Source organism: Phyllobates terribilis, unplaced genomic scaffold (genome assembly GCF_046119375.1).
Source record: "Phyllobates terribilis strain yellow unplaced genomic scaffold, ASM4611937v1 Scaffold_1__5_contigs__length_1240528914, whole genome shotgun sequence".
NCBI classification, from domain to species: domain Eukaryota; kingdom Metazoa; phylum Chordata; class Amphibia; order Anura; family Dendrobatidae; genus Phyllobates; species Phyllobates terribilis.
Window position 1 is genome coordinate 1,239,729,813 of NW_027362761.1, and position 72,089 is coordinate 1,239,801,901.

General features: G+C 50.4%; 1 pseudogene; it reads left to right on the plus strand.

The window, feature by feature from the left end:
• The first annotated feature begins 30,102 nt into the window (after nt 1-30,102).
• On the plus strand, nt 30,103-34,837 carry LOC141244467 (serine/arginine-rich splicing factor 9 pseudogene; annotated as a pseudogene).
• Nucleotides 34,838-72,089: the final 37,252 nt, after the last annotated feature.

Below are 72,089 nucleotides of genomic sequence, written 5' to 3' on the forward strand. Positions count from 1 at the left end.
CACGTGAAGTCATTATCGGACTTTACTCCTCTTTGGTCAGACCTCATCTGGAATACTGTGTACAGTTTTGGGCACCACATTTTAAAAAAGACATAGACAAACTGGAGCAAGTTCAGAGAAGAGCGACCAGAATGGTGACTGGTCTGCAAACCATGTCCTATGAGGAACGGTTGCAGGATTTGGGAATGTTTAGCTTGCAAAAAAGAAGACTGAGAGGAGACTTAATAGCTGTCTACAAATATGTCAAGGGCTGTCACATTGTAGAAGGATCATCTTTATTCTCATTTGCACAAGGAAAGACTAGAAGCAATGGGATGAAACTAAATGGGAGGAGACACAGATTAGATATTAGAAAAAACTTTTTGACAGTTAGGGTGATTAATGAGTGGAACAGGCTGCCACGAGAGGTGGTGAGTTCCCCTTCAATGGACGTCTTCAAACAGAGGCTGGACAGACATCTGTCTGAGATGATCTAGTGAATCCTGCTTTGAGCAGGGGGTTGGACCAGATGACCCAGGAGGTCCCTTCCAACTCTACCATTCTATGATTCTATGATTCTATGTATTACACGGTACAGCTCCCCGCAGAACCCGGTATGATGAGTATGACACTGTACAGCTCCCCGCAGAGCACGGTATGATGAGTATTACACTGTACAGCTCACCGCAGAGCCCGGTATGATGAGTATTACACTGTACAGCTCACCGCAGAGCACGGTATGATGAGTATTACACTGTACAACTCCCTGCAGAACCCGGTATGATGAGTATAACACTGTACAGCTCCCCGCAGAGCCCGGTATGAGGAGTATTACACTGTACAGCTCCCCGCAGAGCCCGGTATGATGAGTATTACACTGTACAGCTCACCGCAGAGCACGGTATGATGAGTATTACACTGTACAACTCCCTGCAGAACCCGGTATGATGAGTATAACACTGTACAGCTCCCCGCAGAGCCCGGTATGAGGAGTATTACACTGTACAGCTCCCCGCAGAGCCAGGTATGATGAGTATTACACGGCACAGCTCCCCGCAGAGCCCGGTATGATGAGTATTACACTGTACAGCCCCCCGCAGAGCCCGGTATGATGAGTATTACACTGTACAGCCCCCCGCAGAGCCCGGTATGAGGAGTATTACACTGTACAGCTCCCCGCAGAGCCCGGTATGATGAGCATTACACGTTACAGCTCCCCGCAGATCCCGGTATGATGAGTATTACACGGTACAGCTCCCCGCAGAGCCCGGTATGATGAGTATAACACGGTACAGCTCCCCGCAGATCCCGGTATGATGAGTATTACACAGTACAGCTCCCCGCAGAGCCCGGTATGATGAGTATTACACAGTACAGCTCCCCGCAGAGCCCGGTATGATGAGTATTACACTGTACAGCCCCCCGCAGAACCCGGTATGATGAGCATTACACGGTACAGCTCCCCGCAGAGCCCGGTATGAGGAGTATTACACTGTACAGCTCCCCGCAGAGCCCGGTATGATGAGTATTACACAGTACAGCTCCACGTAGAGCCCGGTATGATGGGTATTACACGGCACAGCTCCCCGCAGAGCCCGGTATGAGGAGTATTACACGGCACAGCTCCCGCAGAGCCCGGTATGAGGAGTGTCACACGGCACAGCTCCCCGCAGAGCCCGGTATGATGAGTATTACACGGTACAACTCCCCGCAGAGCCCGGTATGATGAGTATTACACAGTACAGCTCCCCGCAGAGCCCGGTATGAGGAGTGTCACACGGTACAGCTCCCCGCAGAGCCCGGTATGAGGAGTATTACACAGTACAGCTCCCCGCAGAGCCCGGCATAATGAGTATTACACGGTACAGCTCCCCGCAGAACCCGGTATGATGAGTATTACACGGTACAGCTCCCCGCAGAGCACGGTATGATGAGTATTACACTGTACAACTCCCTGCAGAACCCGGTATGATGAGTATAACACTGTACAGCTCCCCGCAGAGCCCGGTATGAGGAGTATTACACTGTACAGCTCCCCGCAGAGCCCGGTATGATGAGTATTACACGGCACAGCTCCCCGCAGAGCCCGGTATGATGAGTATTACACTGTACAGCCCCCCGCAGAGCCCGGTATGATGAGTATTACACTGTACAGCCCCCCGCAGAGCCCGGTATGAGGAGTATTACACTGTACAGGTCCCCGCAGAGCCCGGTATGAGGAGTATTACACTGTACAGGTCCCCGCAGAGCCCGGTATGATGAGTATTACACGTTACAGCTCCCCGCAGATCCCGGTATGATGAGTATTACACGGTACAGCTCCCCGCAGAGCCCGGTATGATGAGTATAACACGGTACAGCTCCCCGCAGAGCCCGGTATGATGAGTATTACACAGTACAGCTCCCCGCAGAGCCCGGTATGATGAGTATTACACTGTACAGCCCCCCGCAGAACCCGGTATGATGAGCATTACACGGTACAGCTCCCCGCAGAGCCCGGTATGACGAGTATTACACTGTACAGCTCCCCGCAGAGCCCGATATGATGGGTATTACACGGTACAGCTCCACGTAGAGCCCGGTATGATGCGTATTACACAGTACAGCTCCCCGCAGAGCCCGGTATGATGAGTATTACACAGTACAGCTCCCCGCAGAGCCCGATATGATGGGTATTACACGGTACAGCTCCCCGCAGAGCCCAGTATGATGAGTATTACACGGCACAGCTCCCCGCAGAGCCCGGTATGAGGAGTATTACACGGCACAGCTCCCGCAGAGCCCGGTATGAGGAGTGTCACACGGCACAGCTCCCCGCAGAGCCCGGTATGATGAGTATTACACGGTACAACTCCCCGCAGAGCCCGGTATGATGAGTATTACACAGTACAGCTCCCCGCAGAGCCCGGTATGAGGAGTGTCACACGGTACAGCTCCCCGCAGAGCCCGGTATGAGGAGTATTACACAGTACAGCTCCCCGCAGAGCCCGGCATAATGAGTATTACACGGTACAGCTCCCCGCAGAACCCGGTATGATGAGTATTACACGGTACAGCTCCCCGCAGAGCCCGGTATGATGAGTATTACACTGTACAGCTCCCCGCAGAGCCCGGCATAACGAGTATTACACGGTACAGCTCCCCGCAGAACCCGGTATGATGAGTATTACACGTTACAGCTCCCCGCAGAACCCGGTATGATGAGTATTACACTGTACAGCTCCCCGCAGAGCCCGGCATAATGAGTATTACACGGTACTGCTCCCCGCAGAGCCCGGTATGAGGAGTATTACACGTTACAGCTCCCCGCAGAGCCCGGTATGATGAGTATTACACAGTACAGCCCTCCGCAGAGCCCGGTATGATGAGTATTACACTGTACAGCTCCCCACAGAGCCCGGTATGATGAGTATTACACTGTACAGCTCCCCGCAGAGCCCGGTATGATGAGTATTACACTGTACAGCTCCCCGCAGAGCCCGGTATGATGAGTATTACACAGTACAGCTCCCCGCAGAGCCCGGTATGAGGAGTATTACACGGTACAACTCCCCGCAGAGCCCGGTATGAGGAGTGTTACACTGTACAGCTCCCCGCAGAGCCCGGTATGATGAGTATTACACTGTACAGCTCCCCGCAGAGCCCGGTATGAGGAGTATTACACGGTACAGCTCCCCGCAGAGCCCGGTATGATGAGTATTACACGGTACAGCTCCCCGCAGAGCCCGGTATGATGAGTATTACACAGTACAGCTCCCCGCAGAGCCCGGTATGATGAGTATTACACGGTGCAGCTCCCCGCAGAGCCCGGTATGATGGGTATTACACTGTACAGCTCCCCGCAGAGCCCGGTATGATGGGTATTACACAGTACAGCTCCCCGCAGAGCCCGGTATGATGAGTATTACACTGTACAGCTCCCCGCAGAGCCCGGTATGATGAGTATTACACTGTACAGCTCCCCGCAGAGCCGGTATGATGGGTATTACACAGTACAGCTCCCCGCAGAGCCCGGTATGATGAGTATTACACGGCACAGCTCTCCGCAGAGCCCAGTATGATGAGTGTTACGGCTGCATTACGTAACGCTGGGAGCAGTAGTGATGGCGCTCGCTGGGGTCTCTGGATAGTGGGGACGCTCCGGCGCTGTGTGTACTGGGGGTGAACACGGATCCCGCTCCCCTTGTGGAGGCTCGGTGGTACTGAGTCAGATCACAGCGGCTGACATAATGAACAGAGGACTTATAACCGCCATGCTTTACACTGCAGTGAATCGTCGGTACAGTGGTTGGTGACTGTTACCCACTTTACATAAAAGCTAAGTACCTCGATCACTGGAGACCACTGACAGCTGGATAAGACCCCCGTCACTGCAGCATCCCGATATCCTGAGCGATGATCTGCAGCAAAACTTGTAAGTACACCGTGCAGAGTACAGACTACTACCCTGTGAGATGCTCTGCAGGACTGTACAGAGCTATAGGTGAGATGCTCTGCGGGACTGTACAGAGCTATAGGTGAGATGCTCTGTAGGACAGTACAGAGCTATAGGTGAGATGCTCTGTGGGACTGTACAGATCTATAGGTGAGATGCTCTGTAGGACTGTACAAAGCTATAGGTGAGATGCTCTGTAGGACTGTACAGAGCTATAGGTGAGATGCTCTGCAGGACTGTACAGAGCTATAGGTGAGATGCTCTGTAGGACTGTACAGAGCTATAGGTGAGATGCTCTGTAGGACTGTACAGAGCTATAGTTGAGATGCTCTGCAGGACAGTACAGAGCTATAGGTGAGATGCTCTGTAGGACTGTACAGAGCTATAGGTGAGATGCTCTGTAGGACTGTACAGAGCTATAGGTGAGATGCTCTGTAGGATTGTACAGAGCTATAGGTGAGATGCTCTGTGGGACTGTACAGAGCTATAGGTGAGATGCTCTGCGGGACTGTACAGATCTATAGGTGAGATGCTCTGCGGGACAGTACAGAGCTATAGGTGAGATGCTCTGCAGGACTGTACAGAGCTATAGGTGAGATGCTCTGCAGGACTGTACAGATCTATAGGTGAGATGCTCTGTAGGACTGTACAGAGCTATAGGTGAGATGCTCTGTAGGACTGTACAGAGCTATAGGTGAGATGCTCTGTAGGACTGTACAGAGCTATAGGTGAGATGCTCTGTAGGACTGTACAGAGCTATAGGTGAGATGCTCTGTAGGACTGTACAGAGCTATAGGTGAGATGATCTACAGGACTATACAGATCTATAGGTGAGATGCTCTGTGGGACTGTACAGAGCTATGGGTGAGATGCTCTGCAGGACTGTACAAAGCTATAGGTGAGATGCTCTGTAGGAATGTACAGATCTATAGGTGAGACGCTCTGCAGGATAGTGTACAGAGCTATAGGTGAGACGCTCTGCAGGATACTGTACAGGGCTATAGGTGAGAAGCTCTGCAGGATAGTGTACAGGGCTATAGGTGAGACGCTCTGCAGGATAGTGTACAGGGCTATAGGTGAGACGCTCTGCAGGATAGTGTACAGCAGGTATCTATAGGTGAGACGCTCTGCAGGACAGTGTACAGCAGGTATCTATAGGTGAGACGCTCTGCAGGATAGTGTACAGCAGGTATGTATAGGTGAGACGCTCTGCAGGATAGTGTACAGCAGGTATGTATAGGTGAGACGCTCTGCAGGACAGTGTACAGCAGGTATGTATAGGTGAGACGCTCTGCAGGACAGTGTACAGCAGGTATCTAGAGGTGAGACGCTCTGCAGGACAGTGTACAGCAGGTATCAGGTGAGACGCTCTGCAGGATAGTGTACAGCAGGTATCTATAGGTGAGACGCTCTGCAGGACAGTGTACAGCAGGTATCTAGAGGTGAGATGCTCTGCAGGATAGTGTGCAGCAGGTATCAGGTGAGACGCTCTGCAGGATAGTGTACAGCAGGTATCTATAGGTGAGACGCTCTGCAGGACAGTGTACAGCAGGTATCAGGTGAGACGCTCTGCAGGACAGTGTACAGCAGGTATCTATAGGTGAGACGCTCTGCAGGACAGTGTACAGCAGGTATGTATAGGTGAGACGCTCTGCAGGACAGTGTACAGCAGGTATCTAGAGGTGAGACGCTCTGCAGGATAGTGTACAGCAGGTATCAGGTGAGACGCTCTGCAGGATAGTGTACAGCAGGTATCTATAGGTGAGACGCTCTGCAGGACAGTGTACAGCAGGTATGTATAGGTGAGACGCTCTGCAGGACAGTGTACAGCAGGTATCTAGAGGTGAGACGCTCTGCAGGATAGTGTACACCAGGTATCAGGTGAGACGCTCTGCAGGATAGTGTACAGCAGGTATCTATAGGTGAGACGCTCTGCAGGACAGTGTACAGCAGGTATCAGGTGAGACGCTCTGCAGGACAGTGTACAGCAGGTATCTATAGGTGAGACGCTCTGCAGGACAGTGTACAGCAGGTATGTATAGGTGAGACGCTCTGCAGGACAGTGTACAGCAGATATCTAGAGGTGAGACGCTCTGCAGGATAGTGTACAGCAGGTATCAGGTGAGACGCTCTGCAGGACAGTGTACAGCAGGTATGTATAGGTGAGACGCTCTGCAGGACAGTGTACAGCAGGTATGTATAGGTGAGACGCTCTGCAGGACAGTGTACAGCAGGTATCTAGAGGTGAGACGCTCTGCAGGACAGTGTACAGCAGGTATCAGGTGAGACGCTCTGCAGGATAGTGTACAGCAGGTATCTATAGGTGAGACGCTCTGCAGGATAGTGTACAGCAGGTATCTATAGGTGAGACGCTCTGCAGGACAGTGTACAGCAGGTGTCTATAGGTGAGACGCTCTGCAGGATAGTGTACAGCAGGTATCAGGTGAGACGCTCTGCAGGATAGTGTACAGCAGGTATCTATAGGTGAGACGCTCTGCAGGACAGTGTACAGCAGGTATCTATAGGTGAGACGCTCTGCAGGATAGTGTACAGCAGGTATCTATAGGTGAGACGCTCTGCAGGATAGTGTGCAGCAGGTATCTATAGGTGAGACGCTCTGCAGGACAGTGTACAGCAGGTATCTATAGGTGAGACGCTCTGCAGGATAGTGTACAGCAGGTATCTATAGGTGAGACGCTCTGCAGGACAGTGTACAGCAGGTATCTATAGGTGAGACGCTCTGCAGGACAGTGTACAGCGGGTATCTATAGGTGAGACGCTCTGCAGGACAGTGTACAGCGGGTATCTATAGGTGAGACGCTCTGCAGGACAGTGTACAGCAGGTATCTATAGGTGAGACGCTCTGCAGGATAGTGTACAGCAGGTATCTATAGGTGAGACGCTCTGCAGGACAGTGTACAGCGGGTATCTATAGGTGAGACGCTCTGCAGGACAGTGTACAGCAGGTATACAGTACACACACAGCTATATACATATATACATACACTGTCTCCTCCGCTCCGCGCGCGCTGTCCTCTCCCCGCGCAGTGAAGTCCACGCCCTCAGCTCCGCCCACCGCTGTTATGCCTTTCTTATTGGTTCTGATCTGATGACACCACGCCCATAACGGTGTAGAAGAGGAGGAGCCAATGAGTGAGTGACAGCTGCATGTCGGTGAGGGGCGTGTCCTCTACAGATAGTGAACTGGATCCTGGAGCCGCCATCATCAGTCACAGAGGAGAGGAGCGCAGAGCATGCTGGGACATGTAGTGCTAAGAATGATGGACATGTAGTGCTGAGCATGCTGGGACATGTAGTGCAGAGCATGCTGGGACATGTAGAGCTGAAGATGATGGACATGTAGAGCTGAGGATGATGGGACTTGTAGTGCTGAGCATGCTGGGACATGTAGTGCAGAGCATGCTGGGACATGTAGTGCAGAGCATGCTGGGACATGTAGAGCTGAAGATGATGGACATGTAGAGCTGAGGATGATGGGACATGTAGAGCTGAGGATGATGGGACATGTAGTGCAGAGCATGCTGGGACATGTAGAGCTGAGGATGATGGACATGTAGAGCTGAGGATGATGGACATGTAGAGCTGAGGATGATGGGACATGTAGAGCTGAGGATGATGGACATGTAGTGCTGAGGATGATGGACATGTAGCGCTGAGGATGATGGACATGTAGAGCTGAGGATGATGGGACATGTAGTGCAGAGCATGCTGGGACATGTAGAGCTGAGGATGATGGACACGTAGTGCTGAGGATGATGGACATGTAGAGCTGAGGATGATGGACATGTAGAGCTGAGGATGATGGACATGTAGAGCTGAGGATGATGGACATGTAGTGCTGAGGATGATGGACATGTAGAGCTGAGGATGATGGGACATGTAGAGCTGAGGATGATGGGACATGTAGTGCAGAGCATGCTGGGACATGTAGAGCTGAGGATGATGGACATGTAGAGCTGAGGATGATGGACACGTAGTGCTGAGGATGATGGACATGTAGAGCTGAGGATGATGGACATGTAGAGCTGAGGATGATGGGACATGTAGAGCTGAGGATGATGGACACGTAGTGCTGAGGATGATGGACATGTAGTGCTGAGGATGATGGACATGTAGCGCTGAGGATGATGGACATGTAGCGCTGAGGATGACGGACATGTAGAGCTGAGGATGATGGACATGTAGAGCTGAGGATGATGGACATGTAGCGCTGAGGATGATAGACATGTAGAGCTGAGGATGCTGGACATGTAGAGCTGAGGATGATGGGACATGTAGTGCAGAGCATGCTGGGACATGTAGAGCTGAGGATGATGGACATGTAGCGCTGAGGATGATGGACATGTAGCGCTGAGGATGATGGACATGTAGCGCTGAGGATGATGGACATGTAGAGCTGAGGATGATGGACATGTAGCGCTGAGGATGATGGACATGTAGCGCTGAGGATGATGGACATGTAGAGCTGAGGATGATGGACATGTAGCGCTGAGGATGATGGACATGTAGCGCTGAGGATGATGGACATGTAGCGCTGAGGATGATGGACATGTAGCGCTGAGGATGATGGACATGTAGCGCTGAGGATGCTGGACATGTAGCGCTGAGGATGCTGGACATGTAGAGCTGAGGATGATGGACATGTAGAGCTGAGGATGATGGACATGTAGAGCTGAGGATGATGGACATGTAGTGCTGAGCATGCTGGGACATGTAGCGCTGAGGATGATGGACATGTAGAGCTGAGGATGATGGACATGTAGCGCTGAGGATGATGGACATGTAGAGCTGAGGATGATGGACATGTAGCGCTGAGGATGATGGACATGTAGCGCTGAGGATGATGGACATGTAGAGCTGAGGATGATGGACATGTAGAGCTGAGGATGACGGACATGTAGAGCTGAGGATGACGGACATGTAGAGCTGAGGATGATGGACATGTAGCGCTGAGGATGATGGACATGTAGAGCTGAGGATGATGGACATGTAGAGCTGAGGATGATGGACATGTAGAGCTGAGGATGATGGACATGTAGAGCTGAGGATGATGGACATGTAGCGCTGAGGATGATGGACATGTAGAGCTGAGGGTGATGGACATGTAGAGCTGAGGATGATGGACATGTAGCGCTGAGGATGATGGACATGTAGAGCTGAGGATGATGGACATGTAGAGCTGAGGATGTAGAGCTGAGGATGATGGACATGTAGCGCTGAGGATGATGGACATGTAGAGCTGAGGATGATGGACATGTAGAGCTGAGGATGATGGACATGTAGAGCTGAGGATGATGGACATGTAGCGCTGAGAATGACGGACATGTAGAGCTGAGGATGATGGACATGTAGCGCTGAGGATGACGGACATGTAGAGCTGAGGATGACGGACATGTAGAGCTGAGGATGATGGACATGTAGCGCTGAGGATGATGGACATGTAGAGCTGAGGATGACGGACATGTAGAGCTGAGGATGATGGACATGTAGAGCTGAGGATGATGGACATGTAGCGCTGAGGATGATGGACATGTAGAGCTGAGGGTGATGGACATGTAGAGCTGAGGATGACGGACATGTAGAGCTGAGGATGATGGACATGTAGCGCTGAGGATGACGGACATGTAGAGCTGAGGATGACGGACATGTAGAGCTGAGGATGACGGACATGTAGAGCTGAGGATGATGGACATGTAGAGCTGAGGATGATGGACATGTAGCGCTGAGGATGATGGACATGTAGAGCTGAGGGTGATGGACATGTAGAGCTGAGGATGATGGACATGTAGAGCTGAGGATGATGGACATGTAGCGCTGAGGATGATGGACATGTAGAGCTGAGGATGATGGACATGTAGAGCTGAGGATGATGGACATGTAGAGCTGAGGATGATGGACATGTAGAGCTGAGGATGATGGACATGTAGTGCTGAGGATGATGGACATGTAGAGCTGAGGATGGTGGACATGTAGCGCTGAGGATGATGGACATGTAGCGCTGAGGATGATGGACATGTAGAGCTGAGGATGATGGACATGTAGTGCTGAGGATGACGGACATGTAGAGCTGAGGATGATGGACATGTAGTGCTGAGGATGATGGACATGTAGAGCTGAGGATGGTGGACATGTAGCGCTGAGGATGATGGACATGTAGCGCTGAGGATGATGGACATGTAGAGCTGAGGTTGATGGACATGTAGAGCTGAGGATGATGGACATGTAGAGCTGAGGATGATGGACACGTAGCGCTGAGGATGATGGACACGTAGCGCTGAGGATGATGGACACGTAGCGCTGAGGATGATGGACACGTAGCGCTGAGGATGATGGGACATGTAGCGCTGAGCATGCTGGGACATGTAGAGCTGAGGATGATGGACATGTAGCGCTGAGGATGATGGACATGTAGCGCTGAGGATGATGGACATGTAGCGCTGAGGATGATGGACATGTAGAGCTGAGGATGATGGACATGTAGAGCTGAGGATGATGGACATGTAGAGCTGAGGATGATGGACATGTAGCGCTGAGGATGATGGACATGTAGCGCTGAGGATGATGGACACGTAGCGCTGAGGATGATGGGACATGTAGCGCTGAGCATGCTGGGACATGTAGAGCTGAGGATGATGGACATGTAGCGCTGAGGATGATGGACATGTAGAGCTGAGGATGATGGACATGTAGCGCTGAGGATGATGGACATGTAGCGCTGAGGATGATGGACATGTAGAGCTGAGGATGATGGACATGTAGAGCTGAGGATGATGGACATGTAGAGCTGAGGATGATGGACATGTAGAGCTGAGGATGATGGACATGTAGAGCTGAGGATGATGGACTTGTAGCGCTGAGCATGCTGGGACATGTAGAGCTGAGGATGATGGACATGTAGCGCTGAGGATGATGGACATGTAGCGCTGAGGATGATGGACATGTAGCGCTGAGGATGATGGACATGTAGAGCTGAGGATGATGGACATGTAGAGCTGAGGATCATGGACATGTAGAGCTGAGGATGATGGACATGTAGCGCTGAGCATGCTGGGACATGTAGAGCTGAGGATGATGGACATGTAGTGCTGAGGATGATGGACATGTAGTGCTGAGGATGATGGACATGTAGAGCTGAGGATGATGGACATGTAGAGCTGAGGATGACGGACATGTAGAGCTGAGGATGATGGACATGTAGAGCTGAGGATGATGGACATGTAGAGCTGAGGATGATGGACATGTAGCGCTGAGGATGATGGACATGTAGAGCTGAGGATGATGGACATGTAGAGCTGAGGATGATGGACATGTAGAGCTGAGGATGATGGACATGTAGCGCTGAGGATGATGGACATGTAGAGCTGAGGATGACGGACATGTAGAGCTGAGGATGATGGACATGTAGAGCTGAGGATGATGGACATGTAGCGCTGAAGATGATGGACATGTAGAGCTGAGGATGATGGACATGTAGCGCTGAGGATGATGGACATGTAGAGCTGAGGATGATGGACATGTAGCGCTGAGGATGATGGACATGTAGCGCTGAGGATGATGGACATGTAGTGCTGAGCATGCTGGGACATGTAGAGCTGAGGATGATGGACATGTAGCCCTGAGGATGATGGACATGTAGTGCTGAGGATGATGGACATGTAGTGCTGAGGATGATGGACATGTAGAGCTGAGGATGATGGGCATGTAGCGCTGAGGATGATGGACATGTAGTGCTGAGCATGCTGGGACATGTAGTGCTGAGCATCCTGGGACATGTAGTGCAGAGCATGCTGGGACATGTAGTGCAGAGCATGCTGGGACATGTAGAGCTGAGGATGATGGACATGTAGCGCTGAGCATGCTGGGACATGTAGAGCTGAGGATCATGGACATGTAGCGCTGAGGATGATGGACATGTAGCGCTGAGGATGATGGACATGTAGTGCTGAGCATGCTGGGACATGTAGAGCTGAGGATGATGGACATGTAGCCCTGAGGATGATGGACATGTAGTGCTGAGGATGATGGACATGTAGTGCTGAGGATGATGGACATGTAGAGCTGAGGACGATGGACATGTAGAGCTGAGGATGATGGACATGTAGAGCTGAGGATGATGGACATGTAGTGCTGAGGACGATGGACATGTAGAGCTGAGGATGATGGACATGTAGTGCTGAGGACGATGGACATGTAGAGCTGAGGATGATGGACATGTAGAGCTGAGGATGATGGACATGTAGTGCTGAGGATGATGGACATGTAGAGCTGAGGATGATGGACATGTAGAGCTGAGGATGATGGACATGTAGTGCTGAGCATGCTGGGACATGTAGTGCTGAGCATGCTGGGACATGTAGCTCTGAGGATGATGGACATGTAGCGCTGAGGATGATGGACATGTAGCGCTGAGCATGCTGGGACATGTAGAGCTGAGGATGATGGACATGTAGTGCTGAGGATGATGGACATGTAGAGCTGAGGATGATGGACATGTAGCGCTGAGGATGATGGACATGTAGAGCTGAGGATGATGGACATGTAGCGCTGAGGATGATGGACATGTAGAGCTGAGGATGATGGACATGTAGCGCTGAGGGTGATGGACATGTAGCGCTGAGGGTGATGGACATGTAGAGCTGAGGACGATGGACATGTAGCGCTGAGGACGATGGACATGTAGAGCTGAGGACGATGGACATGTAGTCCTGAGGACGATGGACATGTAGTCCTGAGGACGATGGACATGTAGAGCTGAGGACGATGGACATGTAGAGCTGAGGACGATGGACATGTAGAGCTGAGGATGATGGACATGTAGTCCTGAGGACGATGGACATGTAGAGCTGAGGATGATGGACATGTAGAACTGAGGATGATGGACATGTAGAGCTGAGGATGATGGACATGTAGAGCTGAGGATGATGGACATGTAGCGCTGAGGATGATGGACATGTAGTCCTGAGGACGATGGACATGTAGAGCTGAGGACGATGGACATGTAGCGCTGAGGACGATGGACATGTAGTCCTGAGGACGATGGACATGTAAAGCTGAGGACGATGGACATGTAGCGCTGAGGACGATGGACATGTAGTCCTGAGGACGATGGACATGTAGCGCTGAGGATGATGGACATGTAGAGCTGAGGATGATGGACATGTAGTGCAGAGCATGCTGGGACATGTAGAGCTGAGGATGATGGACATGTAGCGCTGAGGATGATGGACATGTAGCGCTGAGGATGATGGACATGTAGCGCTGAGGATGATGGACATGTAGCGCTGAGGATGATGGACATGTAGTGCTGAGGATGATGGACATGTAGAGCTGAGGATGATGGACATGTAGAGCTGAGGATGATGGACATGTAGCGCTGAGGATGATGGGACATGTAGCGCTGAGGATGATGGGACATGTAGCGCTGAGGATGATGGGACATGTAGCGCTGAGGATGATGGACATGTAGCGCTGAGGATGATGGGACATGTAGAGCTGAGGATGATGGGACATGTAGCGCTGAGGATGATGGACATGTAGAGCTGAGGATGATGGACATGTAGCGCTGAGGATGATGGACATGTAGCGCTGAGGATGATGGACATGTAGCGCTGAGGATGATGGACCTGTAGCGCTGAGGATGATGGACATGTAGCGCTGAGGATGATGGACATGTAGCGCTGAGGATGATGGACATGTAGAGCTGAGGATGATGGACATGTAGAGCAGAGCATGCTGGGACATGTAGAGCTGAGGATGATGGAAATGTAGAGCTGAGGATGATGGACATGTAGTGCTGAGGATGATGGACATGTAGAGCTGAGGATGATGGACATGTAGAGCTGAGGATGATGGACATGTAGCGCTGAGGATGATGAACATGTAGCGCTGAGGATGATGGACATGTAGAGCTGAGGATGATGGACATGTAGAGCTGAGGATGATGGACATGTAGCGCTGAGGATGATGGACATGTAGCGCTGAGGATGATGGACATGTAGCGCTGAGGATGATGGACATGTAGCGCTGAGGATGATGGACATGTAGCGCTGAGGATGATGGACATGTAGCGCTGAGGATGATGGACATGTAGAGCTGAGGATGATGGATATGTAGTGCTGAGGATGATGGACATGTAGAGCTGAGAATGATGGACATGCAGAGCTGAGGATGATGGACATGTAGAGCTGAGGATGATGGACATGTAGAGCTGAGGATGATGGACATGTAGCGCTGAGGATGATGGACATGTAGCGCTGAGGATGATGGACATGTAGAGCTGAGCATGCTGGGACATGTAGAGCTGAGGATGATGGACATGTAGCGCTGAGGATGATGGACATGTAGAGCTGAGGATGATGGATATGTAGTGCTGAGGATGATGGACATGTAGAGCTGAGAATGATGGACATGCAGAGCTGAGGATGATGGACATGTAGAGCTGAGGATGATGGACATGTAGAGCTGAGGATGATGGACATGTAGAGCTGAGGATGATGGACATGTAGAGCTGAGGATGATGGACATGTAGAGCTGAGCATGCTGGGACATGTAGAGCTGAGGATGATGGACATGTAGCGCTGAGGATGATGGACATGTAGAGCTGAGGATGATGGATATGTAGTGCTGAGGATGATGGACATGTAGAGCTGAGAATGATGGACATGTAGAGCTGAGGATGCTGGACATGTAGAGCTGAGGATGCTGGACATGTAGTGCTGAGGATGATGGACATGTAGAGCTGAGCATGCTGGGACATGTAGCGCAGAGGATGATGGACATGTAGCGCTGAGGATGATGGACATGTAGCGCTGAGGATGATGGACATGTAGAGCTGTGGATGATGGACATGTAGAGCTGAGGATGATGGACATGTAGAGCTGAGGATGATGGACATGTAGAGCTGAATATGATGGACATGTAGAGCTGAGGATGATGGACATGTAGAGCTGTGGATGATGGACATGTAGAGCTGAGGATGACGGACATGTACTGCTGAGGATGATGGTCATGTAGAGCTGAGCATGCTGGGACATGTAGAGCTGAGGACGATGGACATGTAGCGCTGAGGACGATGGACATGTAGCGCTGAGGATGATGGACATGTAGCGCTGAGGATGATGGACATGTAGTGCTGAGCATGCTGGGACATGTAGAGCTGAGGATGATGGACATGTAGCCCTGAGGATGATGGACATGTAGCGCTGAGGATGATGGACATGTAGAGCTGAGGATGATGGACATGTAGTGCTGAGGATGATGGACATGTAGAGCTGAGGATGATGGACATGTAGCCCTGAGGATGATGGACATGTAGAGCTGAGGATGACGGAAATGTACTGCTGAGGATGATGGACATGTAGAGCTGAGCATGCTGGGACATGTAGAGCTGAGGATGATGGACATGTAGCCCTGAGGATGATGGACATGTAGAGCTGAGGATGATGGACATGTAGAGCTGAGAATGATGGACATGTAGTGCTGAGGATGATGGACATGTAGTGCTGAGGATGATGGACATGTAGAGCTGAGGATGATGGACATGTAGTGCTGAGGATGATGGACATGTAGAGCTGAGGATGATGGACATGTAGAGCTGAGAATGATGGACATGTAGTGCTGAGGATGACGGACATGTAGAGCTGAGGACGATGGACATGTAGAGCTGAGGATGATGGACATGTAGTGCTGAGGATGATGGACATGTAGAGCTGAGGATGATGGACATGTAGAGCTGAGAATGATGGACATGTAGTGCTGAGCATGCTGGGACATGTAGTGCTGAGCATGCTGGGACATGTAGTGCTGAGCATGCTGGGACATGTAGAGCTGAGGATGATGGGCATGTAGCGCTGAGCATGCTGGGACATGTAGAGCTGAGGATGATGGACATGTAGCGCTGAGGATGATGGACATGTAGCGCTGAGGATGATGGACATGTAGAGCTGAGGATGATGGACATGTAGAGCTGAGGATGATGGACATGTAGAGCTGAGGATGATGGACATGTAGCGCTGAGGATGAAGGACATGTAGCGCTGAGGATGATGGACATGTAGCGCTGAGCATGCTGGGACATGTAGAGCTGAGGATGATGGACATGTAGCGCTGAGGATGATGGACATGTAGCGCTGAGGATGATGGACATGTAGAGCTGAGGATGATGGACATGTAGAGCTGAGGATCATGGACATGTAGCGCTGAGCATGCTGGGACATGTAGAGCTGAGGATGATGGACATGTAGTGCTGAGGATGATGGACATGTAGTGCTGAGGATGATGGACATGTAGAGCTGAGGATGATGGACATGTAGCGCTGAGGATGATGGACATGTAGCGCTGAGGATGATGGACATGTAGAGCTGAGGATGATGGACATGTAGAGCTGAGGATGATGGACATGTAGCGCTGAGGATGCTGGACATGTAGAGCTGAGGATGACGGACATGTAGAGCTGAGGATGATGGACATGTAGAGCTGAGGATGCTGGACATGTAGCGCTGAGGATGCTGGACATGTAGAGCTGAATATGATGGACATGTAGCGCTGAGGATGATGGACATGTAGCGCTGAGGATGATGGACATGTAGCGCTGAGGATGATGGACATGTAGCGCTGAGGATGAAGGACATGTAGCGCTGAGGATGATGGACATGTAGCGCTGAGCATGCTGGGACATGTAGAGCTGAGGATGATGGACATGTAGCGCTGAGGATGATGGACATGTAGCGCTGAGGATGATGGACATGTAGCGCTGAGGATGATGGACATGTAGAGCTGAGGATGATGGACATGTAGAGCTGAGGATCATGGACATGTAGCGCTGAGCATGCTGGGACATGTAGAGCTGAGGATGATGGACATGTAGTGCTGAGGATGATGAACATGTAGTGCTGAGGATGATGGACATGTAGAGCTGAGGATGATGGACATGTAGCGCTGAGGATGATGGACATGTAGCGCTGAGGATGATGGACATGTAGAGCTGAGGATGATGGGATGTAGAGCTGAGGATGATGGACATGTAGCGCTGAGGATGCTGGACATGTAGAGCTGAGGATGACGGACATGTAGAGCTGAGGATGATGGACATGTAGAGCTGAGGATGACGGACATGTAGCGCTGAGGATGATGGACATGTAGAGCTGAATATGATGGACATGTAGCGCTGAGGATGATGGACATGTAGCGCTGAGGATGATGGACATGTAGCGCTGAGGATGATGGACATGTAGAGCTGTGGATGATGGACATGTAGAGCTGAGGATGATGGACATGTAGAGCTGAGGATGATGGACATGTAGAGCTGAATATGATGGACATGTAGAGCTGAGGATGATGGACATGTAGAGCTGAGGATGACGGACATGTACTGCTGAGGATGATGGACATGTAGAGCTGAGCATGCTGGGACATGTAGAGCTGAGGACGATGGACATGTAGAGCTGAGGACGATGGACATGTAGCGCTGAGGACGATGGACATGTAGCGCTGAGGACGATGGACATGTAGCTCTGAGGACGATGGACATGTAGCGCTGAGGACGATGGACATGTAGAGCTGAGGATGATGGACATGTAGAGCTGAGGATGATGGACATGTAGCGCTGAGGATGATGGACATGTAGCGCTGAGGATGATGGACATGTAGCGCTGAGGATGATGGACATGTAGAGCTGAGGATGATGGACATGTAGCGCTGAGGATGATGGGACATGTAGCGCTGAGGATGATGGACATGTAGCGCTGAGGATGATGGGACATGTAGCGCTGAGGATGATGGGACATGTAGCGCTGAGGATGATGGACATGTAGTGCTGAGGATGATGGGACATGTAGAGCTGAGGATGATGGGACATGTAGTGCTGAGGATGATGGACATGTAGCGCTGAGGATGATGGACATGTAGCGCTGAGGATGATGGGACATGTAGCGCTGAGGATGATGGGACATGTAGAGCTGAGGATGATGGGACATGTAGAGCTGAGGATGATGGGACATGTAGCGCTGAGGATGATGGGACATGTAGCGCTGAGGATGATGGACATGTAGCGCTGAGGATGATGGACATGTAGCGCTGAGGATGATGGGACATGTAGAGCTGAGGATGATGGGACATGTAGCGCTGAGGATGATGGGACATGTAGAGCTGAGGATGATGGGACATGTAGCGCTGAGGATGATGGGACATGTAGAGCTGAGGATGATGGGACATGTAGCGCTGAGGATGATGGGACATGTAGCGCTGAGGATGATGGGACATGTAGCGCTGAGGATGATGGACATGTAGCGCTGAGGATGATGGGACATGTAGCGCTGAGGATGATGGGACATGTAGCGCTGAGGATGATGGACATGTAGCGCTGAGGATGATGGACATGTAGCGCTGAGGATGATGGACATGTAGCGGTGAGAATGATGGACATGTAGAGCTGAGGATGATGGACATGTAGTCCTGAGTATGATGGACATGTAGAGCTGAGGATTATGGACATGTAGAGCTGAGGATGATGGACATGTAGCGCTGAGGATGATGGACATGTAGAGCTGAGGATGATGGACATGTAGAGCTGAGGATGATGGACATGTAGCGCTGAGGATGATGGACATGTAGCGCTGAGTATGATGGACATGTAGCGCTGAGGATGATGGACATGTAGCGCTGAGGATGATGGACATGTAGCGCTGAGGATGATGGACATGTAGCGCTGAGGATGATGGACATGTAGAGCTGAGGATAATGGACATGTAGCGCTGAGGATGATGGACATGTAGCGCTGAGGATGATGGACATGTAGCGCTGAGGATGATGGACATGTAGCGCTGAGGATGATGGACATGTAGTGCAGAGCATGCTGGGACATGTAGAGCTGAGGATGATGGACATGTAGAGCTGAGGATGATGGACATGTAGAGCTGAGGATGATGGACATGTAGTGCTGAGGATGATGGACATGTAGAGCTGAGGATGATGGACATGTAGAGCTGAGGATGATGGACATGTAGTGCTGAGGATGATGGACATGTAGAGCTGAGGATGATGGACATGTAGCGCTGAGGATGATGGACATGTAGCGCTGAGGATGATGGACATGTAGCGCTGAGGATGATGGACATGTAGCGCTGAGGATGATGGACATGTAGCGCTGAGGATGATGGACATGTAGTGCTGAGGATGATGGACATGTAGTGCTGAGGATGATGGACATGTAGAGCTGAGGATGATGGACATGTAGTGCTGAGGATGATGGACTTGTAGTGCTGAGGATGATGGACATGTAGCGCTGAGGATGATGGACATGTAGCGCTGAGGATGATGGACATGTAGCGCTGAGGATGATGGACATGTAGTGCAGAGCATGCTGGGACATGTAGAGCTGAGGATGATGAACATGTAGCGCTGAGGATGATGGACATGTAGAGCTGAGGATGATTGACATGTAGTGCTGAGGATGCTGGACATGTAGAGCTGAGGATGATGGACATGTAGCGCTGAGGATGATGGACATGTAGAGCTGAGGATGATTGACATGTAGAGCTGAGGATGATGGACATGTAGCGCTGAGGATGATGGACATGTAGCGCTGAGGATGATGGACATGTAGCGCTGAGGATGATGGACATGTAGCGCTGAGGATGATGGACATGTAGAGCTGAGGATGATGGATATGTAGTGCTGAGGATGATGGACATGTAGTGCTGAGGATGATGGACATGTAGAGCTGAGGATGATGGACATGTAGAGCTGAGGATGATGGACATGTAGAGCTGAGGATGATGGACATGTAGCGCTGAGGATGATGGACATGTAGAGCTGAGGATGACGGACATGTAGCGCTGAGGATGATGGACATGTAGAGCTGAGGATGACGGACATGTAGTGCTGAGGATGACGGACATGTAGAGCTGAGCATGCTGGGACATGTAGCGCAGAGGATGATGGACATGTAGCGCTGAGGATGATGGACATGTAGCGCTGAGCATGCTGGGACATGTAGTGCTGAGGATGATGGACATGTAGAGCTGAGGATGATGGACATGTAGCGCTGAGGATGATGGACATGTAGAGCTGAGGATGATGGACACCTAGAGCTGAGGATGATGGACACGTAGTGCTGAGGATGATGGACACGTACAGCTGAGGATGATGGACATGTAGAGCTGAGGATGGTGGACATGTAGTGCTCAGGATGATGGACATGTAGAGCTGAGGATGGTGGACATGTAGTGCTCAGGATGATGGACATGTAGCGCTGAGGATGATGGACATGTAGCGCTGAGGATGATGGACATGTAGCGCTGAGGATGATGGGACATGTAGCGCTGAGGATGATGGGACATGTAGAGCTGAGGATGATGGGACATGTAGAGCTGAGGATGATGGGACATGTAGCGCTGAGGATGATGGGACATGTAGCGCTGAGGATGATGGACATGTAGCGCTGAGGATGATGGACATGTAGCGCTGAGGATGATGGGACATGTAGAGCTGAGGATGATGGGACATGTAGCGCTGAGGATGATGGGACATGTAGAGCTGAGGATGATGGGACATGTAGCGCTGAGGATGATGGGACATGTAGAGCTGAGGATGATGGGACATGTAGCGCTGAGGATGATGGGACATGTAGCGCTGAGGATGATGGGACATGTAGCGCTGAGGATGATGGACATGTAGCGCTGAGGATGATGGGACATGTAGCGCTGAGGATGATGGGACATGTAGCGCTGAGGATGATGGACATGTAGCGCTGAGGATGATGGACATGTAGCGCTGAGGATGATGGACATGTAGCGGTGAGAATGATGGACATGTAGAGCTGAGGATGATGGACATGTAGTCCTGAGTATGATGGACATGTAGAGCTGAGGATTATGGACATGTAGAGCTGAGGATGATGGACATGTAGCGCTGAGGATGATGGACATGTAGAGCTGAGGATGATGGACATGTAGCGCTGAGTATGATGGACATGTAGCGCTGAGGATGATGGACATGTAGCGCTGAGGATGATGGACATGTAGCGCTGAGGATGATGGACATGTAGCGCTGAGGATGATGGACATGTAGAGCTGAGGATAATGGACATGTAGCGCTGAGGATGATGGACATGTAGCGCTGAGGATGATGGACATGTAGCGCTGAGGATGATGGACATGTAGCGCTGAGGATGATGGACATGTAGTGCAGAGCATGCTGGGACATGTAGAGCTGAGGATGATGGACATGTAGAGCTGAGGATGATGGACATGTAGAGCTGAGGATGATGGACATGTAGTGCTGAGGATGATGGACATGTAGAGCTGAGGATGATGGACATGTAGAGCTGAGGATGATGGACATGTAGTGCTGAGGATGATGGACATGTAGAGCTGAGGATGATGGACATGTAGCGCTGAGGATGATGGACATGTAGCGCTGAGGATGATGGACATGTAGCGCTGAGGATGATGGACATGTAGCGCTGAGGATGATGGACATGTAGCGCTGAGGATGATGGACATGTAGTGCTGAGGATGATGGACATGTAGTGCTGAGGATGATGGACATGTAGAGCTGAGGATGATGGACATGTAGTGCTGAGGATGATGGACTTGTAGTGCTGAGGATGATGGACATGTAGCGCTGAGGATGATGGACATGTAGCGCTGAGGATGATGGACATGTAGCGCTGAGGATGATGGACATGTAGTGCAGAGCATGCTGGGACATGTAGAGCTGAGGATGATGAACATGTAGCGCTGAGGATGATGGACATGTAGAGCTGAGGATGATTGACATGTAGTGCTGAGGATGCTGGACATGTAGAGCTGAGGATGATGGACATGTAGCGCTGAGGATGATGGACATGTAGAGCTGAGGATGATTGACATGTAGAGCTGAGGATGATGGACATGTAGCGCTGAGGATGATGGACATGTAGCGCTGAGGATGATGGACATGTAGCGCTGAGGATGATGGACATGTAGCGCTGAGGATGATGGACATGTAGAGCTGAGGATGATGGATATGTAGTGCTGAGGATGATGGACATGTAGTGCTGAGGATGATGGACATGTAGAGCTGAGGATGATGGACATGTAGAGCTGAGGATGATGGACATGTAGAGCTGAGGATGATGGACATGTAGCGCTGAGGATGATGGACATGTAGAGCTGAGGATGACGGACATGTAGCGCTGAGGATGATGGACATGTAGAGCTGAGGATGACGGACATGTAGTGCTGAGGATGACGGACATGTAGAGCTGAGCATGCTGGGACATGTAGCGCAGAGGATGATGGACATGTAGCGCTGAGGATGATGGACATGTAGCGCTGAGCATGCTGGGACATGTAGTGCTGAGGATGATGGACATGTAGAGCTGAGGATGATGGACATGTAGCGCTGAGGATGATGGACATGTAGAGCTGAGGATGATGGACACCTAGAGCTGAGGATGATGGACACGTAGTGCTGAGGATGATGGACACGTACAGCTGAGGATGATGGACATGTAGAGCTGAGGATGGTGGACATGTAGTGCTCAGGATGATGGACATGTAGAGCTGAGGATGGTGGACATGTAGTGCTCAGGATGATGGACATGTAGCGCTGAGGATGATGGACACGTACAGCTGAGGATGATGGACATGTAGAGCTGAGGATGGTGGACATGTAGTGCTCAGGATGATGGACATGTAGAGCTGAGGATGATGGACATGTAGGGCTGAGGATGATGGACATGTAGAGCTGAGGATGATGGACATGTAGCGCTGAGGATGATGGACATGTAGAGCTGAGGATGATGGGACATGTAGAGCTGAGGATGATGGGACATGTAGAGCTGAGGATGATGGACATGTAGAGCTGAGGATGATGGACATGTAGAGCTGAGGATGATGGACATGTAGAGCTGAGGATGCTGGGACATGTAGAGCTGAGGATGCTGGGACATGTAGAGCTGAGGATGCTGGACATGTAGAGCTGAGGATGCTGGACATGTAGAGCTGAGGATGATGGACATGTAGAGCTGAGGATGATGGACATGTAGTGCTGAGGATGATGGACACGTAGCGCTGAGGATGATGGACACGTAGCGCTGAGGATGATGGACACGTAGCGCTGAGGATGATGGACACGTAGCGCTGAGGATGATGGACACGTAGTGCTGAGGATGATGGACACGTCGTGCTGAGGATGATGGACATGTAGAGCTGAGGATGATGGACATGTAGAGCTGAGGATGATGGACATGTAGTGCTCAGGATGATGGACATGTAGAGCTTAGGATGATGGACATGTAGTGCTGAGGATGATGGACATGTAGTGCTGAGGATGATGGACATGTGACATGTAGTGCTGAGGATGATGGACATGTAGCGCTGAGCATGTTGGGACATGTAGTGCTGAGGATGATGGACATGTAGAGCTGAGGATGATGGACATGTAGCGCTGAGGATGATGGACATGTAGAGCTGAGGATGATGGACATGTAGCGCTGAGGATGATGGACATGTAGAGCTGAGGATGATGAACACGTAGAGCTGAGGATGATGGACACGTAGTGCTGAGGATGATGGACACGTAGCGCTGAGGATGATGGACACGTACAGCTGAGGATGATGGACACATAGTGCTGAGGATGATGGACATGTAGAGCTGAGGATGGTGGACATGTAGAGCTGAGGATGATGGACATGTAGTGCTCAGGATGATGGACATGTAGAGCTGAGGATGATGGACGTGTAGGGCTGAGGATGATGGACATGTAGAGCTGAGGATGATGGACATGTAGCTCTGAGGATGATGGACATGTAGAGCTGAGGATGATGGGACATGTAGAGCTGAGGATGATGGGACATGTAGAGCTGAGGATGATGGACATGTAGAGCTGAGGATGATGGACATGTAGTGCTGAGGATGATGGACATGTAGAGCTGAGGATGATGGACATGTAGAGCTGAGGATGATGGACATGTAGTGCTGAGGATAATGGACACGTAGCGCTGAGGATGATGGACACGTAGCGCTGAGGATGATGGACACGTAGCGCTGAGGATGATGGACACGTAGCGCTGAGGATGATGGACACGTAGTGCTGAGGATGATGGACACGTCGTGCTGAGGATGATGGACATGTAGAGCTGAGGATGATGGACATGTAGAGCTGAGGATGATGGACATGTAGTGCTCAGGATGATGGACATGTAGAGCTTAGGATGATGGACATGTAGTGCTGAGGATGATGGACATGTAGTGCTGAGGATGATGGACATGTAGTGCTGAGGATGATGGACATGTAGAACTGAGGATGATGGACATGTAGAACTGAGAATGATGGACATGTAGTGCAGAGTATGCCGTGGAGAGTATGGAATCCACGCATGGAGCGGCAGGAGACCACTATTGGACTGTCAGCTCTGTGGCTGTGATGTCACTATCGGACTGTCAGCTCTGTGGCTGTGATGTCACTATCGGACTGTCGGCTCTGTGGCTGTGATGTCACTATCGGACTGTCGGCTCTGTGGCTGTGATGTCACTATCGGACTGTCGGCTCTGTGGCTGTGATGTCACTATCGGACTGTCGGCTCTGTGACTGTGATGTCACTATCGGACTGTCGGCTCTGTGGCTGTGATGTCACTATCGGACTGTGATGTCACTATCGGACTTTCAGCTCTGTGGCTGTGATGTCACTATCGGACTGTCGTCTCTGTGGCTGTTATGTCACTATCGGACTGTCGGCTCTGTGGCTGTGATGTCACTATCGGACTGTCGGCTCTGTGACTGTGATGTCACTATCGGACTGTCGGCTCTGTGGCTGTGATGTCACTATCGGACTGTGATGTCACTATCAGACTGTCGGCTCTGTGGCTGTGATGTCACTATCGGATTGTCAGCTTTGTGGCTGTGATGTCACTATCGGATTGTCAGCTCTGTGGCTGTGATGTCACTATCGGTCTTGTCAGCTCTGTAGCTGTGATGTCACTATCGGCTCTGTGGCTGTGATGTCACTATCGGATTATCAGCTCTGTGGCTGTGATGTCACTATCGGACTGTCAGCTCTGTAGCTTTGATGTCACTATCGGACACTGATGTCACTATCGGACTGTCGGCTCTGTGGCTGTGATGTCACTATCAGACTGTCAGCTCTGTGGCTGTGATGTCACTATCGGATTGTCAGCTCTGTGGCTGTGATGTCACTAACGGACTGTCGGCTCTGAAGCTGTGATGTCACTATTGGACTCAGCTCTGTGGCTGTGATGTCACTATTGGACTGTCAGCTCTGTGGCTGTGATGTCACTATTGGACTGTCAGCTCTGTGGCTGTGATGTCACTATCGGACTGTCAGCTCTGTGGCTGTGATGTCATTATCGGACTGTCAGCTCTGTGTCTGTGATGTCACTATTGGACTGTCAGCTCTGTGGCTGTGATGTCACTATCGGACTGTCAGCTCTGTGACTGTGATGTTACTATCGGACTGTCAGCTCTGTGGCTGTGATGTCACTATCGGATTGTCAGCTCTGTGGCTGTGATGTCACTATCGGACTGTCATCTCTGTAGCTGTGATGTCACTATCGGACTGTGATGTCACTATCGGACTGTCGGCTCTGTTGCTGTGATGTCACTATCAGACTGTCAGCTCTGTGGCTGTGATGTCACTATCGGATTGTCAGCTCTGTGGCTGTGATGTCACTATCGGACTGTCAGCTCTGTAGCTGTGATGTCACTATCGGACTGTCGGCTCTGTGGCTGTGATGTCACTATCGGACTGTCGGCTCTGTAGCTGTGATGTCACTATCGGACTGTGATGTCACTATCGGACTGTCGGCTCTGTGGCTGTGATGTCACTATCAGAATGTCAGCTCTGTGGCTGTGATGTCACTATCGGATTGTCAGCTCTGTGGCTGTGATGTCACTATCGGACTTGTCAGCTTTGTAGCTGTGATGTCACTATCGGCTCTGTGGCTGTGTTGTCACTATCGGATTGTCAGCTCTGTGGTTGTGATGTCACTATCGGACTGTCAGCTCTGTAGTTGTGATGTCACTATTGGACTGTCGGCTCTGTGGCTGTGATGTCACTATCAGACTGTCAGCTCTGTGGCTGTGATGTCACTATCGGATTGTCAGCTCTGTGGCTGTGATGTCACTATCAGACTGTCAGCTCTGTAGCTGTGATGTCACTATCGGACTGTCGGCTCTGTGGCTGTGATGTCACTATCGAATTGTCGGCTCTCTGGCTGTGATGTCACTATCGGACTGTCAGCTCTGTAGCTGTGATGTCACTATCGGACTGTGATGTCACTATCGGACTGACGGCTCTGTGGCTGTGATGTCACTATCAGACTGTCAGCTCAGTGGCTGTGATGTCACTATCGGATTGTCAGCTCTGTGGCTGTGATGTCACTATCGGACTGTCAGCTCTGTAGCTGTGATGTCACTATCGGACTGTCGGCTCTGTGGCTGTGATGTCACTATCGGACTGTCGGCTCTGTAGCTGTGTTGTCACTATCGGACTGTCGGCTCTGTGGCTGTGATGTCACTATCGGACTGTCGGCTGTGTGGCTGTGATGTCACTATCGGACTGTCGGCTCTGTGGCTGTGATGTCACTATCGGACTGTCGGCTTTCTGGCTGTGATGTCACTATCGGACTGTCGGCTCTGTGGCTGTGATGTCACTATTGCACTGTCGGCTCTGTGGCTGTGATGTCACTATCGGACTGTCGGCTCTGTGGCTGTGATGTCACTATCGGACTGTGAAGTCACTATCGGACTGTCGGCTCTTTGGCTTTGATGTCACTATCGGACTGTCAGCTCTGTGGCTGTTATGTCACTATCAGACTGTCGGCTCTGTGGCTGTGATGTCACTATCGGACTGTCGGCTCTGTGGCTGTGATGTCACTATCGGACTGTGAAGTCACTATCGGACTGTCGGCTCTGTGGCTGTGATGTCACTATCGGACTGTCAGCTCTGTGGCTGTTATGTCACTATCAGACTGTCGGCTCTGTGGCTGTGATGTCACTATTGGACTGTGATGTCACTTATCGGACTGTCAGCTCTGTGGCTGTGATGTCACTATCGGACTGTCGGCTCTGTGGCTGTGATGTCACTATCGGACTGTGAAGTCACTATCGGACTGTCGGCTCTGTGGCTGTGATGTCACTATCGGACTGTCGGCTCTGTGGCTGTGATGTCACTATCGGACTGTCGGCTCTGTGGCTGTGATGTCACTATCGGACTGTCGGCTCTGTGGCTGTGATGTCACTATCGGACTGTCAGCTCTGTGGCTGTGATGTCGCTATCGGACTGTCAGCTCTGTGGCTGTGATGTCACTATCGGACTGTCGGCTCTGTGGCTGTGATGTCACTATCGGACTGTCAGCTCTGTGGCTGTGATGTCACTATCGGACTGTCAGCTCTGTGGCTGTGATGTCACTATCGGACTGTGATGTCACTATCGGACTGTCGGCTCTGTGGCTGTGATGTCACTATCGGTCTGTGAGCCCTGCCAGTGAGCTGTAACTTAACAGTGATGAGATAACTGACACCAGCCATGTCATGTTTGATCTCTAATGAAAGGTAAAATCCCAATAAAAAATGTGGCATCACTTGCTAACTTCTACAATAATCGAGTGAGGAATTATGGATTTAATAAAACCATGAAGGGCTGAAATCAGCCCTCAACCCGGCCCACGTGAGGTCATCACGGGGAGCGTGTGGGCAGGGCCCAGTTCAGCATAAAAGATCAAGCTGAATGATGATCTGCGTTCGTGCTGAGAGAGACATATTTTCTTGTAAGCAGGGACCACGTTCCATAACGGTCAATCAGAGCGCTCTTCTCCGGCTAAATTGAATCGTCTCTGCGATCTTTATAGTAAGTTCTTCGGTTAATCCCTTTTATTTTCTGTAACTGTCTATGCTGTATTGTTTTGTCCCCTTGGTAAAATCTTTTGGATATTTTTACATAAACACTGCCTCCCTTTGGATTAAATATAAAATGTAATAGTTCTGTTTCTTTTGCTCTGTAATCATGCCTTCCCCGAAGCCACACGATACCAGAAAGCAGGTGTCCAATCAGGCCTGTATTGGATTTTAATAGTTAATAAGAAACTGATTGATGGTGGCAGCTAATAATCTTTCCTGAGTTATCGTGGAGTTAGCAGTGATCGTACGGGGGTATATACACATATTCCATGCGTTGGAATCCGGAGGTGTGTATGCCATACGCTCACTGTTAGCTTTCCAATAACTAATAAGAGAACAGCCTGCGCCCCCTTCGGTTGATCATCGGCCAATTGTGTAATTGTCCGGACGATAGGGGGCAGCAGAGAGCTGTTCGTTCCAGAGATCACAGTGGGTGGTCTCTGTGAGTAATCGGGATTGTGTGAATCCCTGACATGAAGTAATTGACTTCTAGGGATCCTTGTGGCTCTAATGATCTGGTCATCAGTGAAGGTGGGGTGGTAGCCTTGGTTTAAAAATGGGTTCAGTTTTCATCCCTGTCCGTTGGGCTGGAACAGATACGATTATATCTAAGGGCCTGGCTGTAAACAATGGACTTTTTAATGTGTTTCGGGTGGAAGTTGTCCCATCTGAGGTATGTGGGACGGACATTTTTAAACCAAGTCTACCACCCCACCTTCACCGATGACCAGATCATTAGGATCCCTAGAAGTCAATTACTTCAGTACAGAGAAAAAGAGGAAAATAATCGTGTACCTCTGGTGGTGACCTACAATCCACAGCTTGAGGTACTGAGAAAAACTGCTAAAAAACATCACCACATCCTACACAAGGATGACCGGCTAAAAACAATATTAAAGACCCTCCCTTGCCTCATGATTCGAAGTTCAATGCCCTCCGATCCACCAAGAGGAACTTTTACAGATTCCCAACACACAGCACCAGATTCCCGGGACATTCACATGTTCCTCTTCCAATGTGGTGGACTTAATTCTGTGCACTATCGGTCCTTTTGGGGGTCCCTATGTGGGAGAAACAGGACAGAAACTGAGAGTTTCAGCTCCTTAACATGTGCCACCCTGTTTTTAAAGGGACCAGAAGTAATTGGACAGTTGACTCCAAAGCTATTTCATGGACAGGTGTGGGCAATCCCTTCGTTATGTCAGTCTCAATTAAGCAGATAAAAGGCCTGGAGTTGATTTGAGGTGTGGTGCTTGCATTGGGAAGGTTTTGCTGTGAAGTAAACATGCGGTCAAAGGAGCTCTCCATGCAGGTGAAACAAGCCATCCTTAAGCTGCAAAAACAGAAAAAACCCATCCGAGAAATTGCTACAATATTAGGAGTGGCAAAATCTACAGTTTGGTACATCCTGAGAAAGAAAGAAAGCACTGGTGAACTCATCAATGCAAAAAGACCTGGGCGCCCACGGAAGACAACAGTGGTGGATGATCGCAGAATAATCTCCATGGTGAAGAGAAACCCCTTCACAACAGCCAACCAAGTGACCACCACTCTCCAGGAGGTAGACGTATCAATATCCAAATCTACCATAAAGAGAAGACTGCATGAAAGTAACTACAGAGGGTTCACTGCACGGTGCAAGCCACTCATAAGCATCAAGAAGAAAAAGCCTAGACTGGACTTTGCTAAAAAACATCTAAAAAAGCCAGCACAGTTCTGCAAGAAGGTTCTTTGGACAGATGAAACCAAGATCAACCTCTACCAGAATGATGGAAAGAGGAAAGAATGGTGAAGGTGTGGTACAGCTCATGATCCAAAGCATAGCACATCATCTGTAAAACACGGCGGAGGCAGTGTGATGGCTTGGGCATGCCTGGCTGCCAGTGGCACTGGGTCACTAGTGTTTATTGATGATGTGACACAGGACAGAAGCAGCCGAATGAATTCTGTTGTATTCAGAGCCATACTGTCTGCTCAGATCCAGCCAAATGCAGCCAAACTGATTGCTCTTCGTTTCATACTACAGATGGACAATGACCCAAAACATAAAGCCAAAGCAACCCAGGAGTTTATTAAAGCAAAGAAGTGGAATATTCTTGAATGGCCAAGTCAGTCACCTGATCTCAACCCAATTGAGCAGCATTTCACTTGTTAAAGACTAAACTTCAGACAGAAAGGCCCACAAACAAACAGCAACTGAAAACCACCGCAGTGAAGGCCTGGCAGAGCATCAAAAAGGAGGAAACACAGCGTCTGGTGATGTCCATGAGTTCAAGACTTCAGGCAGTCATTGCCAACAAAGGGTTTTCAACCAAGTACTAGAAATGAACATTTTATTTACAATTATTTAATCTGTCCAATTACTTTTGGTCCCTTTAAAAACAGGGTGGCACATGTTAAGGAGCTGAAACGCCGAAACCCTTCATCCAATTTTAATGTGGATTCCCTCAAATGAAAGCGGAAAGTCTGAACTTCAACTGCATCTGAATTGTTTTGTTTGAAATTCATTGTGGTAATGTCTAGAACCAAAAGTAGAAAAATGTTCTCTCTGTCCAAATATATGTGGACCTAACTGTATTTTATAGAAAAAAATATTTTTTTGCATCTCTTTATTCTGAGAGCTATAACTTTTTTATTTTTCGGCTGATGGAGCTGTATGGCGGCTTGTTTTTTTGCGGGACGAGATGATGTTTTCAGCGGTACCATTTTTATTTATATTCGTCTTTTTGATCGCGTGTTATTCGATTTTTTGTTTGGCGGTATGATGATAAAGCTTTGTTTTTTGCTTCGTTTTTTATTTATTTTTTTTACCGTGTTCACTGAAGGGGTTAACTAGTGGGACAATTTTATAGATCAGGTTATTCCGGATGCGGCGATACCAAATGTGTGTACTTTTATTGTTTTGTTTTCATAATATTTATTAATGGGTATATTATATTTTTATTTTTGGTGGATTATTTTTTTTATTTTTATTTTTTTATATTTTTACAATTTTCTTTTATTATTTTTTTTAACTTTCTGACACTTCTGATCGCAAAGACGTACTAATACGTATCGGGCTCTTAAAGCCTAGGGCGCAGATACGTATTAATACGTCTTGGGCTTTAAAGGGGTTAAAGCTGTCAAACAGTCGCAAATCATGCACACGGGAGTGATTCAAACATATCACCGAGTACACTATCAGCTTAAGGGACCACAGCCCTAGCTGGAAGAACACACATCTGCTCCATTGAACATTGCTGAACCCTCAGAGACATTTTGAAGTACCCAGGTTGGGACAGTGAGGTCACCTTGCCACATACCTCCATGGATTGTCAGCTTCATAAGTTTGTCGTTACCTCCTCTCTGTGGGTGCCTGCCTAAAGAGGGTTGCCACTGGTGGAGGTAATTAGCCCTGGAAGTTCACAGCGGCTTTCATTTCGGCGAGCCAGCGAAAGGGTGAGACTCTATAACTTGCACTATCTTGTGTATTTGCTGAGACTGTTCTTTATGTCATTGTGTGTTTGGTGGTTCAATAAAGTGTTGCCACACTGTTTTACCCGCACCCTGTCTGATTAGTGTTCTGCCCACAGGAAACCCTGTGTCTCCACATTTTGGTGGCAACAGTGGGATACTACTCAGCCCTTCGGATCTGGGGGAGCTGCAGGGGACTGGTGTTCGTAGACACCATCCAAGGGCTTCACAACGAGGGAGGCATATAGACAGACCCAGCAGACCATAGGTGAGGCATATTGTGAAGAGCTGCACACTTACTAAAGACTGAGACTTTTCCATCACGTAGCACCGGTTCCGTCGATATTATTATTATGTTTTATTAGTGATATACTTGTTATGTTTTATAGAGTTCTGCTTGCTCGTCAGTATGTGCACTAGATTCACTTGTAAAGTGTCCAGCATTCTATTAATCTCATTAGTGATTTGCTTGCTCATCAGTTCAGCTTCAGGTATCAATGCTTACATTCAATGACCATATCTCAGGAGCCTTAAACCATTGTTCTCTGAGAGGGCCATCACCACAGGGGTCACCAGTGATGGGCATCTGAAAGATTTTTCATTCTTACAGCTAAAAGCAAATGTCTAAGGGGAAGGGGGCTGTCCCAGGGAGGGAGAAAAGAGAAGCCATGTGTTTAGTGGGAAAGGTGTGGAAGGACCTCGAAGGAATATTATCGACACTGAGGTCCTGGATGATGGATGGATCGATGGGATATGGAGATCAGTACCGACTGGGCTGGATAAGCGTGCTACAGTTTGGGGATATGTCGTTGGGATTTAAACTTTCTTAAAGGACTGTGCTACTGGATACCTGTGCTTCCATCGTTTTATCTGTTGTATGGAGGATCTTGTGGACTGAGACAATTGTATTTTGGACATTTACCTGGAATTGCTGTATTACCACTGATGTAAAGAATAAAATATTGTTAACCTGCCTAGGTGATTATTAAGACCCCACAATCTCAGATCCTCACACATACACAGCAGGTTTCAGACTCCACCATGTACAATCCCACCAGCTCGGCCTTGGAAGGATGACCGGAGGGAATATACAGCCACAACAATAAACAGAGACTACAGGAGGTGTGCCAGGTTCGACGGATCGAATACCGAACCACCGACACTCGGTCAGATTTGGTGCAGGAATTGGTCCATTTGGAAGCCCAGAATGTCGTCGAGGACCATGAAAACTCCGCTGAAATGGACCCATAAGAATTAAACTGTTTGCCAAATCCAGGATCCAGTGGTAATCTGGAATCAAATACCCAGTCACTAGCAGCCCGAATCCAGGAATTGTTGATCGCATTGGGACCCGGAGTCTCAAGCGAGGAGAGGACATGTGTTATTGAATCAGTTTTGAGAGTTGCAGTATCCCTACCATCAATGCCGGACCCTACCTCCATGATGACCCACCATCAAGGAAATCATCTCCGCTACTAAGACTTACCTGTGTTTAATTAGTCCAGCCCAGGGGTTGATGAACATCTGCAAGATTTTGAGACCCTGATGCTGATCCATCAGATGCCCACAGCTGATTGGGCCAAATACTCGTGGACTAGTTTGACTGGCCAGGCACGGGATGCTGTCCGGTCGCTTGGGCCTCAGGACTGCCTGGACTATTGGACTATTAAGGATACCCTGTTGGCCCTTTTTACCATCACCCCCGAGAGATATTGCACCACTTTCCGGACATTGTCTCACCATGGGGTCTCCTATGCAGAATTTGGCAGTGAACTCCAACGGCACTGCAACCGCTGGCTCGATGGTCGGGCTGCCCACTCTGCTGATGCTCTCCAGGACATGATCGTACTCTAGCAACTTATAGAGAAAATGGCCCCAGAAATACTAGCGTGGGTAGCCGACCGGAAGCCCAAAACCCCAGAGCAAGCAGCCCGATTGGCCGACAAATTTACAGCCAATTAACCCCACTGGAGACCCGATATACCCATCGATCCCAGGAAACCCCTCAACCAAGGATTCAAGCGGCCACCATCCATTCCAGCAGGACTATCCCTCTACCCTGCAGAAAGCCCATCAGGACAAAGGTTTACAAACAGGATCCGTGATTTGCAAAACCCACGGCGCTGTTATACATGTGGACATCTTGGACACATGGCCAAAGATTGTCTGCAGGTCCAGGGCCCCATGCCTGGAGCCTGTCTGCCGGTCCATCCTTCCAGTGTCTGCCATGACAAGCCATCAGGGTCTGAGGGATGCTACCCCCCGGATACAGCAGCAGTGGATGAAGTAATATACCCTGTCCTTGCAGATTCACTACACTAAACAAGCTAACCTCCATCACCACATTCAGCTGGACAAGGTCGATGATATCCAGACCCAGGGACTTCTGAACCCTGGGTCTCCCATCATCCTGGTCAGCCCAGATATTGTCCCCTCAGAACGTCATTTACCAGGCCACCAAGTGGCCATCTCCCGGGCTGGGGATCAGCGCTCGGGGAATGGGTGCATTTATGTGAGCCGATATACGGGAAAAGGAGCTGGAGCAGTTGTTCCATCGGTACGGGTGGATCCTTACCATCAAATTGAAGAATCGCAGGATAGGTAATCCCTTACCGTTTGCCTTCATCAGTTTCCAGGATCCGCCAGATACGGAGGACACTGTGTTTAGATGCAATGGATATGAGTTTGCTTCACGTTGGTTACGTGTAGAGTTTCCCAGGTCATACCGGAGACCAGGGAAGGATATGGAGGTCCTTGCAGGAGGAACGGACCCCCTTCCCAGTGAACTGAATACAGAGTCTTCGTCTGAGAGCTTCCCCCATCAGGAAGTTGGCAGGATCTGAAAGACCATATGAAAGGAGCTGGAATTGTCTGCTATGCTGATACACAAGGATTGGCAATTGTGGAATTTATTCGCAAGGAAGATATGGAATATGCTTTGAAGAAACTGATGCCAAGTTTCGTTCACATGAAGGTGAAACCTCTTACATTCGTATGTGTGCTGAAAGATTTGGTGATGGACTGTCCCCAATAAGTGGAGAAGGATGACTGAGATCCTATCATGTCTGCCTAATTAAGAGAGGAGCAATGTGACGAAACAACTTCTTATCTTAATAAGCCAGACGTCTAGATTTGTTAAGCCAAGAGAAATACACTATTGTGTTTGTGTTGTCTTGCGAATGTATGTGTTTCTTTGGCTGGTCAAGAAGGACAGTGACTCAGTGTTTGGGAACAATGATGTTTGTTACTATGCTAATTGCATATTCTACTAAGCCAGCTAGTTTATTTACAAGAGCAGGGGGATAAGCTCAAACAAAGAGGACGGGCCGCCGGTGGAAGTGTCTATCAGAGGTAGACTACAACGACGTCTTTGACTTGCGAGTAATCTAATACCTATAGGGATACATCACTAATACACTGTGTTGCCAGTGAGATCTATGTCGCCATTAGGCGGCTTACGTTATTTAAATGAGCTAACGTCTTCCCATAAACATGCCCCCTGATGAAGAAAGGGCTAAACCTGCTTTGGGGCGCCGGGGATCTCACTCTACTCTATATACACAAACTTAAGTGAATGTAAGGCTATATGCACACAAAGTGATTTTAATGCGTTTTTGTGGCGTATTTTTGCTGCGAAAACGCATTAAAATCGCTTTTAATAGGTCTGCCATTTACTTCAATGCAAATCCGCATGTGCTGTGCACATCATGCAGAAATTTCCACTGCGAATTCGCATTGCGGTAAAACCCGCAGCAAGACCAATTCTAGTGCGATTTCGCTGCGAAATCGCCGCCATTGGCTTCCATTGGATCGCATAAGAGCCGCATGACTACATGTAGTCAATAAATATGTTATGCACACGCCCGGACTGACTGGCGTGTGCGGGTGTTGTGGTTCCACTGGACCATGAACCGGAGAGTGCCTGGAGGGGCGTGACTAAGTATCTGGCCGATCCGACCAAGATGGCGCGACGGCATACGACGCCAGTGCACCAGGGAGAAACCGGGCAGAGGGACCAGGTGCTACTCCAGGTCAAACTCCGGACACGGGGGTTGACCCACACAGGGATTACTGGAACAGGCTGGTTAGGCTGGCGCACAGACTGGAGGGTATAGGCAGGCACGACTGGTATGCAGGCAGGCGGGTAAAGGCAAGCGCAGCTAGAGTGCAGACGGGGAGGCACTAGCAGGTAGGAACACAGGCGGGATAGGACCCAGTACACACTGGGACTCAGGAACAATACAGGCAGAGGGGTACAGGCAAGCACAGCTAGAGTGCAGACAGGGAGGCACTAGCAGGTAGGAACACAGGCGGGATAGGACCCAGTACACACTGGGACTCAGGAACAGGCAGGTTAGGCTGGCACAGACTGGTGGATGTAAGCAAACACGGCAGGTATGCAGATGGGTGGATACAGGCGAGTATGCAGGCAGGGAGGTACTGGCCGAAAGGACGGGCTGGAGCACAGAAAGGTTAAGACCCAGTACAGACTGGGTCACAGAACCGCAGATGCGGTAGACAACCACAGCAGAGAGGGAACGCCCGAAGCGGTGGGCAAGAACAGAGCAGGACGGGGCTGCAGGAGCAGCGAGCACAAGCAGGGCAGGACAGGACTGCCGGAGCAGCGGGCAGAAGCAGGGCAGGACAGGACTGCCGGAGCAGCGGGCAGAAGCAGGGCAGGACAGGACTGCCGGAGCAGCGGGCAGAAGCAGGGCAGGACAGGACTGCCGGAGCAGCGGGCAGAAGCAGGGCAGGACAGGACTGCCGGAGCAGTGAGCAAAAGGGTCAGAGCGGAGCAAGGCTGCCGGAGCAGTGAGCAAAAGGGTCAGAGCGGAGCAAGGCTGCGGAGCAGTGAGCAAGGAGTCAGAGCAGGCTAGAACCGCCGGAGCGGTAAGCAAAGGAGTCAGAGCAGACTAGAACCGCCGGAGCGGTGAGCAAAGGAGTCAGAGCAGACTAGAACCGCCGGAGCGGTGAGCAAAGGAGTCAGAGCAGGCTAGAACCGCCGGAGCGGTGAGCAAAGGAGTCAGAGCAGGCTAGGCTGAGTAGGGGGGACAGGGCTCTGTTCACACGGAACAGACAGGAAGGGAAAGGCAGAGCCAGACACCCACAGGGTACTAGCAGAGAAGTAGCGAGTGGACCACAAACTCACAAACGGGAGTACAGAGACAACAAGCAGGAGTTAGGTACGAGTTCAGACTCTGCAGAAAAAGGAAGGGAACGGACATAGAGGCAAAACAGGTAAAGGATAGGAGAGAGTTCAGACTGGAACTGAGTGTACGGAGGAGACCGACACTGCAGCGGGATACAGGAGCGGGTCTGGGAATACGGCCCCCAGAGAGGCGGGACGAACAGGCAAGGAGCGTGTTCAGACAGGACAGACAAGATACAGGAGCGGGTCTAGGTAATCAGCCCCTAGAAGGCGGGAGGAACAGGCTAGGAGCGTGTTCAGACAGGTCAGACAAGATACAGGAACGGGTCTAGGTAATCGGCCCCTAGAAGGCGGGAGGAACAGGCTAGGAGCGTGTTCAGACAGGCCTGGAAATACAGCCTCCAGGATAGGCAGACAAGAGAACACAGAACGGGACCTGGCACCTTCAGAGTGCAAGCACACACTGAATGAAACACTATGCTCAGGCAGGAATAGATGGGAGCAGCTGAGCTATATACCAGGTGACAGACAGCAATAGGCTGAGGACGCACAAGGGGTGTGACCCACAGCAGGTACAAAAAGCAGGAAGTGATCGGGCGCCGCCCTTAAGCAGCAGAAACAGACACAAACAGACAGCATGGAGGGAAGCCAGAGAGACATTCTGGACTGGAGATCAAGTGTGCGCTCTTGCACAGTGGGAGATGGACCACCATGCAAGGACGCCGCCAGGTATGTTACAGTACCCCCCCCCTTACGCCCCCTCTTCTTCAGGCCTGCCAGAATCTTCCGCAGGGAATTCGAGGACCAGTCGTTCACTTCAAGGAGATCACTTCCACTGTCCACAGGAAAAACTGATCTCATCTGGTTAGCTAGGATGCTACCTCCTATCCAGCCATCCTCAGCAACAGACGAAACGGGTGGAGTACCAGGAACAGCACACAAGGAAGTCTCTTTCCACATATTTTCAGGTGGCACCCCAGAGGGTACAGGAGACAACTGGAAGTCCTTCACCGGGTTGGAGGGGGACAGAGACTTGGGGGTAATCTCTGCTTCGAGGTACATCTTGTCAAGCTCACAGGAAGAAATAGACGGGTTATCAGGTACATAATGAGGAAAAGTCACTGTCTCTTTGTTATCTGGTGGTACCCCGGAGGATTCAGGAAACAACTGGAGGTCCTCCGCCGGGTCAGAAGAGTGCAGAGGCTCAGAGAAAACATCTGCTTCAGAGTACACTAGGTCGGACTCACTGGACGAAGCAGGCGAGGTATCGGGTACCGAGTATAGGAAAGTCTCTGTCCATTCACCACCAGGTGGCACCCCGAAGGGTTCTGGAGACAACTGGCGGTCCTCCGCCTGGTCAGAAGGGTGTAGAGACTCACGGGTAACCTCTGCTTCAGAGTACACTAGGTTGGACTCACTGGACGAAGCGAGCGAGGTATCAGGTACAGAGTAAAGGAGAGTCTCTGTCCTTTCGCTACCAGGTAGCACCCCGAAGGGTTCTGGAGACAACTGGAGGTCCTCCGCCTGGTCGGAGGGGTGTAGAGACTCGGGAGTAACCTCTGCTTCGGAGTACACTAGGTTGGACTCACTGGACGAAGCGAGCGAGGTATCAGGTACAGAGTATAGGAGAGTCTCTGTCCTTTCGCTACCAGGTAGCACCCCGAAGGGTTCTGGAGACAACTGGAGGTCCTCCGCCTGGTCGGATGGGTGTAGAGACTCGGGGGTAACTACCACTTTGGGGTACCGATTGTCAGGCTCACAGGACGAAGCGGACAAAGTATCGAGTACCGAGTGTAGAGAAGTCTCTCTCCATTTGTCATCGAGTGGTATCCCGGAGGATTCAGGAGGCAACAGGGGGTCCTCCGCCAGGTAGTAGAGGTGCACAGACTCAGAGGTAACCACAGCTTTGGAGCATCCTTGGATATGCACACCGGTTAAAGTGGGTGAAGCATCTGATGCCGGGTGCAGGAAGTTCTCCTGTGTGGAGTCTGGATGGGCAGAAGTCTCTTCGGGCAGGAGAACCGGAGCACTACCCACGCACATTACCCGTTGGGGCTTCTCCGGGATACAGGGAGATGAAGCTTCAGTAGGGACTTCAAGGTTGGGGTCAGGAGGTCTCAGGGAGGACAGACCCTGGCGTGACGGCTTGCCTCTACGTCTAGCACGTCTGGACTGCCTCTTGAGGTTGGGAGATGTATTCAGGAAAGCGTAGTCACCCTGTGAAGATTCTGGGTGGACAGTAGTCTCATTGGGCTGGAGGACTATTGCGCTACCCACACACATTACCCATCGGGGCTGCTCCGGGATATTGGGAGGTGAAGCTTCAGCAGGAGCCTCCGGGTTAGGATCATCGAAGACCATTAGAAAGGCCACCAGGAAGGCCATTAGGTCCAGGAGGATCGGATCCTGTGTTTCATATAGGGGGTTGATCCATTCCAAGGCATCACCCGCCAGGTAAGACATAATGAATGCCACCTTAACCCGATCGGTGGGAAAACATAGAGGGTAGAACTTGAAGTGTAGCATGCATTGCTCCACAAATGCACGACTTTGTCTTGGATCCCCATAGTAACGTGGCGGATCCGCAGGAACGAGAGCAGATAGATCCATCTGGACGGGTGCGTAATTCGCCTGGAACTCAGCTGAGTAAAAAAAAAAAAAAAAATTATTTATTTATTTTTAATGCATGTATTCGCTGGAAAACTTCTCAGAGAGCGAAGGCCGTGGGGCTCAACGGGAACCATGGCCTGAGCATGCTGTTATGCACACGCCCGGACTGACTGGCGTGTGCGGGTGTTGTGGTTCCACTGGACCATGAACCGGAGAGTGCCTGGAGGGGCGTGACTAAGTATCTGGCCGATCCGACCAAGATGGCACGACGGCATACGACGCCAGTGCACCAGGGAGAAACCGGGCAGAGGGACCAGGTGCTACTCCAGGTCAAACTCCGGACACGGGGGTTGACCCACACAGGGATTACTGGAACAGGCTGGTTAGGCTGGCGCACAGACTGGAGGGTATAGGCAGGCACGACTGGTATGCAGGCAGGCGGGTAAAGGCAAGCGCAGCTAGAGTGCAGACGGGGAGGCACTAGCAGGTAGGAACACAGGCGGGATAGGACCCAGTACACACTGGGACTCAGGAACAATACAGGCAGAGGGGTACAGGCAAGCACAGCTAGAGTGCAGACAGGGAGGCACTAGCAGGTAGGAACACAGGCGGGATAGGACCCAGTACACACTGGGACTCAGGAACAGGCAGGTTAGGCTGGCACAGACTGGTGGATGTAAGCAAACACGGCAGGTATGCAGATGGGTGGATACAGGCGAGTATGCAGGCAGGGAGGTACTGGCCGAAAGGACGGGCTGGAGCACAGAAAGGTTAAGACCCAGTACAGACTGGGTCACAGAACCGCAGATGCGGTAGACAACCACAGCAGAGAGGGAACGCCCGAAGCGGTGGGCAAGAACAGAGCAGGACGGGGCTGCAGGAGCAGCGAGCACAAGCAGGGCAGGACAGGACTGCCGGAGCAGCGGGCAGAAGCAGGGCAGGACAGGACTGCCGGAGCAGCGGGCAGAAGCAGGGCAGGACAGGACTGCCGGAGCAGCGGGCAGAAGCAGGGCAGGACAGGACTGCCGGAGCAGCGGGCAGAAGCAGGGCAGGACAGGACTGCCGGAGCAGTGAGCAAAAGGGTCAGAGCGGAGCAAGGCTGCCGGAGCAGTGAGCAAAAGGGTCAGAGCGGAGCAAGGCTGCGGAGCAGTGAGCAAGGAGTCAGAGCAGGCTAGAACCGCCGGAGCGGTAAGCAAAGGAGTCAGAGCAGACTAGAACCGCCGGAGCGGTGAGCAAAGGAGTCAGAGCAGACTAGAACCGCCGGAGCGGTGAGCAAAGGAGTCAGAGCAGGCTAGAACCGCCGGAGCGGTGAGCAAAGGAGTCAGAGCAGGCTAGGCTGAGTAGGGGGGACAGGGCTCTGTTCACACGGAACAGACAGGAAGGGAAAGGCAGAGCCAGACACCCACAGGGTACTAGCAGAGAAGTAGCGAGTGGACCACAAACTCACAAACGGGAGTACAGAGACAACAAGCAGGAGTTAGGTACGAGTTCAGACTCTGCAGAAAAAGGAAGGGAACGGACATAGAGGCAAAACAGGTAAAGGATAGGAGAGAGTTCAGACTGGAACTGAGTGTACGGAGGAGACCGACACTGCAGCGGAATACAGGAGCGGGTCTGGGAATACGGCCCCCAGAGAGGCAGGACGAACAGGCAAGGAGCGTGTTCAGACAGGACAGACAAGATACAGGAGTGGGTCTAGGTAATCAGCCCCTAGAAGGCGGGAGGAACAGGCTAGGAGCGTGTTCAGACAGGTCAGACAAGATACAGGAACGGGTCTAGGTAATCGGCCCCTAGAAGGCAGGAGGAACAGGCTAGGAGCGTGTTCAGACAGGCCTGGAAATACAGCCTCCAGGAAAGGCAGACAAGGAAACAAAGACGGGACCTGGCACCTTCAGAGTGCAAGCACACACTGAAGGAAAACACTATGCTCAGGCAGGGATAGATGGGCGCAGCTGAGCTATATACCAGGTGACAGACAGCAATAGGCTGAGGACGCACAAGGGGTGTGACCCACAGCAGGTACAAAAAGCAGGAAGTGATCGGGCGCCGCCCTTAAGCAGCAGAAACAGACACAAACAGACAGCATGGAGGGAAGCCAGAGAGACATTCTGGACTGGAGATCAAGTGCGCGCTCTTGCACAGTGGGAGATGGACCACCATGCAAGGACGCCGCCAGGTATGTTACAAAATAACTGTACTCCTGTCTTATGAGTCAATAAGCCACAGGGTCCACTAACAATAAGGGTTATACAAATACTGATCTGCGTTAATCAACTAAAGAAGAACACAGGTTAAAAAGTCAACACAAAAGATAATAGTGTATTTCTCTTGGATTAACAAATCTAATCGTCTGGCTAATTAAGATTATAAACTGTATCGTCACAGCTGGTATTTAGTACTGATCTCTTGTGAAGACCCTGTGTCTTCCGTGGGCATAACGCTACTCAGACAACACAGGGTGCGGGTAACACAGCATGACAATACTTTACTGACCCACAAAGCGGCCAATAAACACATAGAACAGTCCCAGCAGGTCCCCAAGATGGTGCAACATTACACCGTCTCACCCTTCCTTCTCCATCCGCCTGGGATAGAACAGCTGAGCCTTGGGACTTCCAGGGCCGACTACCTCAACCAGTGACCCCCCACTTCTGGTGGGCCCCCACAGAGAGAAGGTAGCGGCAAGCTTAGGAAGCTAGCAGTTCATCGAGGTACAAGGTGTCACGTACGTGGTTTGTGGAACCACTGTGCCACAGACCGAGAATTGACTGGAGGGACGTTACTAGGGGCCTCGCCCAATCCGACCCCAGTCCAACAGCGGCTTTACGACTGCACGATCTGAGGAGGAACGAGGGAGGTGGTCCAGGTGCTACTCCAAAACAGACCAACGGACAGGCAGCAGCTGGACCCAGTAGGAGTGATTTGCATTATATAGGGTCATTACATGCAGAGGGATCTATTATATAGAGTCATTACACGCAGAGGGATCTATTATATAGAGTCATTACACGCAGAGGGATCTATTATATAGAGTCATTACACAGAGGGATCTATTATATAGAGTCATTACACGCAGAGGGATCTATTATATAGAGTCATTACACACAGGGATCTATTATATAGAGTCATTACACGCAGAGCGATCTATTATATAGAGTCATTACACGCAGAGGGATCTATTATATAGAGTCATTACACACAGAGGGATCTATTATATAGAGTCATTACACGCAGAGGGATCTGTTATATAGAGTCATTACACGCAGAGGGATCTATTATATAGAGTCATTACACAGAGGGATCTATTATATAGAGTCATTACACACAGAGGGATCTATTATATAGAGTCATTACACGCAGAGGGATCTATTATATAGAGTCATTACACAGAGGGATCTATTATATAGAGTCATTACACGCAGAGGGATCTATTATATAGAGTCATTACACACAGGGATCTATTATATAGACTCATTACACGCAGAGCGATCTATTATATAGAGTCATTACACGCAGAGGGATCTATTATATAGAGTCATTACACACAGAGGGATCTATTATATAGAGTCATTACACGCAGAGGGATCTGTTATATAGAGTCATTACACGCAGAGGGATCTATTATATAGAGTCATTACACAGAGGGATCTATTATATAGAGTCATTACACGCAGAGGGATCTATTATATAGAGTCATTACACACAGGGATCTATTATATAGAGTCATTACACGCAGAGGGATCTATTATATAGAGTCATTACACACAGGGATCTATTATATAGAGTCATTACACGCAGAGGGATCTATTATATAGAGTCATTACACACAGAGGGATCTATTATATGGAGTCATTACACGCAGAGGGATCTATTATATAGAGTCATTACACACAGGGATCTATTATATAGAGTCATTACACGCAGAGGGATCTATTATATAGAGTCATTACACACAGAGGGATCTATTATATAGAGTCATTACACGCAGATGGATCTATTATATAGAGTCATTACACGCAGAGCGATCTATTATATAGAGTCATTACACGCAGAGGGATCTATTATATAGAGTCATTACACGCAGAGCGATCTATTATATAGAGTCATTACACAGAGGGATCTATTATATAGAGTCATTACACGCAGAGGGATCTATTATATAGAGTCATTACACACAGGGATCTATTATATAGAGTCATTACACGCAGAGGGATCTATTATATAGAGTCATTACACACAGAGGGATCTATTATATAGAGTCATTACACACAGAGGATCTATTATTTAGAGTCATTACACGCAGAGGGATCTATTATATAGAGTCATTACACGCAGAGGGATCTATTATATAGAGTCATTACACGCAGAGGGATCTATTATATAGGGTCATTACACGCAGAGGGATCTATTATATAGAGTCATTACACGCAGAGGGATCTATTATATAGAGTCATTACACGCAGAGGGATCTATTATATAGAGTCATTACACGCAGAGGGATCTATTATATAGAGTCATTACTCGCAGAGGGATCTATTATATAGAGTCATTACAAGCAGAGCGATCTATTATATAGAGTCATTACACGCAGAGCGATCTATTATATAGAGTCATTACACGCAGAGGGATCTATTATATACAGTCATTACACGCAGAGGGATCTATTATATAGAGTCATTACACGCAGAGGGATCTATTATATAGAGTCATTACACGCAGAGGGATCTATTATATAGAGTCATTACACGCAGAGCGATCTATTATATAGAGTCATTACACGCAGAGCGATCTATTATATAGAGTCATTACACGCAGAGGGATCTATTATATAGAGTCATTACATGCAGAGGGATCTATTATATAGAGTCATTACACGCAGAGGGATCTATTATATAGAGTCATTACACGCAGAGGATCTATTATATAGAGTCATTACACGCAGAGGGATCTATTATATAGAGTCATTACACGCAGAGGGATCTATTATATAGAGTCATTACACGCAGAGGGATCTATTATAAAGGGTCATTACACGCAGAGGGATCTATTATATAGGGTCATTACACGCAGAGGGATCTATTATATAGAGTCATTACACGCAGAGGGATCTATTATATAGAGTCATTACACGCAGAGGGATCTATTATATAGAGTCATTACACGCAGAGGGATCTATTATATAGAGTCATTACACGCAGAGCGATCTATTATATAGAGTCATTACACACAGAGGGATCTATTATATAGAGTCATTACACGCAGAGGGATCTATTATATAGAGTCATTACACGCAGAGGGATCTATTATATAGAGTCATTACACGCAGGGATCTATTATATAGAGTCATTACACGCAGGGATCTATTATATAGAGTCATTACACACAGAGCGATCTATTATATAGAGTCATTACACACAGAGGGATCTATTATATAGAGTCATTACACACAGAGGGATCTATTATATAGAGTCATTACACACAGAGGGATCTATTATATAGAGTCATTACACACAGAGGGATCTTTTTCACGTGTTTATTTCTGTGAATGTTGATGATTATGGCTTACAGCCAATGAAAACATTGGTAGTTACGTTCTGGAGCGGAGAAAGCATTCGAGAAGAAACCGCAGGACACTCGACGGCCGCCTGAGGAAGATTTCTGAGTGAGCACAGGCCCAGCCCCAAACGAGGATGCGTCCACCTCTAAGAAGAACTCTTTGTTCAAGGACGGTGCAGAACGGGATCGGAAGAGAAGGAGCGTTTTAGAGACTGGAAAGCCTCCTCAGCCTCAGGAGACCAGTTCTTTGGATCGGTTCCTTTTCAGGTCATAGCAGAGATGGGAGCAGTAAGAGAGGAGAAGTGAGGAATGAATTGTCGATAATAATTAGCGAAACCAAGGAACCTTTGAATTGCTTTGACTCCAAAGGGCAGTGTCCATTTTAGGATGGAAGAGACTTTCTCTGGATTCATCCTGAGTCCGGTATCTGAGATAACGTAACCCAAGAAGGGAAGGGCGGACTGTTCGAACACACATTTCTCATACTTGGCGTAGAGTCGGTTCTCCCTGAGACGCTGAAGAACTTGCCGAACCGCCCGTCTATGTGAACCTTGGACAAAGTAAACAGACGAAGAAGGTCCCGAAGACGACACGGCTGCTTGCACATGGGAGGACTCGGGTGAGATGTTCAAAGCCCCCAGCTTGGTGGTCAGGGACTGTATCTGCATCGTCCACTTCTCCTGCACGCCTTTCTGTTGGCAGAGCTCTTGGTACATGGTCTGATCAGACGGGAGCCTGGACCCAGCGGATGCCATTGCCTGAGCAAACTCTCACGTACGTGGTTTGTGGAACCACTGTGCCACGGACCGGAGAGTGCCTGGAGGGGCATAACTAGGGGCCTTGCCCAATAAGACCCCGGACGCATGGCGGCTTTACGACTCCACGATCCAAGGAGGGTCGAGGGAGGTGGCCCGGGTGCTACTCCAAAACAGACCAACAGACGCTCAGCAGCTGGACCCAGTAAGACAGGTAGACTGGGTTGCACCGGAGTGCAGCCGGCTTGATTTGCACCGGGGTGCGGTAAACTGAGTTGCACCGGAGTGTGGTAGGCTGAGGTGCACCAGAGTGCAGCAGGCTTGATTTGCAGTGGAGTGCAGCAGGCTTGGTTGCACCGGGGTGCGGTAAGCTGAGTTGCACCAGAGTATGGTAGGTTGAGGTACAGCAGAGTTGCACCGGAGTTCAGCAGGTTTGATTTGCATCGGAGCGCAGCAGAGTTGCACCAGAGTGCAGAAGGCTTGGTTGCACCAGAGTAAAGTAGAGTTGCACCGGATTACAGCAGGTTTGGTTTGCACCGGAGTGCAGCTGGCTTGGTTTGCAGCAGACTTGGTAGCATGGACTAGTACGCAACCTTAACAACATAGACTGTAGAACAGGAAGGCTGCTCAGGCACCTCCCCAACAGGGAGGAGGTAATATATATGGAGTGTCCCACAGCCATTGGCTGGGGATGTAATAGAAAGTGCGCGCGCTGGCCGTTTAAGAGGGTGGGAGCGCCCGTGCTTGCCCTAAGGACATGGCCGGAAGACCAGAGCACTAGAGGGGAAAGCACCGGCTGCAGCGCGGGTGAGTGTACTGACACTCGATCACGCGATCGGACGGTCCCTCCTGGCAACCCCAAACAACATATCCACGGGGCCAGGTGACTTCATCGTCCCAACCTGGTGTCCACAAACATTTCCATGGTCTCTCTGATGGTCAGTGGAGCAGATCCGTATCTTTCCAGTCAGGGCCGTACCCTTATGCCGGAATTAAGTAGAATCCAAATTTGTGTCTCGTTGGATGGAGCCGCCATACAATCCATCTACTGTCTGTCCTGAAGGATGTCTCTCATTCTCCTTGTAAAGTCTTTCTGATGCTCCTTGATCTTGCTTACAGCACTACAGACATCCCTGTTTATATTTACATCTGTGTAAGGTCATCAGTCACAGGTTGGGGGGAAAGAGCAGCACTCAGATCTCATTGTTTGAGCCAATCAATTTACATAGTTAGTATACAGTGGGCTATGTAAATCAACATTCAGTCAGCTTTTAGTACAATATGTAATTAGCATATTAGCAAACATCATTGTTTCCAAACCCAAGAGGAGATAACAATCAGGGTTATATAAATACTGGTCTGTCCTTCTTGAAATACACATACATTTACAAGTCAACGGAAACACAAAGATAATTGTGTATTTCCATTGACTTAACAAATCTAAGCGGCTGGCTGATTAAGATTTCAAGCTGTATCACACCTCTCATTTATCTTGATTTATATGCACTTGTCACTTTATAATATAATGTGGCTGGATTAATCATGGTTGTTGGATTAATTACTGTAAAGTAAATATATTAATATGACTGACCTTCATATATAGAAGCAATTTTGACTCATAAGCACTTATTAAATGTAATAATGGTGCTGTGTGATTGGTACCATACAGTGGACTATCTTTACAGTAATTTCCTGCACTTACTGCTTTACATAATGCGTCTACGCCTAATTAAATAACTATTTGTTTATGATCAGGGACTATGCTATATAAGGAGTGTGTATCCCCCATCCGTAGCAGTTCTGCATTTGATTTTTTATATATAAGTAATACAGATTTATGGTCTAATATACTCTGGTTGTTGGGTGTTTTTATCACCCGTGTGTCTATAAAAATGCTAATCAAATGATCCTACCTGTAACCCAAAATAGCTGTACACAGGAGAAATGATGAGCGTTCCGAACTCTGCAATGAATGCTGCAAACAGCAGGGAGTGCAACACAATGCTACCTGCTGTTTGTAACATTCATTGCAGAGTTTGGAAAGCTCATCATTTTTATAGACACACGAGTAGCATTGCAGAGCATCCTTGTACCCCTTATTATTATCTTTTTTTTCTTAGCACTTGGGCACGCAGTGCTTTAGGATTGCAGCTCTTTTGCCAGCGCTATTGCATTTTATTTACATATTTTTTATTGCCTGTATTTCATGTTGTGATATTATTTAAATAAGCCTGAATGTTGACACTTGAGTTGATCTATACTGCAACTTATTGTCTGCTAACTTTGCAAGACAGGGACGCAGGGTTATTGAACAATCGATGTTTTCTAAATATGTTAATTTACCATTGTGTGGGCCCTGTGGCTTGTTGACCTGCAAAACAGAGAAGGGCAAACTATGCAGATCGATTAAATGCTTAAACATTGAGAGTTACACTCATCTCACCTCCCCACTGACTGGTGGATGTTGACCACAGATGTGGATATAAAAAGGGATTTCTATAGTTCTGCAAGAAGAATCAGAGTGACTTGCCAGAGCAACAGCTATGTCATCATGGCTCCATCAAGAGGGATACAAATTTGACTTTCTACAGGATGTCAGCCTAGGGCACCACGACCCCAGCTGGAAGAACAGAGATCTGCTCCATTGAATATCACAGAACCCAAAGATGCATTTGGAGAAGCCAGGTTGGGACCCTCCGGTCACCTGTCCCCATGGAAACGTTTGAGGAAGCCAGGTTAGGACCCTCCGGTCACATGGTCCAATGGATATATTTGAGGTAGCCAGGTTGGGATCCTCCGGTCACCTGGCCCCCATGGATACACTCGGAAAAGCCACCTGGCTTCGTGGAGACATTCGGAGTAGTGAGGTTGGCACCATCTGGTCACCTGTCCACATGCCTCAGTGGACTGTTAGCTTCCTAAGCTTGTCATTACCTCCTCTCTGTGGGTGCCTGCCAAAAGCAGGTTGTCATTGGTAGAGGTAGTCGGCCCTGGAAGCCCTGGAATCGCAACTGTTCTAATCCCGGCGAGTTAGCGGAAGGGTGAGACTCTGTAATTTTGCACCTTCTTGGGTATTTTGCTGGGACTGTTCTATATTTTATTGTCTGTTTGAGGGTTCAATAAAGTATTGCCACACTGTTTTACCCTCACCCTGTGTTTTCTGAGTAGCAGTATGCTCATGAGAGACCCCCGTGTCTCCACACACGGCGGGGGCCCAGTAAGGTCTACAGTGAAACATAGCGAGGACCTGATGATGTCTACAGTGAAGCATAGCATGGATTCTGTGAAACTAACATTGCAGGAAAGTGGTAGTTTGTGATGTCTACAGTGAAGCATGCCGGGGGCTCAGTGATGTCTACAGTGAAGCATGCCGGGGGCTCAGTGATGTCTACAGTGAAGCATGCCGGGGGCTCAGTGATGTCTACAGTGAAGCATAGCAGGGGCCCAGTGATGTCTACGGTGAAGCATAGCTTGTCGTCGGTGATACCTACCGAGCAGTATGATGGGGGTTCAGCATTACCAACATTGCAGGAAAGCGGCAGTTCGTAATGTCTATAGTGAAGCATGCTGGGGGCTCAGTGATGCCTATAGTGAAACATGGCATGGGCCTAGTGATGTCTACAGTGAAGCATAGCTTGTCCTCGGTGATACCTACCGAGCAGTATGATGGGGGCTCAGTATTACCAACATTGCAGGAAAGCGGCAGTTCGTGATGTCTATAGTGAAGCATGCTGGGGGCTCAGTGATGCCTATAGTGAAACATGGCATGGGCCTAGTGATGTCTACAGTGAAGCATAGCTTGTCCTCGGTGATACCTACCGAGCAGTATGATGGGGGCTCAGTATTACCAACATTGCAGGAAAGCGGCAGTTCGTGATGTCTATAGTGAAGCATGCTGGGGGCTCAGTGATGCCTATAGTGAAACATGGCTTGGGCCTAGTGATGTCTACTGTGAAGCATAGCTTGTCCTCGGTGATACCTACCGAGCAGTATGATGGGGGCTCAGCATTACCAACATTGCAGGAAAGCGGCAGTTCGTGATGTCTATAGTGAAGCATGCTGGGGTCTCAGTGATGTCTACAGTGAAGCATGCCGGGGGCTCAGTGATGTCTACAGTGAAGCATAGCAGGGACCCAGTGATGTCTACAGTGAAGCATAGCTTGTCCTCGGTGATACCTACCGAGCAGTATGATGGGGGCTCAGTATTACCAACATTGCAGGAAAGTGGCAGTTCGTGATGTCTATAGTGAAACATGCTGGGGGCTCAGTGATGCCTATAGTGAAACATGGCAGTGGCTCAGTGATATCTACTGTGAAGCATAGCTTGTCCTCGGTGATACCTACATAACAGTATGACGGGGGTTCAGCATTACCAACATTGCAGGAAAGCGGCAGTTCGTGATGTCTATAGTGAAGCATGCTGGGGTCTCAGTGATGTCTACAGTGAAGCATGCCGGGGGCTCAGTGATGTCTACAGTGAAACATAGCTTGTCCTCGGTGATACCTACATAACAGTATGACGGGGGTTCAGCATTACCAACATTGCAGGAAAGCGGCAGTTCGTGATGTCTATAGAGAAGCATGCTGGGGGCTCAGTGATGCCTATAGTGAAACATTGCAGTGGCTCAGTGATATCTACTGTGAAGCATGGCGAGGCTTGGTAATGCGCACACACAGTGAATCTTGGCGGACACTCTGTGATGCCTATAGTGAAGTAGTATGTAGGCTTTCAGTGATGCTATACAGCTGCTTTGCTCCATCTTCCTTTGGCACTAGGAGAAAAGTGCAGGAAAAATACTAGTGACCGTGGGACCATTGTCTGTAAGGAATGGGCTGAGATTTCGCCCAATCGCTGCCCAAAGCTGATGTTTGGCTATGCATTACATCTGCAGCAGGTTCTAACAGCCAGAAAGGCAGGAGGTCATAACAGCCGGAGATGTATCAAGTGATAATAGCCAGAGGGGTAGCAGGTCATAACAACTTGATTAGCTCTACTAAGTACTGAAGACGCTGGTCAAAAAGGGGTGAATAATCCTGAGACTTCAGGAGTCAGGAAAAATGATATTTTGTGGTGAATGAAAGCACATTGTTATATTAATTGTTTTCAGATATTTAGATTGTTCTTGTTTCAACTGTTTATTGCAAAAAAGCAGAAAGGTTGCAAATTTCACTAATAAAACAAATTTACAATGGGGACAGGGGGATAATTCTTGCTTCCTCTGCAAACATCCATGAGTTCTTAGACGGGATAGTGGAGTACACCGGCACAAGACTCTTAGTGGAAAGCTCGGCCCATTCAACGGATCGCAGCAGGTGTCGCCTGTCCCATCTGTCATTGTGATGTATCAGCGTGTGAGACCCCCGATGTCTGGCCCTGTCCATCATACACTATGTACAGTGGATATAAAAAGTCTACACACCAAGGTTAAAACGCCGGGTTGTGTCTCGTAAAACAATCCATGCCAAGAAGAATCCACGTTACATAGTAGTCAGCGCTCGTCCGCCATCATTCTGATTAACTCCAGAGAAAGTGTCTCTGTTCTGGGAGGACACTGAAAATGTCATCAAGAAGTAGCTGAAATTTGGCACAATATTGACATTACCTAGGACTGGACGTCCCTCAAAAATAAGAAAATTTATACTGAAGGCTGTCAAGAAGCCGACAGCAACATTAAAGGAGCTGCAGGGATCTCTGCACAATCCTGGTTGTGTCCTACATGTGACAACAATCTCCCATATTCTTAATATGTCTAGTCTGTGTGGTCGGGGGCAACTAGGAAGCCTTTTTTTTTTTTACAAAGAAGAACTTCCCAGCCTGGATATGTTTTGTTAATAGGTACATGAAGTCGGCCAAAAACATGAGGGGAACACGTTATGTCTGATGAGAACAAGGAGGGACTTTGTGGACATAATTCCAAAAGGTGCAAAGCCGACACTGTGCATCACCAGAAGATCCCCATCCCCACAGTGAGGCATGATGGGGGCAACATCGCGCTTTTGGTCTGTTTTTTGTCAGCTGAAACTGGGGCTTCAGTCAAGGGGGAGGGAAAGAACAGTTCCAAATATCAGTCAATTTGCATTAAAATCACTTGTGCTAAAAAGCTGAAGATGAGGAAGAATTTCACCTTTCAGCAGACAACGACCATAAGTGACCACCAAATCACCAAAAAAACTACTTCTCCAGAAGACTTGAAGCCAAGAGACAATCTGGACTCAAAAAGACTGAACCCTGGCAGAAATTCATGATGGTCACAGACAAAAGACAGCACAGTGCTGTAACAATATGTGGGCCCTGGGCAATGCAATAACTCATATAACTCATCATAATGCAGAATTCCACCTGCTTTGGGACAGTAGTGCCCCCCCATTTCTTGGGCTCCTATGCCGTTGCCCAGGTTGTACCAATGGTATGTCCACCCCGTTTACACCAGAGATGATGGGGGGGGGGGGGGTAGTGTACATTGATATATATATATATATATATATATATATATATTGTTATGCACACGCCCGGGCTAAGCGGCGTGTGCGTGTGATTGTAGTGATTCCACTGGACCGTGCCGGAGAGTGAATGCCTGGAGGGGCGTGACTAAGTATTCACCCGATCCGACCAGGGTCGCACGACGGCATACGACGCCAGTGCACCAAGGAGGAACCGAGCAGAGGGACCAGGTGCTACTCCAGGACAGACCCCGGACACGGCTGTTGACCCACACAGGGGAATACAGGAACAGGCTGGTAGGCTGGCACACAGACTGGTGGGTATAGGCAGGCACGACTGGTATGCAGGCAGGCGGGTATGCAGGCAGGGGGGTAAAGGCAAGCACAGCTAGAGTGCAGACAGGGAGGCACTAGCAGGTAGGAACACAGGCGGGATAGGACCCAGTACACACCGGGACTCAGGAACAATACAGGCAGAGGGTTACAGGCAAGCACAGCTAGAGTGCAGACAAGGCTGAGCAGGGAGGACAGGGCTCTGTTCACACGGAACAGACAGGAAGGGAAAGACAGAGCCAGATACTCACACAGTACTTGCAGAGACAACAAGCAGGAGTTAGGTACGAGTTCAGACTCTGCAGAAAAAGGAAGGGAACGGACATAGAGGCAAAACAGGTAGAGGACAGGAGAGAGTTCAGACTGGAACTGAGTGTACGGAGGAGACCGACACTGCAGAGGGATACAGGAGCGGGTCTGGGAATACGGCCCCCAGAGAGGCGGAACGAACAGGCAAGGAGCGTGTTCAGACAGGACAGACCAGACACAGGAGCGGGTCTAGGAAATCGGCCACTAGAAGGCGGAGCGAACAGGCAAGGAGCGTGTTCAGACAGGACAGACCAGAGAACACAGAAAGGACTCAGTTCAGACACGGGAACTAATACCGCAAAGCAGGAGACATACAGGACTTAGTTCAGACAAGGGAACTAATACCGCAAAGCAGGAGACATACAGGACACAGTTCAGACACGGGAGCTGATACCGCAAAGCAGGAGACATACAGGACTCAGTTCAGACACGGGAACTGATACAAAAAGCAGGAGACATACAGGACTCAGTTCAGACACGGGAACTGATACAAAAAGCAGGAGACATACAGGACTTAGTTCAGACACGGGAACTAATACCGCAAAGCAGGAGAAATACAGGACTCAGTTCAGACACGGAAACTGATACAAAAAGCAGGAGACATACAGGACTCAGTTCAGACACGGGAACTGATACAAAAAGCAGGAGACATACAGGACTCAGTTCAGACAGGCCTGGAAATACAGCCTCCAGGAAAGGCAGACAAGGAAACAAAGACGGGACCTGGCACCTTCAGAGTGCAAGCACACACTGAAGGAAAACACTATGCTCAGGCAGGGATAGATGGGCGCAGCTGAGCTATATACCAGGTGACAGACAGCAATAGGCTGAGGACGCACAAGGGGTGTGACCCACAGCAGGTACAAAAAGCAGGAAGTGATCGGGCGCCGCCCTTAAGCAGCAGAAACAGACACAAACAGACAGCATGGAGGGAAGCCAGAGAGACATTCTGGACTGGAGATCAAGTGCGCGCTCTTGCACAGTGGGAGATGGACCACCATGCAAGGACGCCGCCAGGTATGTTACATATATATATACAGTGCCTTGCAAAAGTCTTCATACTCTGAACTTTTATTTCCTAAATAAAATGCTGAATGGCCAATTCCCACCAAAATTAGTACATTGTGTCCACCTCTGATTTCTTCTCAGTATAACTACAGCTGTTCTGTGAAGGCCTCAGAGGTTTGTGTGAGAACATTAGGGATCAAACAGCATCATGAAAACCAAGGAGCCCACCAGATAGGTCAGGGATAAAGCTGTGGAGAAGAGTAAAGCAGGGTGAGGTTATAAAGAAATAGCTCAATGTGACAACACATTATGCCAGACGTGTTATTCAGCAGGTCAGGAGACATAAGCCATTGTTCATATGAGCCTGAACATTGACTCTTGAATTGATGTTTGTTGCAGCATAATGTGCTGGTATCATTGGAGGACAGGGACACAGGGTAGTTGAACAATTGATGTTTGGTGATATGTTGATTACCCATTGCATCAGTCCATGCAGCTTGTTTTTCTGCAAACATTAAAGACAAACTATGAACCCTCGAACAATGTCAGAAGCCTTCCTGCAATCATGTGGAAAAATGCCTGAATTAGAGCTGTGAACTATAAAAGTGGGATCTGCCTCTGATCCCAGTGAGACTTTACAGAACAGCAGCCAGGCACCATGGCTCCAACCAGAGGAATACAGATTTGATCCACTGCCCATCACTGAGCCCATGGAGACGTTTGGAGCACCAAGGTTTGGACAATCAGGTTACCAGCGCACATAACTCCATGAACTGTCAGCTTCCTAAGCTTGCTGCTACCTCCTCTCTGTGGGTGCCCGCCAAAAGCGACGTGCCACTGGTTGGGGTAGTTGGCCCTTGAAGCTCTGAAGTCACAGCTGCTCTACTCCCAGCGAGTCAGCGGAAGGCTGAGACTGTAATTTGCACCATCTTGGGTATTTGCTGGGACTGTTCTATATGCTATTGACTGCTCGTGGTTCAATAAAGTATTGCCTTATTGTGTTATCCTCACCCTGTGTTGAGTAGTGTTCTGCCCATAGCAAAGGAGTACGGGACTTCACTGGGATGAGCCCTGGTCCATGCGGTCTTTCAAAAGACAGCCGGGCCAGCGGACGAGAGCACCCACTGACCCCTGTTTCTCCACACCTAACTCTGAACATCTCACGGAGTACTGTTCAATCCAGCATGACAGGAATATGGCACAACTGCAAACCTACCAAGACATGGCCATCCACGTAACCTGACATCCCAAGAAAGGAGCGCACTAATTAGAGAAGCAGCCGAGAGGCCCATGGTCACCGGAGGAGCTGCAGAGATCCACAGCTCAGGGGGAGAATCTGTCCACAGGACAAGTCTTCCATGGGCGTAATACCACTCAGACAACACAGGGTGGGGGTAACACAGCGTGACAATACTTTACTGACCCACAAAGCGGAGAATAAACACATAGAACAGTCCCAGCAGGTCCCCAAGATGGTGGAACATTACACCGTCTCACCCTTCCTTCTCCGCCCGCCTGGGATAGAACAGCTGAGACTCTGGAGACTTCCAGGACCGACTACCTCAACCACTCCTGACCTGCAGAGCATCTCACCTGAATCTACACTGCACTCCTGTCCTGCAGAGCATCTCACCTGCATCTGCACTGCACTCCTGACCTGCAGAGCATCTCGCCTGCATCTACACTGCATTCCTGTCCTGCAGAGCATCTCGCCTGCATCTACACTGCATTCCTGTCCTGCAGAGCATCTCGCCTGCATCTACACTGCACTCCTGTCCTGCAGAGCATCTCTCCTGCATCTGCACTGCACTCCTGACCTGCAGAGCATCTCACCTGCATCTACACTGCACTCCTGACCTGCAGAGCAACTCGCCTGCATCTACACTGCACTCCTGACCTGCAGAGCATCTCGCCTGCATCTACACTGCACTCCTGACCTGCAGAGCATCTCACCTGCATCAACACTGCAATCCTGACCTGCAGAGCATCTCACCTGTATCTACACTGCACTCCTGACCTGCTGAGCATCTCACCTGCATCTACACTGCACTCCTGACCTGCAGAGCATCTCACCTGCATCTACACTGCACTCCTGTCCAGCAGAGCATCTCACCTGCATCTACACTGCACTCCTGTCCAGCAGAGCATCTCGCCTGCATCTACAGTGCACTTCTGACCTGCAGAGTATCTCACCTGCATTTACACTGCACTCCTGTCCTGCAGGGCATCTCACCTGCATCTACAGTGCAGTCCTGTCCTGCAGAGCATCTCGCCTGCATCTACACTGCATTCCTGTCCTGCAGAGCATCTCGACTGCATCTACACTGCACTCCTGTCCTGCAGAGCATCTCACCTGCATCTACACTGCACTCCTGTCCTTCAGAACATCTCACCTATAGCTCTATACTATTCTCCTATTCTGCAGAGCATCTCACCTATATCTCTATACTATTCTCCTGTTCTGCAGAGCATCTCACCTATAGCTCTATACTATTCTCCTGTTCTGCAGAGCATTCTCACCTATATCTACACTTTACTCTTGCCCTAACCCATATCCAGACCGTACTCCTGTCCAGCAGTGTATCTCACCACAATCACACCGAGAGGGTGGGTCTTGGATGGGTAATACTATATCATAGGAATGCTGAGATTTGTGGTGGAAATTACTGTCACCATCTAGTAATGACTTTGAAATTGATAATAAACTGATGATAAAGAACAGACTACTCCACCCAACATGGAAGAGATCGGATACATGATGAGAGTGGCGTCTCTGACACCCAAGAGATAAAGATACTTCTGAGCAGAGTATGGAATCAGTGTAACTGGATACATGACCCCACACAACAGCTGCCATAACCATTCACTGTCCACGGGAGCTTACACTCTACGGAGGAAGGAAGGGAGACGGCATGGCAGAGAAGACTCTGTAAGGAATGGAGAAAGGTAAGAAAGGACGGGTCTACGAAGAGGAGCACAGAGTAATGTAGAAGGCAGAGGATGGGTCTACGAAGAGGAGCACAGAGTAATGTAGAAGGCAGAGGACAGGTCTAGGAGGAGGAGCACAGAGTAATGTAGAAGGCAGAGGACAGGTCTAGGAGGAGGAGCACAGAGTAATGTAGAAGGCAGAGGACAGGTCTAGGAGGAGGAGCACAGAGTAATGTAGAAGGCAGAGGACGGGTCTAGGAGGAGGAGCACAGAGTAATGTAGAAGGCAGAGGACGGGTCTAGGAGGAGGAGCACAGAGTAATGTAGAAGGCAGAGGACAGGTCTAGGAGGCGGAGCACAGAGTAATGGAGAAGGCAGAGGATGGGTCTACGAAGAGGAGCACAGAGTAATGTAGAAGGCAGAGGACAGGTCTAGGAGGCGGAGCACAGAGTAATGGAGAAGGCAGAGAACGGGTCTAGGAGAAGGAGCACAGAGTAATGTAGAAAGCAGAGGACGGGTCTACGAAGAGGAGCACAGAGTAATGTAGAAGGCAGAGGACGGGTCTAGGAGGAGGAGCACAGAGTAATGTAGAAGGCAGAGGACGGGTCTAGGAGCAGAAGCACAGAGTAATGTAGAAGGCAGAGGATGGGTCTAGGAGGAGGAGCACAGAGTAATGTAGAAGGCAGAGGACGGGTCTACGAAGAGGAGCACAGAGTGATGTAGAAGGCAGAGGACGGGTCTACGAAGAGGAGCACAGAGTAATGTAGAAGGCAGAGGACGGGTCTAGGAGGAGGAGCACAGAGTAATGTAGAAGGCAGAGGACAGGTCTATGAAGAGGAGCACAGAGTAATGTAGAAGGCAGAGGACAGGTCTATGAAGAGGAGCACAGAGTAATGTAGAAGGCAGAGGACGGGTCTAGGAGGAGGAGCACAGAGTAATGTAGAAGGCAGAGGACGGGTCTAGGAGGAGGAGCACAGAGTAATGTAGATGGCAGAGGACGGGTCTACGAAGAGGAGCACAGAGTAATGTAGAAGGCAGACGACGGGTCTAGGAGGAGGAGCACAGAGTAATGTAGAAGGCAGAGGATGGGTCTAGGAGGAGGAGCACAGAGTAATGTAGAAGGCAGAGGACGGGTCTAGGAGGAGGAGCACAGAGTAATGTAGAGGGCAGAGGAGGGGACTAGGAGGAGGAGCACAGAGTAATGTAGAAGGCAGAGGATGGGTCTAGGAGGAGGAGCACAGAGTAATGTAGAAGGCAGAGGATGGGTCTAGGAGGAGGAGCACAGAGTAATGTAGAAGGCAGAGGACGGGTCTAGGAGGAGGAGCACAGAGTAATGTAGAGGGCAGAGGAGGGGACTAGGAGGAGGAGCACAGAGTAATGTAGAAGGCAGAGGACGGGTCTAGGAGGAGGAGCACAGAGTAATGTAGAAGGCAGAGGATGGGTCTAGGAGGAGGAGCACAGAGTAATGTAGAAGGCAGAGGACAGGTCTAGGAGGAGGAGCACAGAGTAATGTAGAAGGCAGAGGATGGGTCTAGGAGGAGGAGCACAGAGTAATGTAGAAGGCAGAGGACGGGTCTAGGAGGAGGAGCACAGAGTAATGTAGAAGGCAGAGGACAGGTCTAGGAGGAGGAGCACAGAGTAATGTAGAAGACAGAGGACGGGTCTAGGAGGAGGAGGACAGAGTAATGTAGAAGGCAGAGGACGGGTCTAGGAGGAGGAGCACAGAGTAATGTAGAAGGCAGAGGATGGGTCTAGGAGGAGCCCAGAGTGATGTAGAAGGCAGAGGACGGGTCTACGAAGAGGAGCACAGAGTGATGTAGAAGGCAGAGGACGGGTCTAGGAGGAGGAGCACAGAGTAATGTAGAAGGCAGAGGACGGGTCTAGGAGGAGGAGCACAGAGTAATGTAGAAGGCAGAGGACAGGTCTAGGAGGAGGAGCACAGAGTAATGTAGAAGGCAGAGGACAGGTCTAGGAGGAGGAGCACAGAGTAATGTAGAAGGCAGAGGACAGGTCTAGGAGGAGGAGCACAGAGTAATGTAGAAGGCAGAGGACAGGTCTAGGAGGAGGAGCACAGAGTAATGTAGAAGGCAGAGGACGGGTCTAGGAGGAGGAGCACAGAGTAATGTAGAAGGCAGAGGACAGGTCTAGGAGGAGGAGCACAGAGTAATGTAGAAGGCAGAGGACGGGTCTACGAAGAGGAGCACAGAGTAATGTAGAAGGCAGAGGACGGGTCTAGGAGGAGCACAGAGTAATGTAGAAGGCAGAGGACAGGTCTAGGAGGAGGAGCACAGAGTAATGTAGAAGGCAGAGGACGGGTCTACGAAGAGGAGCACAGAGTAATGTAGAAGGCAGAGGACGGGTCTAGGAGGAGGAGTACAGAGTAATGTAGAAGGCAGAGGACGGGTCTAGGAGGAGGAACAGAGAGTAATGTAGAAGGCAGAGGACGGGTCTAGGATGAGGAGCAGAGAGTAATGTAGAAGGCAGGGGACGGGTCTAGGAGGAGGAGCACAGAGTGATGTAGAAGGCAGAGGACGGGTCTACGAAGAGGAGCACAGAGTGATGTAGAAGGCAGAGGACGGGTCTACGAAGAGGAGCACAGAGTAATGTAGAAGGCAGAGGACGGGTCTACGAAGAGGAGCACAGAGTAATGTAGAAGGCAGAGGATGGGTCTAGGAGGAGAAGGACAGAGTAATGTAGAAGGCAGAGGACGGGTCTAGGAGGAGGAGCACAGAGTAATGTAGAAGGCAGAGGATGGGTCTAGGAGGAGGAGCACAGAGTGATGTAGAAGGCAGAGGACGGGTCTACAAAGAGGAGCACAGAGTGATGTAGAAGGCAGAGGACGGGTCTAGGAGGAGGAGCACAGAGTAATGTAGAAGGCAGAGGACGGGTCTAGGAGGAGGAGCACAGAGTAATGTAGAAGGCAGAGGACAGGTCTAGGAGGAGGAGTGCAGAGTAATGTAGAAGGCAGAGGACAGGTCTAGGAGGAGGAGCACAGAGTAATGTAGAAGGCAGAGGACAGGTCTAGGAGGAGGAGCACAGAGTAATGTAGAAGGCAGAGGACGGGTCTAGGAGGAGGAGCACAGAGTAATGTAGAAGGCAGAGGACAGGTCTAGGAGGAGGAGCACAGAGTAATGTAGAAGGCAGAGGACGGGTCTACGAAGAGGAGCACAGAGTAATGTAGAAGGCAGAGGACGGGTCTAGGAGGAGCACAGAGTAATGTAGAAGGCAGAGGACAGGTCTAGGAGGAGGAGCACAGAGTAATGTAGAAGGCAGAGGACGGGTCTACGAAGAGGAGCACAGAGTAATGTAGAAGGCAGAGGACGGGTCTAGGAGGAGGAGTACAGAGTAATATAGAAGGCAGAGGACGGGTCTAGGAGGAGGAGCAGAGAGTAATGTAGAACGCAGAGGACGGGTCTAGGAGGAGGAGCAGAGAGTAATGTAGAAGTCAGAGGACGGGTCTAGGAGGAGGAGCACAGAGTAATGTAGAAGGCAGAGGACGGGTCTAGGAGGAGGAGCACAGAGTAATGTAGAAGGCAGAGGACAGGTCTAGGAGGAGGAGCAGAGAGTAATGTAGAAGGCAGAGGACGGGTCTAGGAGGAGGAGCACAGAGTAATGTAGAAGGCAGAGGACAGGTCTAGGAGGAGGAGCACAGAGTAATGTAGAAGGCAGAGGACGGGTCTAGGAGGAGGAGCACAGAGTAATGTAGAAGGCAGAGGACGGGTCTAGGAGGAGGAGCACAGAGTAATGTAGAAGGCAGAGGACGGGTCTAGGAGGAGGAGCAAAGAGTAATGTAGAAGGCAGAGGACGGGTCTAGGAGGAGGAGCACAGAGTAATGTAGAAGGCAGAGGACGGGTCTAGGAGGAGGAGCAGAGAGTAATGTAAAAGGCAGAGGACGGGTCTAGGAGGAGGAGCACAGAGTAATGTAGAAGGCAGAGGACTGGTCTAGGAGGAGGAGCACAGAGTAATGTAGAAGGCAGAGGACGGGTCTAGGAGGAGGAGCACAGAGTAATGTAGAAGGCAGAGGACGGGTCTAGGAGGAGGAGCACAGAGTAATGTAGAAGGCAGAGGACAGGTCTAGGAGGAGGAGCACAGAGTAATGTAGAAGGCAGAGGACGGGTCTAGGAGGAGGAGCAGAGAGTAATGTAGAAGTCAGAGGACGGGTCTAGGAGGAGGAGCACAGAGTAATGTAGAAGGCAGAGGACGGGTCTAGGAGGAGGAGCACAGAGTAATGTAGAAGGCAGAGGATGGGTCTAGGAGGAGGAGCACAGAGTAATGTAGATGGCAGAGGACGGGTCTAGGAGGAGGAGCACAGAGTAATGTAGAAGGCAGAGGACGGGTCTAGGAGGAGGAGCACAGAGTAATGTAGAAGGCAGAGGACAGGTCTAGGAGGAGGAGCACAGAGTAATGTAGAAGGCAGAGGACGGGTCAAGGAGGAGGAGCAGAGAGTAATGTAGAAGGCAGAGGACGGGTCTAGGAGGAGGAGCACAGAGTAATGTAGAAGGCAGAGGCAGGTCTAGGAGGAGGAGCACAGAGTAATGTAGAAGGCAGAGGACGGGTCTAGGAGGAGGAGCAGAGAGTAATGTAGAAGTCAGAGGACGGGTCTAGCAGGAGGAGCACAGAGTAATGTAGAAGGCAGAGGACGGGTCTAGGAGGAGGAGCACAGAGTAATGTAGAAGGCAGAGGATGGGTCTAGGAGGAGGAGCACAGAGTAATGTAGATGGTAGAGGACGGGTCTAGGAAGAGGAGCACAGAGTAATGTAGAAGGCAGAGGACGGGTCTAGGAGGAGGAGCACAGAGTAATGTAGATGGCAGAGGACGGGTCTAGGAGGAGGAGCACAGAGTAATGTAGATGGCAAAGGACGGGTCTAGGAGGAGGAGCACAGAGTAATGGAGAAGGCAGAGGACGGGTCTAGGAGGAGGAGCACAGAGTAATGTAGAAGGCAGAGGCAGGTCTAGGAGGAGGAGCACAGAGTAATGTAGAAGGCAGAGGACGGGTCTAGGAGGAGGAGCACAGAGTAATGTAGATGGCAGAGGACGGGTCTAGGAGGAGGAGCACAGAGTAATGTAGAAGGCAGAGGACGGGTCTAGGAGGAGGAGCACAGAGTAATGTAGAAGGCAGAGGACGGGTCTAGGAGGAGGAGCACAGAGTGATGTAGAAGGCAGAGGATGGGTCTAGGAGGAGGAGCACAAAGTAATGTAGAAGGCAGAGGACGGGTCTAGGAGGAGGAGCACAGAGTAATGTAGAAGGCAGAGGACAGGTCTAGGAGGAGGAGCACAGAGTAATGTAGAAGGCAAAGGACGGGTCTAGGAGGAGGAGCACAGAGTAATGTAGAAGGCAGAGGATGGGTCTAGGAGGAGGAGCACAGAGTAATGTAGAAGGCAGAGGACGGGTCTAGGAGGAGGAGCACAGAGTAATGTAGAAGGCAGAGGATGGGTCTAGGAGGAGGAGCACAGAGTGATGTAGAAGGCAGAGGACGGGTCTAGGAGGAGGAGCAGAGAGTAATGTAGAAGGCAGAGGACGGGTCTAGGAGGAGGAGCACAGAGTAATGTAGAAGGCAGAGGACGGGTCTACGAAGAGGAGCACAGAGTGATGTAGAAGGCAGAGGACGGGTCTAGGAGGAGGAGCACAGAGTAATGTAGAAGGCAGAGGACGGGTCTAGGAGGAGCACAGAGTAATGTAGAAGGCAGAGGACGGGTCTAGGAGGAGGAGCACAGAGTAATGTAGAAGGCAGAGGACGGGTCTAGGAGGAGGAGCACAGAGTAATGTAGAAGGCAGAGGACGGGTCTAGGAGGAGGAGTACAGAGTAATGTAGAAGGCAGAGGACGGGTCTAGGAGGAGGAGCACAGAGTAATGTAGAAGGCAGAGGACGGGTCTAGGAGGAGGAGCAGAGAGTAATGTAGAAGGCAGAGGACGGGTCTAGGAGGAGGAGCACAGAGTAATGTAGAAGGCAGAGGACGGGTCTAGGAGGAGGAGCACAGAGTAATGTAGAAGGCAGAGGACAGGTCTAGGAGGAGGAGCACAGAGTAATGTAGAAGGCAGAGGACGGGTCTAGGAGGAGGAGCACAGAGTAATGTAGAAGGCAGAGGACGGGTCTAGGAGGAGGAGCACAGAGTAATGTAGAAGGCAGAAGACAGGTTTAGGAGGAGCACAGAGTAATGTAGAAGGCAGAGGACGGGTCTAGGAGGAGGAGCACAGAGTAATGTAGAAGGCAGAGGACGGGTCTAGGAGGAGGAGCACAGAGTAATGTAGAAGGCAGAGGACGGGTCTAGGAGGAGGAGCACAGAGTAATGTAGAAGGCAGAGGACGGGTCTAGGAGGAGGAGCACAGAGTAATGTAGAAGGCAGAGGACGGGTCTAGGAGGAGGAGCACAGAGTAATGTAGAAGGCAGAGGACGGGTCTAGGAGGAGGAGCACAGAGTAATGTAGAAGGCAGAGGACAGGTCTAGGAGGAGGAGCACAGAGTAATGTAGAAGGCAGAGGACGGGTCTAGGAGGAGGAGCACAGAGTAATGTAGAAGGCGGAGGACGGGTCTAGGAGAAGGAGCACAGAGTAATGCAGAAGGCAGAGGACGGGTCTAGGAGGAGGAGCACAGAGTAATGTAGAAGGCAGAGGACAGGTCTAGGAGGAGGAGCACAGAGTAATGTAGAAGGCAGAGGATGGGTCTAGGAGGAGGAGCACAGAGTAATGTAGAAGGCAGAGGACGGGTCTAGGAGGAGGAGCACAGAGTAATGTAGAAGGCAGAGGACAGGTCTAGGAGGAGGAGCAGAGAGTAATGTAGAAGGCAGAGGACGGGTCTAGGAGGAGGAGCACAGAGTAATGTAGAAGGCAGAGGACAGGTCTAGGAGGAGGAGCACAGAGTAATGTAGAAGGCAGAGGACGGGTCTAGGAGGAGGAGCACAGAGTAATGTAGAAGGCAGAGGACGGGTCTAGGAGGAGGAGCACAGAGTAATGTAGAAGGCAGAGGACGGGTCTAGGAGGAGGAGCAAAGAGTAATGTAGAAGGCAGAGGACGGGTCTAGGAGGAGGAGCACAGAGTAATGTAGAAGGCAGAGGACGGGTCTATGAGGAGGAGCAGAGAGTAATGTAGAAGGCAGAGGACGGGTCTAGGAGGAGGAGCACAGAGTAATGTAGAAGGCAGAGGACTGGTCTAGGAGGAGGAGCACAGAGTAATGTAGAAGGCAGAGGACGGGTCTAGGAGGAGGAGCACAGAGTAATGTAGAAGGCAGAGGACGGGTCTAGGAGGAGGAGCACAGAGTAATGTAGAAGGCAGAGGACAGGTCTAGGAGGAGGAGCACAGAGTAATGTAGAAGGCAGAGGACGGGTCTAGGAGGAGGAGCAGAGAGTAATGTAGAAGTCAGAGGACGGGTCTAGGAGGAGGAGCACAGAGTAATGTAGAAGGCAGAGGACGGGTCTAGGAGGAGGAGCACAGAGTAATGTAGAAGGCAGAGGATGGGTCTAGGAGGAGGAGCACAGAGTAATGTAGATGGCAGAGGACGGGTCTAGGAGGAGGAGCACAGAGTAATGTAGAACGCAGAGGACGGGTCTAGGAGGAGGAGCACAGAGTAATGTAGAAGGCAGAGGACAGGTCTAGGAGGAGGAGCACAGAGTAATGTAGAAGGCAGAGGACGGGTCAAGGAGGAGGAGCAGAGAGTAATGTAGAAGGCAGAGGACGGGTCTAGGAGGAGGAGCACAGAGTAATGTAGAAGGCAGAGGCAGGTCTAGGAGGAGGAGCACAGAGTAATGTAGAAGGCAGAGGACGGGTCTAGGAGGAGGAGCAGAGAGTAATGTAGAAGTCAGAGGACGGGTCTAGGAGGAGGAGCACAGAGTAATGTAGAAGGCAGAGGACGGGTCTAGGAGGAGGAGCACAGAGTAATGTAGAAGGCAGAGGATCGGTCTAGGAGGAGGAGCACAGAGTAATGTAGATGGCAGAGGACGGGTCTAGGAAGAGGAGCACAGAGTAATGTAGAAGGCAGAGGACGGGTCTAGGAGGAGGAGCACAGAGTAATGTAGATGGCAGAGGACGGGTATAGGAGGAGGAGCACAGAGTAATGTAGATGGCAGAGGACGGGTCTAGGAGGAGGAGCACAGAGTAATGGAGAAGGCAGAGGACGGGTCTAGGAGGAGGAGCACAGAGTAATGTAGAAGGCAGAGGCAGGTCTAGGAGGAGGAGCACAGAGTAATGTAGAAGGCAGAGGACGGGTCTAGGAGGAGGAGCACAGAGTAATGTAGATGGCAGAGGACGGGTCTAGGAGGAGGAGCACAGAGTAATGTAGAAGGCAGAGGACGGGTCTAGGAGGAGGAGCACAGAGTAATGTAGAAGGCAGAGGACGGGTCTAGGAGGAGGAGCACAGAGTGATGTAGAAGGCAGAGGATGGGTCTAGGAGGAGGAGCACAAAGTAATGTAGAAGGCAGAGGACGGGTCTAGGAGGAGGAGCACAGAGTAATGTAGAAGGCAGAGGACAGGTCTAGGAGGAGGAGCACAGAGTAATGTAGAAGGCAAAGGACGGGTCTAGGAGGAGGAGCACAGAGTAATGTAGAAGGCAGAGGATGGGTCTAGGAGGAGGAGCACAGAGTAATGTAGAAGGCAGAGGACGGGTCTAGGAGGAGGAGCACAGAGTAATGTAGAAGGCAGAGGATGGGTCTAGGAGGAGGAGCACAGAGTGATGTAGAAGGCAGAGGACGGGTCTAGGAGGAGGAGCAGAGAGTAATGTAGAAGGCAGAGGACGGGTCTAGGAGGAGGAGCACAGAGTAATGTAGAAGGCAGAGGACGGGTCTACGAAGAGGAGCACAGAGTGATGTAGAAGGCAGAGGACGGGTCTAGGAGGAGGAGCACAGAGTAATGTAGAAGGCAGAGGACGGGTCTAGGAGGAGCACAGAGTAATGTAGAAGGCAGAGGACGGGTCTAGGAGGAGGAGCACAGAGTAATGTAGAAGGCAGAGGACGGGTCTAGGAGGAGGAGCACAGAGTAATGTAGAAGGCAGAGGACGGGTCTAGGAGGAGGAGTACAGAGTAATGTAGAAGGCAGAGGACGGGTCTAGGAGGAGGAGCAGAGAGTAATGTAGAAGGCAGAGGACGGGTCTAGGAGGAGGAGCAGAGAGTAATGTAGAAGGCAGAGGACGGGTCTAGGAGGAGGAGCACAGAGTAATGTAGAAGGCAGAGGACGGGTCTAGGAGGAGGAGCACAGAGTAATGTAGAAGGCCGAGGACAGGTCTAGGAGGAGGAGCACAGAGTAATGTAGAAGGCAGAGGACGGGTCTAGGAGGAGGAGCACAGAGTAATGTAGAAGGCAGAGGACGGGTCTAGGAGGAGGAGCACAGAGTAATGTAGAAGGCAGAAGACAGGTTTAGGAGGAGCACAGAGTAATGTAGAAGGCAGAGGACGGGTCTAGGAGGAGGAGCACAGAGTAATGTAGAAGGCAGAGGACGGGTCTAGGAGGAGGAGCACAGAGTAATGTAGAAGGCAGAGGACGGGTCTAGGAGGAGGAGCACAGAGTAATGTAGAAGGCAGAGGACGGGTCTAGGAGGAGGAGCACAGAGTAATGTAGAAGGCAGAGGACGGGTCTAGGAGGAGGAGCACAGAGTAATGTAGAAGGCAGAGGACGGGTCTAGGAGGAGGAGCACAGAGTAATGTAGAAGGCAGAGGACAGGTCTAGGAGGAGGAGCACAGAGTAATGTAGAAGGCAGAGGACGGGTCTAGGAGGAGGAGCACAGAGTAATGTAGATGGCAGAGGACGGGTCTAGGAGGAGGAGCACAGAGTAATGTAGATGGCAGAGGACGGGTCTAGGAGGAGGAGCACAGAGTAATGGAGAAGGCAGAGGACGGGTCTAGGAGGAGGAGCACAGAGTAATGTAGAAGGCAGAGGCAGGTCTAGGAGGAGGAGCACAGAGTAATGTAGAAGGCAGAGGACGGGTCTAGGAGGAGGAGCACAGAGTAATGTAGATGGCAGAGGACGGGTCTAGGAGGAGGAGCACAGAGTAATGTAGAAGGCAGAGGACGGGTCTAGGAGGAGGAGCACAGAGTAATGTAGAAGGCAGAGGACGGGTCTAGGAGGAGGAGCACAGAGTGATGTAGAAGGCAGAGGATGGGTCTAGGAGGAGGAGCACAAAGTAATGTAGAAGGCAGAGGACGGGTCTAGGAGGAGGAGCACAGAGTAATGTAGAAGGCAGAGGACAGGTCTAGGAGGAGGAGCACAGAGTAATGTAGAAGGCAAAGGACGGGTCTAGGAGGAGGAGCACAGAGTAATGTAGAAGGCAGAGGATGGGTCTAGGAGGAGGAGCACAGAGTAATGTAGAAGGCAGAGGACGGGTCTAGGAGGAGGAGCACAGAGTAATGTGGAAGGCAGAGGATGGGTCTAGGAGGAGGAGCACAGAGTGATGTAGAAGGCAGAGGACGGGTCTAGGAGGAGGAGCAGAGAGTAATGTAGAAGGCAGAGGACGGGTCTAGGAGGAGGAGCACAGAGTAATGTAGAAGGCAAAGGACGGGTCTACGAAGAGGAGCACAGAGTGATGTAGAAGGCAGAGGACGGGTCTAGGAGGAGGAGCACAGAGTAATGTAGAAGGCAGAGGACGGGTCTAGGAGGAGCACAGAGTAATGTAGAAGGCAGAGGACGGGTCTAGGAGGAGGAGCACAGAGTAATGTAGAAGGCAGAGGACGGGTCTAGGAGGAGGAGCACAGAGTAATGTAGAAGGCAGAGGACGGGTCTAGGAGGAGGAGTACAGAGTAATGTAGAAGGCAGAGGACGGGTCTAGGAGGAGGAGCAGAGAGTAATGTAGAAGGCAGAGGACGGGTCTAGGAGGAGGAGCAGAGAGTAATGTAGAAGGCAGAGGACGGGTCTAGGAGGAGGAGCACAGAGTAATGTAGAAGGCAGAGGACGGGTCTAGGAGGAGGAGCACAGAGTAATGTAGAAGGCAGAGGACAGGTCTAGGAGGAGGAGCACAGAGTAATGTAGAAGGCAGAGGACGGGTCTAGGAGGAGGAGCACAGAGTAATGTAGAAGGCAGAGGACGGGTCTAGGAGGAGGAGCACAGAGTAATGTAGAAGGCAGAAGACAGGTTTAGGAGGAGCACAGAGTAATGTAGAAGGCAGAGGACGGGTCTAGGAGGAGGAGCACAGAGTAATGTAGAAGGCAGAGGACGGGTCTAGGAGGAGGAGCACAGAGTAATGTAGAAGGCAGAGGACGGGTCTAGGAGGAGGAGCACAGAGTAATGTAGAAGGCAGAGGACGGGTCTAGGAGGAGGAGCACAGAGTAATGTAGAAGGCAGAGGACGGGTCTAGGAGGAGGAGCACAGAGTAATGTAGAAGGCAGAGGACGGGTCTAGGAGGAGGAGCACAGAGTAATGTAGAAGGCAGAGGACAGGTCTAGGAGGAGGAGCACAGAGTAATGTAGAAGGCAGAGGACGGGTCTAGGAGGAGGAGCACAGAGTAATGTAGAAGGCGGAGGACGGGTCTAGGAGAAGGAGCACAGAGTAATGCAGAAGGCAGAGGACGGGTCTAGGAGGAGGAGCACAGAGTAATGTAGAAGGCAGAGGACAGGTCTAGGAGGAGGAGCACAGAGTAATGTAGAAGGCAGAGGATGGGTCTAGGAGGAGGAGCACAGAGTAATGTAGAAGGCAGAGGACGGGTCTAGGAGGAGGAGCACAGAGTAATGTAGAAGGCAGAGGATGGGTCTAGGAGGAGGAGCACAGAGTAATGTAGAAGGCAGAGGACGGGTCTAGGAGGAGGAGCACAGAGTAATGTAGAAGGCAGAAGACGGGTCTACGAAGAGGAGCACAGAGTAATGTAGAAGGCAGAGGATGGGTCTAGGAGGAGGAGCACAGAGTGATGTAGAAGGCAGAGGACAGGTCTAGGAGGAGGAGCACAGAGTAATGTAGAAGGCAGAGGATGGGTCTAGGAGGAGGAGCACAGAGTAATGTAGAAGGCAGAGGACGGGTCTAGGAGGAGAAGCACAGAGTAATGTAGAAGGCAGAGGATGGGTCTAGGAGGAGGAGCACAGAGTAATGTAGAAGGCAGAGGACGGGTCTAGGAGGAGGAGCACAGAGTAATGTAGAAGGCAGAGGACGGGTCTACGAAGAGGAGCACAGAGTAATGTAGAAGGCAGAGGATGGGTCTAGGAGGAGGAGCACAGAGTGATGTAGAAGGCAGAGGACGGGTCTAGGAGGAGGGGCACAGAGTAATGTAGAAGGCAGAGGACGGGTCTACGAAGAGGAGCAGAGAGTAATGTAGAAGGCAGAGGACGGGTCTAGGAGGAGGAGCACAGAGTGATGTAGAAGGCAGAGGACAGGTCTAGGAGGAGGAGCACAGGGTAATGTAGAAGGCAGAGGACGGGTCTACGAAGAGGAGCAGAGAGTAATATAGAAGGCAGAGGACGGGTCTAGGAGGAGGAGCACAGAGTAATGTAGAAGGCAGAGGATGGGTCTAGGAGGAGGAGCACAGAGTAATGTAGAAGGCAGAGGACTGGTCTAGGAGGAGCACAGAGTAATGTAGAAGGCAGAGGATGGGTCTAGGACGAGGAGCACAGAGTAATGTAGAAGCCAGATTACGGGTCTAGGAGGAGGAGCACAGAGTAATGTAGAAGGCAGAGGACGGGTCTAGGAGGAGGAGCACAGAGTAATGTGGAAGGCAGAGGACGGGTCTACGAAGAGGAGCACAGAGTAATGTAGAAGGCAGAGGACGGGTCTACGAAGAGGAGCACAGAGTAATGTAGAAGGCAGAGGATGGGTCTAGGAGGAGGAGCACAGAGTAATGTAGAAGGCAGAGGACGGGTCTAGGAGGAGGAGAACAGAGTAATGTAGAAGGCAGAGGACGGGTCTAGGAGGAGGAGCACAGAGTAATGTGGAAGGCAGAGGACGGGTCTACGAAGAGGAGCACAGAGTAATGTAGAAGGCAGAGGACGGGTCTACGAAGAGGAGCACAGAGTAATGTAGAAGGCAGAGGACGGGTCTAGGAGGAGGAGCACAGAGTAATGTAGAAGGCAGAGCATGGGTCTAGGAGGAGGAGAACAGAGTAATGTAGAAGGCAGAGGACAGGTCTAGGAGGAGGAGCACATAGTAATGTAGAAGGCAGAGGACGGGTCTAGGAGGAGGAGCACAGAGTAATGTAGAAGGCAGAGGACGGGTCTAGGAGGAGGATCACAGAGTAATGGAGAAGGCAGAGGACGAGTCTAGGAGGAGTAGCACAGAGTAATGTAGAAGACAGAGGACGGGTCTAGGAGGAGCACAGAGTAATGTAGAAGGCAGAGGACAGGTCTAGGAGGAGGAGCACAGAGTAATGTAGAAGGCAGAGGACGGGTCTACGAAGAGGAGCACAGAGTAATGTAGAAGGCAGAGGACGGGTCTAGGAGGAGCACAGAGTAATGCAGAAGGCAGAGGACAGGTCTAGGAGGAGGAGCACAGAGTAATGTAGAAGGCAGAGGACGGGTCTACGAAGAGGAGCACAGAGTAATGTAGAAGGCAGAGGACGGGTCTAGAAGGAGGAGCAGAGAGTAATGTAGAAGGCAGAGGACGGGTCTAGGAGGAGGAGCAGAGAGTAATGTAGAAGTCAGAGGACGGGTCTAGGAGGAGGAGCACAGAGTAATGTAGAAGGCAGAGGACGGGTCTAGGAGGAGGAGCACAGAGTAATGTAGAAGGCAGAGGACGGGTCTAGGAGGAGGAGCAGAGAGTAATGTAGAAGGCAGAGGACGGGTCTAGGAGGAGGAGCACAGAGTAATGTAGAAGGCAGAGGACAGGTCTAGGAGGAGGAGCACAGAGTAATGTAGAAGGCAGAGGACGGGTCTAGGAGGAGGAGCACAGAGTAATGTAGAAGGCAGAGGACGGGTCTAGGAGGAGGAGCACAGAGTAATGTAGAAGGCAGAGGACGGGTCTAGGAGGAGGAGCAAAGAGTAATGTAGAAGGCAGAGGACGGGTCTAGGAGGAGGAGCACAGAGTAATGTAGAAGGCAGAGGACGGGTCTAGGAGGAGGAGCACAGAGTAATGTAGAAGGCAGAGGACGGGTCTAGGAGGAGGAGCACAGAGTAATGTAGAAGGCAGAGGACGGGTCTAGGAGGAGGAGCACAGAGTAATGTAGAAGGCAGAGGACAGGTCTAGGAGGAGGAGCACAGAGTAATGTAGAAGGCAGAGGACGGGTCTAGGAGGAGGAGCACAGAGTAATGTAGAAGGCAGAGGACAGGTCTAGGAGGAGGAGCACAGAGTAATGTAGAAGGCAGAGGACGGGTCTAGGAGGAGGAGCAGAGAGTAATGTAGAAGTCAGAGGACGGGTCTAGGAGGAGGAGCACAGAGTAATGTAGAAGGCAGAGGACGGGTCTAGAAGGAGGAGCACAGAGTAATGTAGAAGGCAGAGGATGGGTCTAGGAGGAGGAGCACAGAGTAATGTAGATGGCAGAGGACGGGTCTAGGAGGAGGAGCACAGAGTAATGTAGAAGGCAGAGGACGGGTCTAGGAGGAGGAGCACAGAGTAATGTAGAAGGCAGAGGACAGGTCTAGGAGGAGGAGCACAGAGTAATGTAGAAGGCAGAGGACGGGTCAAGGAGGAGGAGCAGAGAGTAATGTAGAAGGCAGAGGACGGGTCTAGGAGGAGGAACACAGAGTAATGTAGAAGGCAGAGGCAGGTCTAGGAGGAGGAGCACAGAGTAATGTAGAAGGCAGAGGACGGGTCTAGGAGGAGGAGCAGAGAGTAATGTAGAAGTCAGAGGACGGGTCTAGGAGGAGGAGCACAGAGTAATGTAGAAGGCAGAGGACGGGTCTAGGAGGAGGAGCACAGAGTAATGTAGAAGGCAGAGGATGGGTCTAGGAGGAGGAGCACAGAGTAATGTAGATGGCAGAGGACGGGTCTAGGAGGAGGAGCACAGAGTAATGTAGAAGGCAGAGGACGGGTCTAGGAGGAGGAGCACAGAGTAATGTAGATGGCAGAGGACGGGTCTAGGAGGAGGAGCACAGAGTAATGTAGATGGCAGAGGACAGGTCTAGGAGGAGGAGCACAGAGTAATGTAGAAGGCAGAGGACGGGTCTAGGAGGAGGAGCACAGAGTAATGTAGAAGGCAGAGGCAGGTCTAGGAGGAGGAGCACAGAGTAATGGAGAAGGCAGAGGACGGGTCTAGGAGGAGGAGCACAGAGTAATGTAGATGGCAGAGGACGGGTCTAGGAGGAGGAGCACAGAGTAATGTAGAAGGCAGAGGACGGGTCTAGGAGGAGGAGCACAGAGTAATGTAGAAGGCAGAGGAC